The sequence below is a fragment of the Schistocerca americana genome, chromosome 6, assembly GCF_021461395.2.
Source record: "Schistocerca americana isolate TAMUIC-IGC-003095 chromosome 6, iqSchAmer2.1, whole genome shotgun sequence".
Taxonomy (NCBI): Eukaryota; Metazoa; Arthropoda; class Insecta; order Orthoptera; family Acrididae; genus Schistocerca; species Schistocerca americana.
Window position 1 is genome coordinate 206341951 of NC_060124.1, and position 72089 is coordinate 206414039.

Genomic DNA, 72089 nt, shown 5'->3' on the forward strand with positions numbered 1-72089 from the left:
TTCTGTAGGATTCAGTTCAGAAGTCTGTGCAGGCCAGTTCATTATAGGGATGTTATTGTTGAGTAACCACTCCACCACAGGTCGTGCATTATGAACATGTGCTCGACGTGTTAAATGATGCAATCGCCTTCCCCAAATTGCTCTCCAACAGTGGGAAGCAAGAAAGTGCTTAAAACATCAATGTATGCCTGTGCTGTGACAGTGCCACGCAAAACAAGGGTTACAAGCGTCTTCCATGAAAAACACGACCACACCATAACACCACCGCCCCCGAATTTACTGTTGGCACTACACACGCTGGCTAATGACGTTCACCTGGCATTCGCCATCGGATCGCCACATTGTGATCGTGATTCGTCACTCCACACAACGTTTTTCCACTGTTCAATCGTCCAATGTCCACGCTCCTTACACCAAGCGAGGCGTCGTTTGGCGCTTACCGGCGTGATGTTTGGCTTATGAGCAGCCTCTCGACCATGAAATCCAAGTTTTCTTACCTCCCGCCTGTCATAGTACTTGGAGTGGATCCTGATGCAGTTTGGAATTCCTGTGTGTTAGTCTGGATAGATGTCTGCCTATTCCACATTACGACGCTCTTCAACCATCAGCGGTCTGTCAGTCAACAGACGGGGTCGGCCTGTACGTTTTTGTGCTGTATGTGTCCCTTCACGTCGGAAACAGTGGGCCTAGGGATGTTTATGAGTGTGTAAATCTCGCGTACAGACATATGACACAAGTGACACCCGCCCACCTGACCACGTTCGAAGTCCGCGAGTTCTGTAGAGTGCATTCTGCTCTCTCACAATGTCTAATGACTACTGCGGTTGCTGATATGGAGTACCTGGCAGTAGGTGGCAGCACAATGCACGTAATATGAAGTATGGTTTTTGGGGGTGTCTGGATACTTTTCATCACATGGTGTATCAGCGAAATCGTTCGGATACCTCTGTCAGTGGAATACATGTACCGGTACTGGCTCAAATGGCTCTGAGCACTATGGGACTCAACTGCTGTGGTCATCAGTCCCCTAGAACTTAGAACTACTTAAACCTAACTAACCTAAGGACATCACACACACCCATGCCCGAAGCAGGATTCGAACCTGCGACCGCAGCAACAGCGCGGCTCCGGACGGGAGCGCCTAGAACCGCACAGCCACCGCGGCCGGCTGTACCGGTACTGTTGTTGCTGTGAAGTATGGGCAAACACAAGGAAAAAAAATCAAGTAAACATACCTGAGGAGCTGTGATCACATGTTCATCTTCGCTGCTGTGAAACGCATCTTTATTGAAGAACTGCTCATAGCTCTTAAGGTACCCATTTTACAGTCTATGTTTACTAGATATTTACTCCTTGTGTTGGTCCATACCACCTCTAGAAGTTGCCTACCCTACTATCTTAGCAACAACAGTACCAGTACATGTATTCAACTGAAAACGAAACCGCACTTTTTATCAGCACAGCATAGCACAGTACTTTCTTTTTCGCAGTCGGGTTTAACGGAAAACTTGTACATTTTTGTTTTAAAAAAACTATGTAGCTATTTATTAGAGTATCGTGTAAAAATTTGAGGTAAATTGGTCAAGAACTTTTCTAGATCTTTACTAACAACGTTTTTCCTTTGTAGCTTACAAGGTGACAATTATTGAACCTTATGGAAAAAAACTTAGTTACAAACTTCGGCGTGCAGACACTGTATTCGACATGTAAACGTGACTACAGATATTCGGATTTAGGTTATGACACGTTCGATATGGCTGTCGTCATTTGCGATGATGTGACACAGACGAATAGCGAAATTCTGCATGACCCGCTGAAGCGTCGGAACATCGATAGTCTCGATGACCTCCTGAATGGTTTTGGAGTTATTGCCCTATTTCTTGTCTTTAATACAGCCCCACAAAAAGTAGTCACATGTGTTCAGACCCGGAGAATATGGTGGCCAATCGAGGCCCATGCCAGCGGCCTCTGGGTACCCCAGAGACAGAATGCGGTCCCCAAACTGCTCCTGCAGGACATCAAACACTCTCTTGCTACGGGCCGGCTGCGGTGTCCGAGCGGTTCTAGGCGCTCCAGTCCGGAACCGCGCTGCTGGTATGGTCACTGGTTCGAATACTGCCTCGGGCATGGATGTGTGTGATGTACTTAGGTTTAAGTAGTTCTAAGTCTAGGGGACTGATGACCTCAGATGTCGAGTCCCATAGTGCTCAGAGCCATTTGAACCATCTTGCTTCGGTGGGATCGAGCATAAACCACATCTTGTCGAAATCAGGGTCACTTTAGATAATGAGGATGAAATCATCTTCTAAAACATCACGTACCATTCGGTAGTCACTGTGACATCAAGGAGTATCGCACTGATTATTCTGTGACTGGACATTGCACACCACACAGGGTGAAGAGACTTATTGATCCCGAAATGCGGATTCTCAGTCCCCCAGATGCGCCAATGTTGCTTATTGACGAACCCGTGCAAATGAAAGTGGATTTCGTCACCAAACCAAACTGTACAGTGCATACTAATTCCCATCATGCCCCGCGGCCAACCGTGAAGTTTGAAGGTCTTAACCAAACCGTTCAGAAAGTTATGACAATTTTATTTCACATAGTTCAATAACTGTCGCCCTGTATATACAGAGTGTACATAAAGTCTGGGAACACTTTCAATTATTAATTGCACAAGAACTAAACATTGTGCAGATGTCATGCATATTGCATTTTGAAGAGAAACTCTGAAAGTTATATTTAAAAAAATCGATATGTAAACCATGAGTGGCCCGGCAGACGTCAATACGCTAATCAAATTCTTGCCATACCTGCCCCAGCATGGCATCTTCGACTGTGGCAGTCGTTTCCCGTATTCTCTCCGGGAGCTCTGCTACATCACGTGGTAGAGGTGGTACAGACACCAGATCTTTAATATGTCCCTACAGAAAAAGTCACACGGAGTGAGATATGGTGATCGGGGAGGCCATTTTATGAAACAGCACAGCCGATCCATCGATGCGCCTGCTCTATGTTCAGTTAATCACGATGAAAATGGGGTGGAGCCCCATCCTGCTGAAAGATGAACGGAGAGGCTGATTGCATTTGAGGCATCCATTGCTGCAACATGTCGAAGTAGGAATATCCAGTAACAATGCTCTCGACTAAGAAGAATGGCCCGTACGGTTTTCGACGTGGCAAGACACAAGAAACGTTTACCTTTGGGGAATCACACTCGAATTCAATGCATTCGTGTGGATGCTTTGTTCCCCAGATTTGACAATTATGCCTCTTCACTTTCCCCATTAGTGTGAAAACTGGCTTCGTCGCTAAAAATTAAGCGATCAACAATGCCTCCCTATCCTCATTCAATTGTCGCAAATGCGAACAAAACACAAAACGTTTGTCGTCGTCATTGAGCTTCTGCACTAGCTCCAATTTGAGTGGTTTCATAGACAGCTTCTGTCGCAGGACTTTCCTAACTGTCATTGGAGCCATTTCGAGTTCACGGGACCCACGACGCACCCATTTCTTTGGACTTCTTATGAACGTCTCTCGTACTCGCTCGATATTCACTTCACTGGCTGTGGGACGTCCGCTTCTCTTTGCCAGGCACAAGCAACCCGTCGTAACGAATTTGTTGTGACAGTGGTAAATGGCCTTCCTTGCTGGTGGCTTCTTACCGTACTTGGTTCTAAACATCCGTTGAACAGCTGTAGCACACTTGGTTTTGTCGAACGCCAACACACACAAAGCTCGCACCGCACCTGAACTCGCAACGTTTGCGACTAGCGTTGACTATCGGCAAATTACCAAACTACGCTGTGACGGTATACATGAAAAAAACTTTCAGTGTTTCTCTTCAATATGATATATGTATGATATCTGTACAATGTTTGTTTCTTGTGCAATAAATAATTGAAAATGTTCCCGAACTTTATATACACACCCTGTATTTATATACCATAAATACTGAAATAAATATGTAGTTTATGTCTACCCGAACGTTCATTAGCCGCTAAATTTCTTCTCAGATTAACTTTCGCCGTCACAATGAAAATCGAGCACCTGCGATAGAGAGCTTGTGGCAATCTATGCGGCCATTAAATACTTCAGACCTCAACTTGAAGCCTGTGAGTTCATCACTTATACTGACCACAGGCCACTGACGTACGCCATTCGCTAAAACATCATGAATGGTTCACCTCGGCAGCACGATCAACTGATCTACCATTGCCCCGTTTAGCACACATGCTAGGCACATTTCTGGGATCGAAAACATCGTAGCGGACTATATTCCCATATTAACAGCTTCTCAGTCACAGCCGAGCAACTTCACTCATTTTGCGGAAGCACAACGAACCGACCAAGAACTGCACGTCTGCTCGAGGTGTCATCTTCAGCGTTAGATCTCCATTTAGTCGATGTTCCTGGGGCTGACGTCAGGCTTGACGAATATTGTGATATGTAAAATGGTAAACCCCGTTCCTTTCCACCGTGACAGCTTAGATAACCTGTGCGACCAGCAACTCGCCGAGTCTCTATTTCGTCTCCCGCCGTACGGGTCCCCTTAGTATTAAATTGCCTACAAACCTGTCTAATATTTGCGAAAAATAACTTTCCATTGTCGTCTGGCTTCCAGAGGACAAGAGCGAAATAAGAATTGTAAAAATGAATATTTTTCGGAGTATTATCTTTGAAAAGTCACTTCTGCCATTTACAGGGCCGAATTTATATTATTTACATTCCTAACAGTAGTAAAAGCCACAGTTGCTGTTTATAACTTGGATGTGGAAAATAGCTTGATGCTCTGGTAGTAGAATAATTTTAGATAGTTTCTGCCTTTACTGAAAAAGGCGAAAAGCAGTACTTCAGCAAATTTGAATTTGCCACTTAATGGAGGCTTATTGTCGTCCACCAGACGCTGCAGTTAGAAAATGCTTGAAATGCTGAAATAATTAAAAGCATTACAGAGGGAGTGCAAGGTTTCTGTAAATGATAACTGAATTAATATCTGATACATATATTAACCTTACCATTTCACACCCTAATCTCACTTCGTCAGATACAACGGCTGCATTCGACACGAAACTAAACATAACAGAGAGATGGCGGCTACTGATACCGCATCTTTAGAGCAAAACGAGAAAGATAATATTACATAATATCCTGTCCAGGGATAATACTGTATGCACATAGTTACAATGTTCAGTGCACACATCCTTTATTCGCATTTGACTGTTATTCGGTGTTTTATTCAGATTTCCTTTTGCCACGAAACGTTTCTCACAACAACAGAAATAATGAAAAACCGTAAACAAATTGGCCGGCCGGATTGGCCGAGCGATTCTAGGCGCTACAGTCTGGAACCGCGCGACCGCTACGGTCGAGGGGTTCGAATCCTGCCTCGGGCATGGATGTGTGTGACGTCCTCAGGTTAGTTAGGTTTAAGTAGTTCTAAGTTCTAGGGGACTGATGACCTTAGAAGGTAAGTCCCATAGTGCTCAGAGCCATTTGAAACATTTTTTTTGTAAACAAATTATCACCCTGGGATTCAGTCACATATCCTGTCCTTTCGTTTGGGGACACTACATCTCCAACCGTTATGTGTGGCCGGGCATCCGTAAACACTGCCGAGAATGGACACCAACATGCATCAAGTGTCAACGTAGCAAAGTTCACCGCCATGTCTATGCACCGATGGGTGACTTTCCGGACACGACTGCTCGCTTCGCTCACGTCCATATTGATGTGGTAGGCCATTCGCGTCCACCCAATGGCCAACGCTACATATTGATGATTGACCTCTGCACCAGATGGCCGGAAGCAGCGCCGGTCGATGACATTTCAGCTGAGACTTTAGCTTCCGCCTTCTTATGGATAGCGTGTTTCGGCAGCCCTCTGCATGTCAGACCGCGGACGTCAGTTGAGAATCTTAGAAGCCAAGGGGTATAAGTAACGAAATGTTAGTTTTGAGTGAATGATTTTCAAAGTTGAGACACTCCGAAATTTCCATGAAAAAATAAAATAATTATTTGCACACTTTTGAAACTTTATTACTTAGCTTATCCAAAGCAATCAACGCAGAATTTTGTCAGTAGTTTTTTATTACTAATTAAAAATCATGTAACACAGTGACATTAATAGAAACGCTTTAATGGCAGGCAGTAAGTTAATACTTGAGTCGAACATGATCATGGGTCTACTCATAGTCTGAAACAAACATCATGTGATGTTCGTTTTCCGAATAACAATCGACTTCTTCATAATTTTGATTAACTGGCTTAAGTGTTCTCGCAACTTCATGGTGTGGAAGTTTCTGGTAAAATTCATGATGTACTGGTGGCACATAGAAAAGCAGAGTCTGTAGGTCTATGTACTTCAGATATTTAGCTTTGGTTTTTGGTTTTTATTTCTAGAGCAAGGAGGACACTGATATTTCTGCCGCAACGATGTGCTTTCTTGTTAAGATTTTGAAAATCTTCCAGTTCTTCATTGAGAGATTCTTTCTGAAACAAGATGAGGGATGAATTCTTTTGAAAATGCAACCACTGCATTTCTCCCGAGCTTTTTCGCTGAGTCCCTGAGATAATCATTGATGAAATCGTTGTCATTCATGTGGACTACCTTAAGTTTCCTGTTGGCCTTGGGAATGAGCAATGCTCACTCTCATCATGTACAAAGATCCAAGGATGTTCATGGCAGTCTTCTCAATACTTCGAAAATCTTGGTTGCATTCCATATAGGAATGACCAGAAATCATGAATTTGTGATCTACAGTTTCAGTGTGTGTATTCTGGATAATGTAATGCCAGAACTTTACAGTGTATTTACTTTTATTTTGATCCTCAGCGTTGACACTAAATGCTGTTGTGTGTTTACCTGAGTTGGACAATCAACGGCCAAGCGTACATCGTTGCAACTCCAGAGGCTTAATCCTATGTACAAAAATTGTAGGTCCATAGCTGTCTTGCGCAATACGCTTCGCTGCATGAAAGCACTGGTGTAGGAATGTCATCTGTAGGTCAAAACATATTACTGTTTGCGAACTGTGTTTTCAACATTCTTTTGCCTTGTCTTTAGCTTCTCTAGCTGTCTGCGCCTTACGCAAATGTAATTCCTTGTCCAGAAACGGTGTCTGAACATTTCTTAGGTCTCCATCAACTATCAAATACTGCAACCCGTCATACATCACACAAGTAATAATACAAGGTGTATGGAAACACAGATTGAAGGCAATATTGAACACATATCTATAGTAACTCTCTTCAACAGATGGTAAATTATATTCTGCACAAAACTCGTTAAAGAGTCCATACATTTCGGTTATATTTAGCGTAGGAGCCAAATACCTAATATTAGTACATTTCTTTCTAGATAATAATTGCTATATTTTGCAAATGAATTTGTTTGGTCATTACCAATCTGAACTACTTCAGCGGTAATTTTGTTTCCTGGTTTTTTATATCCTCTAGTCTGTTGGAGAAACGTCAGTATCAGATTACTTAGATAAGATATTGTTAACACTTCTGTTACTTACATCCAACGTCAGCAAGAAAAACTGTTTGCATAATCTGCATCCTTTCAGATTGTAAGCGCAGTTTACTTTTTTGCATGCATGCCAACTTTTTTGGCCGCATTATGTCCTGTACTGAAAAGAGTTAATGAATGATGCAGCCTTACCCCCTTGCGTTCATTAACTTTCCCCTGCCGATCTGTATATTGTTTTCCGTTACAGTATTTCGAAATCTAGAACTTTTTATTTCTTTTCCAGGTCTCTGGTCCTCTTGGTCTCTTCCTTCCCTTTTGATGTGGTGATTCACTTACAGTAGATTCATCAGATTCTACACGTCAGGATCAAAAGTTTTATCTTCATCTCTGTGTGTGAAAGAGTAAACATTATGATGCACTCTCTGTTCTCAAAAATTTTCTGACCCCATACCACGAATATGTACAGTACAGAGAGAGTACTGTATTTCAAACACTATCACTTAATTATAAAAGGACTAATGATAGGATACTAATGTGTGTATTTACTTATTCAGTAATAAATTGTTTGTATATTTATTCGTAATAAAATATTTGAAAAAGGAATATGATATAACACTTATCACTTAAATTGAGGTCCCAGTGTAATAATTTTAAACTACGTAGCTTCAGGTTAAAGACTCAGCCAAGGAAACGAGGAGCTATTTACTGTTGCAGTCACTTGGTTGCCAATATATTCCAGTGTACTTATGTCCTTTGACTTCCAAAGGAACAGTGAGAGTGTCTTAGCAGCTTTCTTTTAATCACTAGATGTCAGCACCAGCCTGTTTGTTACTTGTATCAATTGTCCACACAGGTTTGTGTCTGCTTTAACTACTGAAATCTACACTTAATCTTCAAAGTTAAAACTTTATCACTTTTACCCCTTAGCTCCTAAGGGCGTCAGTTTGAATCCGTCCTGTTCGCGCAGCTTAACAAATTGTGTGGCACTATACAGCATAAAACCACAAGCTGCCACCCGGCCAGACGATAGAACGCTGGGACCTCTCTCTGAAGGCCTCAATCACGTGTCATAATTCAAACTCGGCAATAGCGTTACCATTGGTCTTGCTCGGTCTGCGAAGCATTTACAGATTGGACCTAAAGTCTTCACCAGTTGAGCAAGTTTATGGGGCAACACTGCGGCTACAAGGCGAGTTTACTGATCACGTGGATTTACAGATTTCGTTTCTCGCCTCGGGGTACGAATCATTCAAATCCGACCTCATCAAGGATCGAGGCATGGCAATTCGCCCACCTGTGTGCACGGCAAGCTAGAGTCGTGCGCACACGTGATATGTGCAGATGCAGATGTGCTGGCACCTCCTTAAGCAGGCCCTCGCCACGTAATCGGCAGAGGTGAAAGAACAATCGATGTCCTTGTCAACAACAAGCGCTGTACCGTCTCGCTGGACCGAATGAAGCCTGCATACACATTCCAAGAAGAACCTGTTGCAATACCACGGCACCCCATCGACTGCAGCACCAACACCAGCGTCGGAGTCAACACCGGCTACACCACCGACCAGCAGAAGCAGCTGTACGAGACGATCGGGACGTCGGGTCAGTTTTCCAGCGCTGTCCATGGAAGACGCTCCGCTTTCTAGGAGTGGGCTGCTGTAACGACAAAATCGCTAGCTGCTGTCAGCTGATGTACACACGCCAAGTGGCGCTGTGTTTTCGTTGGCTTAGCGCTCGTTGATTAATATGACTTTCCTTGACTGTTACGCTACGCCAAGTGTGAAGGAGTCCACGTCCGTCCGCCGGAGGCGCTGTGTTTTCGTTGGTTTAGCGCTCCATGATCAATATGACTTTCCGTAACTGTTTTTCTTAGAGACCGATTATTTTGAGTATTTTGAGACAGTTCGCATACTGCTGTTAACTTGCTAAATAATTCTAATTTCCTTACGAGATTGTATTCTTCCTTGTGCGTTAAATAAAATTCTTTCCATCCAGTGACGTCGAAGTTTGTTTTTTACTACGGCTAAATTTCTAGAACACGCACGAGTATTTGTCGGGCGGCGAATTTTCTAATAGTTCCGAAAGTGGTATAAATTTTATACATCTATTCATATACGATATACATTAAAAATATGTAGTTATTTCGGCCTGAACATTTTATTCGACTATCGTGTAAAAATATGATGTAAATCGTTCAAGAATTTTTTGAGATTTTGGTAACGTTAAATAACGACTTGTCGTTATATAGCAGTACACATAATGGTCTCAACTTCCCAGTCCTATGCCCCAGTTTAATACGTTCTAGGCAGCTGTAATTTTTCACGAGTTAGCAAATGATGCAAGATCATAACACTTGTCAGTTTTCTTATAAATTGAACGTCTGATTGGGGTGTACACTTTTCGGTATACGTATTTCTATGCAAATTCTTGGCAAGGCATTCTTACTTGGTTAGTCGTAGATGTTTAGAAAGGTGTTTCAAAAAGAATTAACTGATCTCAAAACTCCATATATATCGACAAAAACATACTAGAAACATAGAATAAATCGCAGAATACTCAAATCTTGCTCAATGTGTTCACCAGCAGCAACGCGAATAACATCTAGACGATAACTAAATTCGTCATTAACTTTACACAGTGTGTCTGTCTTTACAGAAGTTATGGCGGCTGTTACTCTGTTCTTCGCTTCTTCTATATCATGAGGTAAAGGGTAGATGAACAAAATTTCCTTACGTATCCCACAAGGAAAAATTGCATGAGCTAATGTCTGACGATCTCGGAGGGCAATAATGGAGAGCAGTGCCTCGGCGCTGAGGCAGAGCGTCATTGGGAAAGTGGCATACGTTGTTATGCCAGTGTTGCGGAGCTCCATCCTGTTGGAATATGAAGTCATTGCAGTCCTCCTGAAATTGTGGAAAAACCAATTCTGCAGCATCTCAAGATAGCTCCTTCCAGTCACTGTGTTTCCCTAAAAGAAAGAAGCCACTGTACACTTTTTCACGAGAAATGGAACACAAAACGTTCACTTTAGATGAGTGTCTTTCGTAATGTCATAAGGGTGCTGGAGGCTATGCGCACGGTAGTGATATCATGAAATGTTGCCTCACCACTGAGAATTAACAGTGGTAAAAATGTAAAAAGATGTTGTTCGTGCTGCTGCTGCTGGTGGACACATAGTGTGTTAGTAATAGCATAGCTAAAACTTTAAGATTTTGTGAGTACTTTGCAAATGATCCCATGTCTGTGATTTGCTTTTATCAATGAATTTGGAGTTTTGAAATCGGGTGATTCTTTCTGAAACACTCTGTATTGTGGAATAGCTTATGTAACAGATCGTTTTACACTCTTGCATTACATTAGTCATATTCCACTCAGCTTGGGCCCTCGGATGTGGAAAGAAGCCAGTGATGTAGATTTTGTTCGAGTGCTACATAGTGATGTGACCTGCCATTAAGGAACATTACCATATGATAGTGTTCGTAGTAATAGTAATTATTCTAATTATAACAGTTATTATTTCTTGTGCCTTAAAGACAACTCTTTCAACTGGACGCCACTGTAGCGAGTTACTTGTCCCAGACTTAACCGATTCATCCAACCAGTGAAAGACGCCGACCTGCAGTTTAACACGGAGTCCTAACCACGTATTGTCCACACTGTACATCATTGAGGGGTGAAAGCTAGATTCAAGGCACGCAGAAAATTTCCGTGGTCCGACCGGAATTGCATCCCGATAATTTAAAACATGGACTGTAACAGTTTGTGTGAAGATCATCAAGCCGGCCGCTGTGACCCTGCGGTTCTAAGCGCGTCAGTTTGGAACCGCGTGACCGCTACGATCGCAGTTTCGAATCCTGCCTCGGGCATGGATGTGTGTGATGTCCTTAGGTTAGTTAGGTTTAAGTAGTTCTAAGTTCTAGGGGACTGATGACCTCAGTAGTTAAGTCCCATAGTGCTCCGAGCCATTTGAACCATTTTTGAAGATCATCAGATGAGAGACCGATGACCACGCTGTCTGGTCTCCTTCCCCAAACCAACCAACCAACCAATCATCAGATGATCAAAACAAATTTCAAAATTGTTTAGACAAGATGTCTGTATGGTGCGAAAAGTGGTAGTTGACTCTAAATAATAAAAAGTCCGCAAGAGTACTAAAAGGAATCCGCCAAATTTCGTTAACACCATAAATTACGCAAATCAACTAAATACTTACGGATTACGAAATTACGATTAAGTAGAATTGGAACGATCACGTAGGTAATGTCGTGGGGAAAGAAAACCAGAGACTGTAGTTTATTGGCATAACACTTTGAAAATGCAACACGTCTACTAAAGAGATTGCTTACACTCGCATTCCCGCCCCCTCCTGGAGTATTGCTGTGCGATGTGGGATCCGCATCACATAGGACTGATAGGAGACACCGATGAAGTGCAACGAAGAGCAGCGCATTTGGTTTTATCGCAAAGAATTTAAGTGGCAATCATTAAAACAAAAGCGTTTTTTGTTAGGCCACGATCTTCTCATGAAATTTTACTCACCTACTTTCTCCTCAGTGTGAAAATATTTTGCTGTAGTCGATCTACATAGGGAGAAATGATCATCATAATAAGATAAGAGAGAGATTCAAGTGTTTCTTTTTCCCGCGCTGTTCGAGAGTGAAACTGTAGAGAAGTAGCTTGAAGGGGTTCAATGAAACCCGTTCATTGTACTTAATTGTGAATTTTTGGAGAGTAATGATGTAGATGCAGATGATATTCTTCCATGCAACAGAAGCAGTTTTCCATAATTAGGTCCTTTAATTCAGTCTCCGACGCGTTATTCATAAGACATTTGACGCGTTCTAGGTTGTTGAATCATATATATCCATTTATTAGACTCTGTGTGAAATGGGCCCATGTGAGTAGCTGAATCGAGTGACAGGTGATTGGTGTTCAGTGCGTCCTGGTCGCTAGCAACAGCAAATACGGAACAAGACAGTGTTCAGAGCGTCTGCATCGATGAAAGCCGAAGCGACAAGTGAGAGCTAACGATCCTTGATACATTGTGCGTAATTGTGTTTGAAGTAATCCTGTTCACAGACAGGCTACAAGCATTAAACAGAGTATTTTCTGTTAGCTGCAGTTGGTAGCGACCGGAGGCATTCAATACTGATCAGCATGCTATCGATTCACATATTCCCTCCCATCAGTGGCGCAACTAGGCTACATATAAATTAATTAGCAGACGAAAATCTCGTACCTTCCGAACATCACAGAAGCTCTTCTGCATATTTTGCGGGAAAAAAAGGATGTTGCGGAGGAAATCTCTTGACTACAGAAAAGTCTGAAATATGCGCACAAAATACGCACGTCAAATATTCACAGCAGCTATTAGGGGAATCCGAACCACGGCGGTACACTCCATTTCCCACATACCCAGAGCATTGTCAGTGGTTAAAGTGAAGGTAAGTGTCAAAACATAAATCTTCGAAATCGTAGTCTGACGCTTGAATGAGGTCTACCGAGCCGCACATCTAGCACGCACTCATGTGCCCTGTGAAATTAAAAAGTACGTGTAAGGTAGAAAAAACAAAATAATTTACTGACCTGCAAATTCAACTCGCATATTTACCACCTCCACTGATGACCTGTATAATCCCGATGAGAAAGGAATGTCGCTAAGTGCACTTGGTCATCTTAAAGTTTAATAATAAATAATCATTGCTGCTGCACCTGTTCGTTCGTTTATTTAGATCAACACGACTTTACAGCGGAGTAAAAAGTACACATTTCAGTGTTTCTCTTGTGTATGACGTTATTAAAAAACTGACCAAAGTCGCGTTGCGTACAACAGTATTTTACAAATTCTGTCAGTATTATTAAGCTAAATATTTGTGACTGAATCGCTGTGTAGTGTTTGTTACTACTTTCTGATCACGCACACTCAGAATCAGTAGCCTCTGCATATCAGTTTGTCTTAAGAGAGGCAGTTCTTGCTAATTTAATAAATAAGTGATGCATGTAAACGACTGGATGGAGTTACGGTATCACTGCATCCATTGAGGACCATTTCAGGTGTAATAGCGCGTATGCTATCAGTAACTGGATTCTTGCCAGCGATCTCTACTCAGAAAAAAATACTCCGTACTTCCTTTTAATCCAAATACCGTGATTCTTGAAATTTTCACCCCGTAAATGGTATTCCACGGACTTTCGTAATTGCAGCTGGATTATGTCAACACCCTGCCACATATTGCTACTAACAACTCTTCAACCATCTTCAGGTGAGTAATCTGCAGTGGAGATTGCTAATTCACATCGCTAACTTTAATCCAAAAAAAAAAAAAATTGTCGCGCTGACGTATGCGTTTCTGGTGTTAAAGTTAGCTATGTGACCTAGCACTCTCCAGTGTAAAACACTCACCTGAAAATGGCTGAATGGTTATCAGTCGAAATATCGTCGCCAGAAGTTGACGTAATCTCGCTGCATTCCCGAAACTTCATTTAATACAAATACTATCACTTACTTTGCAGCATAAGTACACCTACAAAATAGCTGCTTCTTACACTGATCAGCCAGAACATTGTGACCACCGACTTCCTATCAGTATAAACCCGTCCCGGTGATAGCTGCGACACCTGGCGAGGAATGACTGCTAGTTAGATACCCGCACGTTCAATGCAGTATTAGTGAGCGTGCTGTACGATTGTAGAATGGGGAAGGCGCGCGATCTATCTGATTTTGACCGAGGACAGACTGATGACCTGGAGCCTCGGTACGCGCATTTCGGAAACTGCACGAGTTTGGTTTTCGAGGAGAGCTGAGGCGAGCGTCTTCAAAAGGTGGTGAAACCAAGAGAAAACCACGTCCAGACATCTTGGCGTTAGGCGGGTACACCTGTCGGACGCTGCAGACTGGGCAGACTGGTAAATCAGGATAGTCAGCGAAATGTGGCGGAAATAACATCGGACTTTAATGCCGGGTAGAGCACAAGTGTGTCTGAACACACAGTGCACCGAACACTCCTAACGATGGGCCTCCGGAACTGACGACCCATTCATGTGCCAATGTTAACAGCACCATCGGCACTAGACGTTGGCGCAGTGACACAGCGTTGCATGGTCTGATGAATTCCCATACCTTCTTCATCGTGGCGATGGGAGGGCGCGAAACTTTCCTCCAGGGGAACAGCTCCTTGACACCTGTACTGTGGGATGGCGACAATCTGGTGGCGGCTCCATTATGTTTTGGGGAACAAAAAAAAAAAAAAAAAAGGTTCAAATGGCTCTGTGCACTATGGGACTTAACATCTGAGGTCATCAGTCCCCTAGAACTTAGAACTACTTAAACCTAACAAACCTAAGGACATCACACACCCATGCCCGAGGCAGGATTCGAACCCGCGACTGTAGCGGTCGCGCGGTTCCCGACTGAGGCGCCTAGAACCGCTCGGCCACACCGGCCGGCTTTTGGGGAACATTCACGAGGGCACCCAAGAGACCAGTGGGGCTCGTGCAAGGCACCGTGATGAGAAAAGTATCGCACACTGGTGGCAGATCACATACACCGCTTCATGACGATATGTTTCCTGACGACAGTGGCATTTTCAACAAGATAATCCTCTGTTACAAGGCCAGGAGTGTGATGGAGTAGTTCGAGGAGGACAGTGGCGAGTTCCAATTGATGTTCTGGTCCCTCAACTCTTCACACCTGAGTGATATGTGGGATATGAGTGAATGTGGCGTCAGAGGACATCGCCCTCTCCCCGGAATTTATGTGAATTGGGTGAGTTGTGTGTGCAGATGTGGTGCTAACTCCCTCCAACGACCTACCAAGGACTCAATACCTCCGTGTCACGATACGTCGCCGCTGTTATCCCTGCCGAAGGTGGAGATACCGGCTATTCGGTAGGTGTTCATAATGTTCTGGCTGATCAAGCACATGGACGTGCATCTAAGAGCTCTTGATTTTCTGACAGCTCGTAGACAACTGCTTATTCCACATATCCTTGCTAATATTCGAATTCTTCGACTTGTTACCATCTCCAGGTACCCGTAGAAAACTTACCTTATTTTACTTCTACTGACGAAAGAGTGCAGTTAACGCCCGCAATTGCTCTGCTGATAACTTCTCTGTGCTGTATTGTTTTGTGGGAGCTGACCTATCTTTTCAGTAAAATATGGGATTTCCAGAACTGACTTACTCTATTGGACAATAGAACGAGTCGTTTCTGTTAACAAATTGACTGCCGCACACATAGTAATTGATGGATTATTCAACGCCAGACCAGAAAAGGCTAAACGACAGCTCCAGGGGTGGCCGCTGGCGGGCACCTCACTTTAGGAGTAAAAAGTGAATCACCCAGATGACGTGGTCGGATCTCAAGTATTTTTGTACACGCATGTACGTGAATGATTTGAAAAATGAGGTAAATTTCCGTGAAAGAATGGAAAATTTTGGTTGCGCCTTCATGGTTGGTAAGCCTGGTTATTCTAAGGGTAATATAATGAATTTTAACAATGGACAGCGTACAACCAGTAGATTGGTCAGTTTGTTGATTGCGATTGAAAATGGAGAAAGGCGAGTTTCGTGGTGTTACTAAAAACTTTCATTTGATGGGTTAGACTGCCACACAAATCAAAACCGAACTGGATGAAGTTCACACAGACTCTTCATCACCACTGTGGAACATTTACTTTAGGATTTATGAATTTAAACGTGGTCCAAGACGACGCGCGATCCGACCGTCCGGTTGACGTCACCACAAAGGAAACCATTGACGAAATCCACGATATGGTAACGCAAGACCGCCGAATAAAAATTCGTCAGACTGCTGAGACTGTAGGCATCTCAACAGAGCGAGTGCATAATAGACTGCACGGAGAATTGGCTATGAAGAAGCTATGTGCGAGGTGGGTGCCGTGATTTCTCACACTGAACCGAAAGAACATCTGATACAACATTTCAACATAATGTCCGATAACGTTTAATCGGCAATCGGCAAGACTTTTTGCGCTGATTGTGACTGTGGATGAAACCTGGATCCATCATTACACACCAGAGACAAAATGGCAGTCAAAACAATGGACGGAGTATTCGGAAGAAGAAAAAGACCATTTTGTTAGCTGTTAAGATGATGGCACTATTAGGGCAAAGGGGATTCTGCCCCAAAGTACCGTTATCCAAGATGGCGACGATGACGTCATCAAAGACGGCGGCCGTGAAGTTATTAAAGATGGCGGATTTTGGTGGGAAGATAGGTCAATTGGGCTATGTCCACTAACATAACTCCCCTGCCCTCCCCCAGAAAAAAAAAGGCAGGAAGTTCAAATTCCAACAGGATAATGCATCACACCCATACTAAGCTAAGAAAATTGTGGGAAGATATGTCACTTGGGCTACCCCCACTAACCTAAGTCACCCGACTGCCACCTTTTCCTAGGAACTGGGGTCAAATTGAATTTTGGTGGTAAAGAAAGGTCAATTCGTGTATCTCTACTAAGCTAAGAAAATGGTGTGAAAGGAAGGTTACCTCCACTAACCTAAGTTACCTGACCGCCACCTTTTCCAAGGGACTGGTGGGAATAGGTCTCAGCCTGCAGTGGGCTGTGGAGAGAGGAAGGAGTGTACTTTATTTATTTTGGAACAATTCATTTATGGATGGAGTGTATTTATCACAGTGATATAGAACCCATGCTCTGACATGTCACACGACACACAGACCTGCAAACTACTCCTAAATAACTCATGTATAATGCTTTGCACACGAACTTGCTAATTGTAATCTGTCAAAATTGTGCATTGCACAGCCTACAGACCCGCAAACCACTCGTAAATTATGCAAAACATTTACGTCCAGAGAGCCAAACAACTCGTAAATTGTCAAAATAATAATCCATCTAAAAGACTGTGCAAACATGATTGCTAATCGTCAACTGTCGAAATCATGCACCACCCTTTCTTTAAAAAATTAGACACCACTATCCAGTGTTCGCCAGTAGGTCCGCACTACAACTGACATAGTACGTAGTACCACCACCAGAGGGCGCTGTCGTCCATTCCGTGACATAATCCAAGATGGCAGCCATGACATCAGCTGATGATGCAAGTACTGTTATCCAAGGTGGCGGCAAACAGTGTGTTCACCACGAGGTCTAGACCTAATACACAGTACCACCACCAGACAGCGCTGTCGTCCATTTCGTGACGTAATCCAATATGGTGGGGCGAAATGGTGGGAAAAGGACTCTGCCTGTGATGGACATGAGTCTTTATTTTGCAGGCAGCCTCTCCACCACGAGATCTAGAGTCCAATTGATCTAGTACACAGTACTGCTGCCAGAGGGTACTGTCATCCCTCCTGTGATGTAATACAAGTTGGTGGTCTGGAGGGGGAAAATGGCGCAAAAACCACTCAGCCTGCACTGGGCTGCTGGGGAGAGTAAGGAAGGAGTGTACTCTATTTATTTTGGAACATTTGATTTAGGTATGGAGTATATTTATCACAATGATATAAAACACTCGCCCTGATGTGCTTGGGGTAGGAGTAGCTTGGAGTAGTGGCACTCACGCAGTTTTCCTGGTCGCTGTTCTTGGATGGCGTTTGCAAAACGTCTCTGTTGTTGATAATAAATGTCAGCAGTGATGATCACACCCTGTGGAAGCAATTCGTAGGACGCCACACCATCGCTGTTCGACCAGGTGCATAACATCTTTTGTGGATGCACGCACATCTTTGTACGGAGAGTTGCTACTTGGTCTGTGTTCAGCTATTCCTCTCTTTTCCTTACGTTAGCGTGAAGACACTATTTCTCGTCACTAGTGACAATACAGGATGGGAATAGTTGGGGCTGTTCACGAGGCGATTGATGATGAGCAAGCAGAGGTGACTTTGCCGTAGAGCTTGCGGTACCCACATACCTGATTTTTAAACTTTCCCCATTGCATGCAAATGTTGGACGATGGTGGAGTGATGACAGTTCATCGCATTTGCCACTTCTCGAGTACAATGACGTCGATCATTGTGGATAAATGCATTTAAACGATCTTCATAAAACACCGAAGGTCGTCCTGAACTTGGAGAGCCATCAGCGTCGAAACGATCCTTCTTAAAACGAGAAATCCATTTTCTTGCCTTGCTCTGTCTAGTGACATTAGGCCCATACACGGCACAAATATTTTTGGCTGTCTCAGGTGCTATCATTTATCAATTAAACTCGAATAGAAAAATATTTCGGAAACGTTCAGATTTCTTCACAAGGTACTCCATTTTCTAGCGTCTACCGCTCCACTCACTGACTTGAAATGACAAAATGACTGTATGTAAACTCAGATAGCAACAGTGAACTAGAAATAAAATAACAATAGATAAACAAAACCCATAACAACCGTAGTACCAACGCTACGAACTTATGCACCAGCCTAATATATTAGTAGCTGATCCGCACGCCACGCCCGTGAGTTGTCAGCAATGGAAGAGAAACAGTACAACATTCGCCATCTCACATCGCGTAAATCACAGCGGCCGTGTCAGTAACCCCTCTGACCCCTCTGCCCCTGAGGCAGGCGGCTATTTTACTTAGCTCACGGCCTGGTTCAGCAACGTCAATTAAAATGAAAGGTGTCTTAAAATATTACTGCCTCTTGTTTGTTACTGAGCAGTAAAACTACGCTTAGAAACTCTTCAAGTTAGTCGACGTTTTTTCGACTCGGCTGTTGGCTACTAGGGGCATATTTTTACAAAATACAGCTGAGAACCTCGGGCCGCACGATTACTTGACTCGGGCCGCAGCAGTCTGACGTCCTCTAGTATAGCATGTATCCAATTTTTATCTGTTACAGCGACATAGCTGATTACAGAGATACGCTTTCATTTCGCTTGTTGATGCAGTAGTTGCTGCGGATTTTCTTTTATCGTTTTTACTTTAAAAGTTTGAGTTGTAAAGCTGTAGTCGAGTTTACGTAAGCGAATTTTTCAACTGTAATTGTCATTTGTTGGCTTGTTTTTGGTGTGTAATGTAAGCATATTGCATGTTTTTACGAAGCGAGTATCCAGGTTAGGTATTGGTGTGCGGTTGCGGTAATGGAAACGTTGGTGCTACTTGTAAGCCGGCCGGAGGGGCCGTGCGGTTCTAGGCGCTACAGTCTGGAGCTGGGCGACCGCTACGGTCAGAGCCATTGGAACCAATTTTTGCTACTTGTAGAGAATACGGTAGAGATTTCCTAACCGCAGAGTATCAGATTCAACATTAGCAGAGGTTGAAAATACCGCTTCAGTTGTGAGGTTCTGTTTATTTAAAACACGACTGGTTTCGGGCACTTAATTGCCCATCGTCAGGTATTCTGAAAATACTACACGTGTGTACTGCTGCGAGTAAAAACTATTAGCTTGGGTCTCTTGTTTATTTTCGGTATGCGGTCTGATGATGGGCGTACAAGAACCCGAAACCCGTCGTGCTTCAAATAAAAAGAACCTTATAACTGAAGCGATGTTTTCAACCTCTGCTATAATGCTCAGTTGCCAATTTTCCTCCGACAGAATTGTTTGTAGAGCTAACAGTGTTTACTCGCGTTTTCGCTAAGCAGCGTGTTATGTGTGCAATGCCCAGCAGTTATAGGTCATCTGAAAGTGTGAAGGAAGGGAGTGTGTATGAAAGAGAAGGTATTACTCAGTTCGTAAAACGTAGTTCCTTAACAAGTACACGTAGAACTTCTACACCCATCGATGTTCTGCATACAAAAGAATGTCGGCCACTATGTATGCACGATCTGTTTCCTTATCATTTGCAGTGAGATCAACACTATCGAGGAGATGAAGGTAGACGATTGGAATTCTGTCGGTCACTAATTGAAAATGTCTGAGTAATCCCATTAATACTGTTTAGTGTATAATGAAGCGGCTTTTACTCGTGATGGTGCAAACACACGTAACTCACATCGGGAGTTCGATGAAAACCCAAACGCCGTTGTGGAGACACACTTGCAACAATGCTTCTCTATGGATATGTGGTGTGGTATGACAGGCAAACAACTGATTGAGACTATTGAATTGCGGCATCGTCTTACAGGCCCTGTTACGTAGACTTCCTTGAAAACGAGTTTCCAGCATTATTGGTAGAGGTTCGTTTGGCTATGAGGCTGGGTATGTTCTTCCGACGTGACGGGTCCCATGCACATTCTAGCCACCAGGTGACACATAATTGAAACCGAACCTTTCCCGGAAGACCGATCGGCAGAAATCGTCACCTTTCTTGGCCACCAAAGTGCCATGTCCTCAGATTTTCGCTCCTGGGAATTCGGACGAATTCATCTTTTGTTGGTCGGCTGCGGTGGACGAGCGGTTGTAGGCGCTTCAGTCTGGAACCGCGCGACTGCTATGGTCGCAGGTTCGAATCCTGCCTCGGGCAAGGATGTGTGTGATGTCCTTAGGTTAGTTAGATTTAAGTAGTTCTAAGTTCTAAGGGACGGATGACCACAGCCGTTGAATCCCATAGTGCTCAGAGCCATTTGAACCATCTTTTGCGTTTAATTTTTATTTGTAGACTTTACGTTTCACTGTTCGTAGAAGAACGCCAAGACGATCTCGCATGAGCTACATGTGGAGCTCACCAGAGGAAACGAAAGTGTAGTGAAGTTACAATTGGAATTTATGAAATTCAACTTTGAACTTATTTGTCATTACTGAACATCTTCTGTGGGTATCTGTTTGTGTTATATTATAACAGCATTATCTCTGTAAACAATACATATTGTCAAGTGTTATGTGGAATGGTTTATTAGAATTAGTGTACACTACCACCTCCTACAGTACTTACTACTCTCCGTCAAATACCGTGTATAATGCATGTCGTATCAGTCTTCTGCATTGTCGATGAATGTAGACAGCGTCATCCACTCGAACGACAGTGACCTCGTGTGACCCGTGCCTGCACCACATTCGTTTCCATGTGGCATCCCGTCAGGTGTTACGAAAAGGATCACCCCATCGTACCGAATCGTTTTATCACTGATGTGAGTACCACTGGGCGCACATGAAAAAGCCGCGGTCTCTGTTCTCAGTCCTGTGAGACCTGGCCTAAGCTGGCCCCGTGAGTTGTAACATGCTATAAAAGATAAATTAAAAGAATCGCTCACTTTCCATTTCTCTCATGACGCGTTTCAACGCCTTACACACTCTATCTTTGGGTGGATCAGGAGATTGCATCACATCTTTGTTCGCTGGGTGTGCTCAGTTGTCTGTTCGGCATTTCGTTTCTCTACAAATAAGGTATAATTGCCATTTTAAAGTAAACTAGCTCTGAAATTAAAAAATTTAAACAATAATGAACTACTTAAAATATGTTTCAGGAAAAGGAACACAGAGTTTCGTCATAAACATTCATTTTCATTTTTAGATCTCAAACAACCGCGAAACGAGGTCACGTTTGCAGTACAGAGATTCTACAGATGTAGAAATGTAGTGCTTTGAAGCATTCATTACCAGGTTACGAGGGTCGGAAATCTAATAGCGGCAACAATTTATTATCAACTTGTCGAAAATTGATACATATTTCAAAGTTTAACTGTAATTCAGTCACCAGCATTGTGTACAACCTGTTGCCAGCGATTTTGAAGTCTTAGGAGACCCTTAGGAGCGCCGGTTTGTTCACAGTTCGAGTGGAGTATTTTATTGCCCGGCAAATCTTTGTAAGATTTCTAAAGCGAATGCCATGAAGCCCACGGAGTGCTTCCTTCACTTTAGGAATCAAATGGAAGTGACAAAGTCTTAAACCGGGGAGTGCGATGGGTGGTGGTACAGCTCTTCCCAGTCGCATCGAGCAAACGAGTGAGTCACAACTTCCGACATATGCGCCCGAGCAGTTCGCTGCCAAATGAAGGGTGTGTCGTTCAGAAAATGTCAGCTCCGAGTTTCTGTACGCTGTTCATTTTTGGAACACAGCTGCGACCAGCTTAGAGAAAGAACCGGTGACACTTTCTGCAGGACCCGCCCACCATTTTGTAGGAAACGCTCGGACACACATGGCGCAAGTTGTGATTGATTTGTTCTGTCGATGGGGCTGAGAAATTCTTCGCCACCCTCCACACCCCCCGTACTTCAGCGCTTGTGAGTGCAGTTAGATTCCTAAGATGAAGGAGCATCGTCTTTGCATTCGCTTCGGAATTGTTAACAGATATTCGTCGGGCAGTAGGCCGTTCCACTGGAGGTATCCTGTGACTTCCACATCGCTGGCAACACAATGCTGGTAACTACTTTGAAAGACAGTAAAACTTTGAAACATATATCTACACTGAAGCGCCAAAGAAACTGGTATAGGCATGCGTATTCAAATACAGAGATATGTAAACAGACAGAATACGGTGGTGTGGTCGGCACGCCTATATAAGACAAGTGTCTGGCGCAGTTATTAGATCGGTTACTGCTGCTGTAATGGCAAGTTATCTAGATCTAAGTGAGTTTGCTGCCGGAAAAAGATCCTGCAAGGACGGGCCAACGACGACTGAACAGAATCGTTCAACGTGGCAGAAGTGCAACCCTTCCGCGAATTGCTGCAGATTTCAATGCTGGGCCATAAACAAGTGTCAGCGTGCGAACCATTCAGTAAAACATCATCGATATGGGCTTTCGGAGCCGAAGGCCCACTCGTGTACCCTTGATGACTGCACAACACAAAGCTTTACGCCTCGCCTGGGCCCGTCAACACCGACATTGAACTGTTGATGACTGGAAACATGTTGCCTGGTCGGACGAGTCTCGTTTCAAATTGTATCGAGTGAATGGACTTGTACAGGTATGGAGACAACCTCATGAATCCATGGAGCCTGCATGTCAGCATGGGACTGTTCAGGCTGGTGGAGGTTCTGTAATGGTGTGCGGAGTGTGCAGTTGGAGTGATAAGCGAGGCATAATACGTCTAGATACACCTGTATTCATTCATGTCCATTGTGCATTCCGACGGACTTGGGCAAATCCAGCAGGACAATGCGACAGCTCAAACGTCCAGAATTGCTACAGAGTGGCTCCAGGAACACTCTTCTGAGTTTAAACACTTCCGCTGGCCACCAAACTCCCCAGACATGAACAGGCAGGTGTACAAGTTTCTTTGGCTCTCTAGTGTATTTCGTATAAGACGTAAAGAAAATAGTTGCCACTATTACAGTTCCAATCCTCGTACACTGCGAATCAAAGACAGAAATAACATGTATATAAGTGTAAAAATCCTTGCAAACGTTTCTGCTTAAGAATATCACTACTGTAAAAAATAAAAAATATAGTAATTAAATAACTTATAAAGCTTTATTTCAGCCTATTTATTTGTTAGTGTATTAGTTTATTGGTATAAGAATTCTTTCATGATTTAAGTTACTCAAAAATACATGGTAGTAAACGTTACTCTGCATTGTCTAATATGCTTGAGAAGCTTTAAAGTTCTTTGCCACTGTCTCGGCTTTATCGTTGGGTAAGGTCTGATCTGGCCTTGTTTTACACTTTGATTAAAAATTCCAAGTTGATGGTAGAGATTAATCTGTGGCCCGTAGTTCGTGAGGTACTGTTAAATTATCGTCTATGTTATGGAAAGCACGATGTACCTCAAGATGAAGGCGCGGACCCTTGAAACATGTCGTAGAAGAAAATAAAAGTGGCTGACAGAGATAATAGGTTTAATTTATCTCTTATTGTCATAAACAGTAGCAGCTTTCAATCCACAGCCCAACAAGGACGACATTAGGTTGCGACATGCTTGTTTTGAATTAAGAATACGTGCTTTTTCGCGCATCGCTCCTTTTAGCCTTTTTTTTTTATTTTACACGTCTATCTCCGTAGGACCAAATTGAGGAACAAATCTCCAAGGTCATGGAATGTGTTAATGCATGAAATTACAATATAAAAGTACTAACAGAGAAAATAAAATGTTATGAACTCAAAAGACAAGCCATACGTTTGTGTAAACGCAATCAACAATATAACAAAGGAATGATCTGAATTTTTCAAGGAACTCTTCAACAGAATAAGAGTGACCCATGAGGAAACTTTTCAGTTTCAATTTGAAAGTGCGTTGATTGTTGCTAAGATTTTTTAAATCTTGTTGTAGTTTATTGAAAATGGTTGCAGCAGTATACTGCACACCTTTCTGGACGAGAGTCAAGGAAGTGCGATCCAAATGCAGATTGGATTTCTGCCTAGCATTAACTAAGTGAAAGCTGTTAATTCTTTGGAATAAGCTTATAATGTTAACAAAAAACACAGTAAAGAATATATACATATTGAGAGGCCAATGTCGGAATACCCAGACTGGTGAACAGGGGTCGACAAGGGGTTTGCGAACTTATACCACTTATTGGTGAAACCGGCCGTTAGTGAGCCAAAAATATCCTCCGAGAATGGGAAGAGTTACCCCAAAATATAAAACCATACGTCACAAGCGAATGAAAATAAGCAGAGTAGACTACTTTTGGCGTTGAACTATCACTTACTTCAGATACCGGTCGAATAGTAAAAATGGTAACATTAAGTCTTTGAACAAGAACTTGAACGTGGGCTTCCAACGGTAGTTTACTGCTTATCTGAACACCAAGACATCTGAACTGTTCAGTTTCACCAATCATTTGCCCATTCTATGAAATTAAAACGTCGGGTTTTGTTGAATTGTGTGTTAGAAAATGCAAAAAGTGAGTCTTATTGTGATTTAGCGTTTATTTATTTTCTACAAGCCTTGAACTTATGTCATGAACTGCACTATTTGAAACGGTGCCTATGTTACACACGACATCCTTTACTACCAAGGTAGTATCATCAGCAATCAAAAATATTTTAGAATCGCCTGTAATGCTAGAGGGCATATGTTTTATATAAATAAGGAACAGGGCTAGCCCCACCAGTGATCCCTGAGGTATCATCCATTTGACTGTGCTCCACACAGACCTCACATCATAGCCATTCTCACCACTGTGGATAATGACCTTTTGCTATCTGTTGTTAAAGTAAGAGGTGAACCAATTGTGAGCTAGTCCCCGTATTCCATAATGGTCCAACTTCTGGACCAATATTTTGTGAGCAACACGATCAAACGCCTTAGTTAAAGCAAAAAAGATGCCCAGCGTTCGAAACTTACTTTAATCCATCCAGTACCTCACGGAGAAAAGAAAATATAGCATTTTCAGTTGTTAAACCACTTCTAAAATCGAACTGTACATTAGATAGCAAATTACGTGAAATAAAACGATCAATTATCCTTTCGTCCACAACCTTTCAATAACTTTAGCAAACACTGATAGCATAGAAATAGGTCTAAAAATGTCCACATTCTCAATGTCTCCATTTTTATAAAGCGGCTTTACTACTGAGTACTTTAGTCGTTCATGAAATTGACCATTCTTAAAGAAAAATTACAAATGTGGCTAAGAACAGAACTAACATTTGCAGCACAGTACATTAATATTCTGCTAGGTACTCCACGACATCCATGAGAGTCCTCAGTCTTCAGTGATTAAATTATTGACTCAGTCTCCCCCTTGTCAGTATCACAGAGGAGTATTTCAGACATCTGTCTTGGAAAGGCTTTTTGCAAGAGAATTATATGATTCCCTGTAGAAACTAAGTTTTTATTTAATTCACCATCAATTCGCTGAAAGTGATTGTTAAATACTGTAAGTATAACTGACTTACCAGTAACAGAAATTTTTTACTACGAACTGACTTTATATCGTCGACTTTGTGCTGCAGACCAGATACTTCCTTAACAACTGACCATATGGTTTTAACTTTATCCGGTGAATTATTCTATTCTAAATTTCTTTATCAGTCCTCTTAGCTGAGAATAGCTAGACAGGAAAAGAAGACTCAACATAGATGGACGAAAGTCAACTAAGCTGTTTCGTTACTAGATGAGTAAAATTTTCTATGAATTAATTCATCCAATAGACCGTAGCTTGACAGCTAGATTTATGTGGTCATACAGTGTAAAGGAAAGCTACGAACTTAAACTCATACTGACAATTTAACACACTGGATGCTAAGTTCACAATATTGTTTGTTTTACGACAGTAGTCTAAATTCAAGGTCCGCATCCCTCCTTCACTACACAGCAAAATTAAATACATAATGCTGGCCTTCCAAACAACTGTTTCGTGATTTCGGGACACGAGTGTGAGCGAAGCCTTTCGTTCGAACAGCAGAAACGTCGGGTCGATGTGGCGCCAGTGTCAGCGCCAGCGCCGGCTGGCGACAGTTTGCCGACAGGAGACTTTCCTGCGAACGGCGGGGTAATCGAATTTCCGCGCATCCCCTGTCAGCTATATTCGTACTTTACTGAATTATCGAAAATCTCCATTGTAATTGGGTGACAGCGAAACTCTGGCAGGAGGAAATTTCATTGCGTTGTAAATGACAGGCGCTTTCCCCGAACGGCTTTCGTGGGCTTAAAGGAAATTTCCGTGTCACCGGAAAAACACACTTCTGCACGGAATAATACATTCTGCAAAAGACAAGTTGTATTTCCGGCGTTTTTCAGTTATATGAATGTATATGTTACCGGCAGAGTGTCAAATCAAGACACTATATAGAACAAGTCAATATATAGACTGCCTATAACTTTTTATCAAGATGTTTAATTTAATTTTAATTTAATACTTATCCTAGGAAATGTGTAAAATGCCTAGGTATTGTATGAAATGTGAGTTGGAGACAGGTAAAGTACAAAATTACAATGAAATAATGTGTTCAGGCTAGAGATTTATATATTTAAACAAATTAAAACATGAAAATTAACATAATTTTGTGTGTCTTAAAATAGGCATGTCCTGAAGAAGAGTTTTTAACACGAGACTACCCTGTTTCTTCATTAACCAACAAGAAGTTGCTTCTTTTCCACGGCCTCAGCCGTATTCATATTCCTTACTATTTCATTATTGCGATTATCTGTTAGAAAAACACTGTTTATACATCTACGTCCATACTCCGCAAGCCACCTGACGGTGTGTGGCGGAGGGTACCTTGAGTACCTCTATCGGTTCTCCCTTCTATTCCAGTCTCGTATTGTTCGTGGAAAGAAGGATTGTCGGTGTGCCTCTGTGTGGGCTCTAATCTCTCTGATTTTATCCTCATGGTCTCTTCGCGAGATATACGTAGGAGGGAGCAATATACTGCTTGACTCTTCGGTGAAGGTATGTTCTCGAAACTTCAACAAAAGCCCGTACCGAGCTACTGAGCGTCTCTGCTGCAGAGTCTTCCACTGGAGTTTATCTATAATCTCCGTAACGCTTTCGCGATTACTAAATGATCCTGAAACGAAGCGCGCTGCTCTCCGTTGGATCTTCTCTCTCTCTTCTATCAACCCTATCTGGTACGGATCCCACACTGCTGAGCAGTATTCAAGCAGCGGGCGAACAAGCGTACTGTAACCTACTTTCTTTGTTTTCGGATTGCATTTCCTTAGGATTCTTCCAATGAATCTCAGTCTGGCATCTGCTTTACCGAGGATCAACTTTATATGATCATTCCATTTCATATCACTCCTAATACCTACTCCCAGATACTTTATAGAATTAACTGCTTCCAGTTGCTGACCTGTTATATGGTAGCTAAATGATAAGGGATCTTTCTTTCTATGTATTCGCAGCACATTACACTTGTCTACATTGAGATTCAATTGCCATTCCCTGCACCATGCGTCAATTCGCTGCAGATCCTCCTGCATTTCAGTACAATTTTCCAATGTTAACAACCTCTCGATATATCACAGCATCATCCGTAAAAAGCCTCAGTGAACTTCCGATGTCATCCACAAGGTCGTTTATGTATATTGTGAATAGCAACGGTCCTACGACACTCCCCTGCGGCACACCTGAAATCACTCTTACTTCGGAAGACTTTTCTCCATTGAGAATGACATGCTGCCTTCTGTTATCTAGGAACTCCTCAATCCAATCACACAATTGGTCTGATAGTCCATATGCTCTTACTTTGTTCATTAAACGACTGTGGGGAACTGTATCGAACGCCTTGTGGAAGTCAAGAAACACGGCATCCACCCGTGAACACGTGTCTATGGCCCTCTGAGTCTCGTGGACGAATAGCGTTATTTCTCATTATGCGCAACACTCTAAAAAAATTTCGTTTCATTGCACTTGCACTATCAAGAGCAACATTTCCGTAATTGTCACGTATCATGTTACTATTATGACACATAGCTCGCTGTGCCGCAAGAATAAACTCGTGATCCATTGGTAAAAAAAAGGTTCTGCAGATGAAAAAAAGGAGGGTGCGACAGAGCATGGCAGCTGCCTATAGAGACACAGTGTGTGCCGAAAGTTTGTTCCTGTGGCATATACTATAGTGCCAACACTGATTTCAACTATTTTTGAATTCGACATGCTATACCAGTTTATTTACGTTTGAAAGCTAGAAATCAGGAAATATATGACGCAAGTTTTTCATTTAATTTTTTTTTTTTCGTTACGCGACAAACCACCTCAAAAAGTTGAACAGAAGCCGTGAATATGCACGGCTAGAAGACAGGCTGAAAGGTTTAAAAGATAGGGATTATTCAGTTTCTATTACTACTACTAATTCACTGCTGCCAGGATACCTGCTCTCCTATACATCTAAAGCAGGTCGTATCGTACACTGCATATACTCTATACAGGTTGTTCTAGGAGGAATAGTCAAATTCAGGGATATGACAGGAACTATCAGAGCAAAAAAGTTTAGTAAACATGGGATCTAAAATGCGTAACTTAAGAACTATGAGCACTTCATCTTTGATACTGTGAAACAAACCTCTTCTACCGCAAACTCTTTGTTTTCCGTACTTAATGAGATGATAGTTTGGACCGAAACAAGAAAAAGAAGTCCAGTAAATATGGGCTCTAAAATTCACACCTTTGGAGCTACTAGCACGTCTTCATCTCCGCTACTGTGAAACACATCTCTTCTACTGAACAATGCGTAGCTCTTAAGGTATGCATTGTAGAGTCTATGTTCACTACACTCTTCTCTTCGAATGATTGTTCCTGTCATATCCCTGAATATTAACAATTCCTCCTGGGATAGCCTATGTAACAGCAGATTTTATTACACTTTGAGCTGTAATAAGTCAACGCAAAATATAGTAGTTTGTACAATATAAAGTAACGTAATCATAGTCTGTTAGGAAGAGGCTCGCAGAAGAGCTTCTGTTAAGTTTGGAAGGTAGGAGGCGAGGTGCTCACAGAATTGAAGCTGTGAGGACGGTCGTGAGTCGTGCTTCGGTAACTCAGTCTGTAGAGTACTTTCCCGTGAAAGGCAAACCACTCGAGTTCGAGTCTCCGTCCGGCACGCAGTTTCAATCTGACAGGAAGTGTCATATCAGCGCACACTCCGCTCCAGAGTGAAAATCTCATTCTGGTAATTATAATTAATGGGGCTGCTGGGCAAAAAATGTTCGGGATTTGCCCATCTACATATTGCATCCGTGGGAGATCGAAATCCTTGCTTGTAGACGGTGAGTATGTGCACAGTTCGAAGTTATGTAGGCTAAAAGATCACACTGATATCAAGAACTCCCGTTTTCATGGAAACAATACTTCTTATCCAATTTTAATAAATGTCGCCGTTTTTTCGACCAGCATCTTCTACAACTAACCACTAACTCTCTCTGTTAACATAAAACGGTTGCCGAAAAATAACGCGAGCTCTCCCAACTCACAGACATCACACAACTGCTGACCGCGTATGAAGTACTATAACTTAACCTGCCTGCCGTGAACGATACGGCTCTCCTACGAAACTCGAAACAGCTGATATTACTAAAAGTCTTGGCGCTTACAAGCCCGCCTCCTTCTCTCCACGAGGATCCACGGCCGACACTTCAAAGCAGCTCCCGAAATTCGCTAAACATTTCATGACTGCTATTCAGCAGAATGACGGGCTTGTGTCTCGCCGACATTGGTTCAGACACCTGTACGTAGCACCACCAAGGAGGAACGGTCAGCATTCAAGGATATGACAGAAACACTTGTATGAAGGAAAGTCATTCGTATCGACATACGCTCTTCTCTGGCTGGTTTCTGAGGTAGAACACATTAAATGTCTTTTTGTACATTTTCCGTCAATAACTCGAAAACAGCGGCCTCTAGCGAAAACGTGGTCGCAATGCAAAATTAAACTACATTAAATTTCGTACAGAAAAGGTCCTATTCACTTTTTCCTCTGGGAGTAATAATTGCGTGAAGAGAGCGAGAGAATACTGAATTAATAACAAGTTCGTTTGCGTGGCCATTCTCCACAGCAAGCACAGGCATATTTGTATTGTAAATGAAACCGCCTTTTCCTGCGACACTGTAATTCATTTCTCCCAGACGCGTTTCGCCTTTTCTTACGCTAAGATGTCTTCAGTGGGATCTAGAACGACACGGTTTTGTGTTGATATGTCTTATTTTTAAATTATCAAACAGTTCGCGCGGCGTTTTTATGTAAATAAGTAATTACTTAGTTTGTTGGTATCTGCGTCTTCTCTGATCTTATCTGGAGGACGTAGTACCACATCATTTCCGAAATACAAGCACATTTTTATATCCCGAACTTGTTCTTTACTGCCGGCCGTCGTGGCCGAACGGTTCTAGGCGCTTCAATCCGGGTCAGCGCTGCTGCTACGGTCGCAGGTTCGAATCCTGCCTCGGGCATGGATGTGTGTGATCTCTTTAGGTTAGTTAGGTTTTAGTAGTTCTAAGTCTAGGGGACAGATGAAAAATGGTTCTGAGGACTATGGGACTTAACATCTGAGGTCATCAGTCCCATAGAACTTGGAGCTACTTAAACCTAACTAACCTAAGGACATTACACACATCCATGCCCGAGGCGAGATTCGAACCTGCGACCGTAGCGGTCGCACGGTTCCAGACTGAAGCGCCTAGAACCGCTCGGCTACACCGGTCGGCAGGGGACTGATGACCTCAGATGTTACGTCCCATAGTGCTTAGAGCCATTTGAACCATTTTTTTGTTCTTTACACTGTTCACCATTTTCACCTTTATTTTCGTGATGCACTATTACTCTTTTGCCACTAGTTACAGATATTTGTTCGGAAACTGTGCTTTTAAAGACGTAAATATGTGTTGATTTCATTAAGTTTCTGTCCTCGTGTTTGGTCTGTTTACCTGCACGTTGGCAACCTAACGAAGTATATGTTGAAAGCTAACGTATAATCATGATGTTTGTGTGTGTGTGGGGGGAGTGAGTCGGTGGGTCCGCGCACACGAGGTGGTTAAAGTTGTAGAGTGTTGAATACGAATGTAGTAGCTGTTAGAGAGTGGTTGAAAACTTTGGTGATCAGCTGATTTTAGCATTAAAAGAGACATTTTAGCTCGATATCGTGGTGGGCACTGCCATTTAACAGTAGGGCTTCGATCTGTGTCATTAGAGGCCTCAAGTATGAGGAGCATGTGGCGTCACTATATCGTTGGGTCATATTTTAACCCCTTATTTGGCAGACATCTTACAAGGTTATGTGGGTATCAGTTACCAGTTCAGCCGTTTTGTTCAACTTTGTTGCGCTGTTTCTTAGTGTGCAGTGAAAACTGCTTTTAAACGGGAAAAGGAAGGCGTCAAGGTGACTTGTTATGCCACTGTTCTACTGAATTCTTACCTGGGACACTGCAGACGGACCTTTTTTTTTCTGGGAAGAGTAAGCTTGGCTTTGAGAACTGGATTGACAACGAGACAGAAGATGAAGAAATCAGAGACCTTTGTGCCAGTGAAAGATGTACAGTATGACTGTTTCGGTCACTGTCCAGAGTGTGGGCCAAAAGCGAAGATGCAGACTTCCCCCTCAGGGATTGTAGATTGTAAAGTGATGAAAATGCGGAATTGTTCTGTGCTTTGTAGCAAAAAGGATTTGTTTTAAGACATTTCGCGTGCAGGAGTTCAAAATGCAACCATTTTTTCAGCCACAGGAACAACATTGTAGTATTTCCATTGTAGTAAACATGCGCCTTTTGTGGGTAATGATACTTATTTGTAACATACTGTATTCTGAAACAATGTATGTGAAATTGTTCGCTTGACCTGTACATCTAATTTAAGCAACTTAATACTTTTTCTTCACAATTTTTCTGTGTGCGCGCCAAATGAACAGTTAACTGGATGTTGTTTGGGTGCTGACAGGAAATATTAAATGATTAAGTTGAAGACGTGCTCTCAGTTTTAAGGGCGATTGAACGAGTGTACGTGGGTTCTTATCGTTAATGTGCAATAAGGAACTCGTGCTTAAATTGTCAGGAAACTGATTGTAACATTTGAATTAGTGATTCACACCTATATTTTAAATTGGAGGTCAGCCAGCCACATACATATGGAGAAAAGTTTTAATATCTTGATTCAGTTAACCTTCGTTACATGAAGCACCGTTTGTGTGAAGACTACAAAAAATATATTTAACTGCGTAATGATACGCCTACAATCATGCATATACAGGGTGAAGCGAAATTAGCGCACTCCGGCTTCACAGCGCGACTCCTCACATGCCAGCGATAAAAAGAGTCTCACAAAATGTCGTCTGGCGAGTACATACGGCAGTATAAGGACGTTACAGGGTGGCAATCTGGCAACACTGCAACCAGATGTATGGTAACCATCTCGGTCAGATTATTGTAGTAGTGGTGTACAGTTGATGGAGTGGATATAATTTTGGGTTACCATGCATGAGGTCGAGGGTTCGATCCTGGGTTGGGGTGCATTTTTTTCTAATTTCATTCAAACATATCATATTGCAATATACACCGTTTCTTAGGTCACATATATCCTAAATTTACAATATTTTGTAACGCTGAACATAATAAATACGTGGTTAGACAAATAAGAAATAGAAGGTTGAAACAAATGACCTGTCATAAGACAGAATGACTACAAAAACAATACCAATTCCGAGATGCTAAAGATCATAGCACAGTAAAATATCACAACATCTATTTGTCATTTACCCTGCATGTAATTTGAACGCTCAGATGCTGCACATTAGCAACCAGTGACACTAATAATGTCCATATTAATGACGACATGAGCTTCACAACAGAATACATTGTCCTCACAACAACAGATGCTCAAAGCGACCTCCCTGCACGTCCAAACGTTGCGCAACCCGCCTGACCATACAGGTGTGGACCCTTCGCAGCAAAGCTGCGTCCACAGTAACAAGAGCAGCATGAACACTGCGCTACCAATTCTTCCACATTCTTCGGTGGAGTAGAGCACACGTGCTCCTTCAGGTGTCCCCACAGGAAGAAATCCAGGGGATTTAGGTCAGGTGAACGCTGTGGCAATACAACTGGACCTCCACGTCCGAGCCAATTCCCTGGAAATTTTCTGTACACTGTCGCACATTAATTCAAGAGTGTGAAGGTGCACCGTCATATTGGAACCATATCCTCTGCCAAACACATAGCGGAACATGTGCCAGCGCACCAGGCATATAGTTTGAGAGGAATGCATGATACCTTCTTGCAGCCAACCGGTCAGGCAACACGTAGGGGCCCAAACACCTGTCGTCCAATATTCGGGCCCAGACGTTGATACGAAAGCGAACTTGATATCCACGGTCGCGGATGGCATGCTGGTTAACCTCACACTAATGGTGGGCATTGTGCATATTGAAGACACCCTCACGACTGAATGCTGCTTCATCCGATCAAGTTACGGTGTTGACGAAGTGGTAGTTGACATCCTGAAGTTGTTGGAACCATTCACAAAATTGCATCCGCTGAATGCGATCTGCAGGATGCAGGTGTGGCGTGAAAGCATAATGATAGGGGTGCAGCCCATGGTCGTACAGCACGTTGACGATCGTGCGTCGCGAGACACGCAGCTGCCTTGCTACGCTACGTGTACTTCGCTGAGGTTCTTGGTGTATTACGCCCAGAATAGCTTCCTCTGTAGCTGGAGTACAGCGAGTCCGTGGACGACCTCTGTCACGCAGTAGTGGAAGGAGAGAACCTGATTCCCGAAGGCGCAGCTCCAGACGACGAAACACATTTTGATCTGGATGGCGTTGATGAGGATGTCTAGCAGCATATTCACGAGCGGCAACATCAGCCCGGTTGTCAGGCCCGCATCTCGTGGTCGTGCGGTAGCGTTCTCGCTTCCCACGCCCGGGTTCCCGGGTTCGATTCCCGGCGGGGTCAGGGATTTTCTCTGCCTCGTGATGGCTGGGTGTTGTGTGCTGTCCTTAGGTTAGTTAGGTTTAAGTAGCTCTAAGTTCTAGGGGACTGATGACCATAGATTGTTAAGTCCCATAGTGCTCAGAGCCATTTGAACCGGTTGTCAGATGCACCAAGGACCAGAAGCATATCTACATATTCATCGTTTGTGTATGCCATACAGGTTTACAGTGAGTAGATCCGATACGTATGCGCATGTACACATTGGAGTCCGTCACGGGCTCGCTACTCCGCTAGCACCTAGTCCCTGTCTGATGGACAGCGCATACAGTATTAAACACGCCGTCAGTTCTGCGCGCTGTTACACCTAACGTGCATTACCCCTGACAGATATTGTTCTGCATGATTCATTCCGATACGGCTCATTGTGAAATGTTCGTTTTCGAATTACACTGTTTCCCCGAACGGTAATAGACATGATGTTTCCACAATATCATCGATAGAATAACAGTAACAATGACAATATTAATGGATTGAGACCCGATGTTGAAAGACATAATTAGTGGAACCATGGTGATAACACATACAAATAGTAACAGAGTTTGGACATTATTCGCAAAGCACGTTGCTAGTCCTAGACCCTAACGAAATGTAAAGGACCTGAACGAGGCAAGAATAATAGTTGATACTAATCTGTGGGACCATTGGAGGAGGGTACAAAAAACAGGTTTCGCAGCTAGTAGATGAAGTGGTGCGAATAAATTCACGCCCTCGACGTGGAAAGGGCTTCTTTCAAAGCTGATCAATCTTCCATTTCTACGATTGTAGTATGTATGTGCAAATGTTTTCTAGAGGACCCGCTGCATTCGCTGTTGACGATTAAGATGCCAGATACCGTACCACCTGAACTACACACACCAAATAAAAAACATATGCGTCAACCCAGGATCGAACCATCGATCTCGTGCATGCTAACCCAAAACTCTATCCACTGCACCCACTGTATAGCACTATTAAATTGTGCTGTGAGAGATAGTTACCATACATGCGGTTACAGTGTTGCCAGATTCCCACCCTTTAACGTCCTTCTTCTGCCGCACGTACTCGTCAGACGAAATTTTGTGACATACATTTTTTTTATCGCTGGCACGCGAGGAGTCGCGCTGCGAAGCCCCAGTGCACCAATTTCGCTTCACCCTGTATAGCCAAGCCTCAACCCTGCAGGTTGCGCTGTTGTATTTGACCACGGACGGAATCTGTACAATGTCGTCAGTACGTTCTGAGTGTCAGTCGTAGTCAAAATAGATTTTGTGTAGCCGTAAGTGAATTATGTCGGAGCTAAGGGAATAAGAACGTGGGCAACTGTTCTTGCATGTCCAGTCGGTGCTTAAGTAACCTGAGTGTTTGTTGTTTCAAGAGGCACTGAATCGAAGATTTATACCGCATTCGCTGGCCACGGTGGCCGAGCGGTTCTGGGCGCTTCAGTCGGGAACCGCGCGACTGCTACGGTCGCAGGTTCGAATTCTGCCTCGAGTATGGACGTGTGTGATGTCCTTAGGTTAGTTAGGTTTAAGTAGTTCTAAGTTCTAGGGGACTGATGACCTCAGATGTTAAGTCCCATAGTGCTCAGAGCCATTTTTCATTCCGCATTCAGGGAAAGTGGAAAAATATCATCTGCTAAGTCACAACGCGGACGAAAGTGTATTTTGAGTGATCGTAGCAGACGGTCACTGAAGAGGAGTGTGACGGAAAAAAAGGGGACGACAAATACAAAAGTCATTTGCAGAACTGAACGTCGCACTAGCGAACCCTGTCAGCACCAAAGCAACACGAAGGGAGCCCCCTAAGCAGAGAACTGCAGGGCGAACTGGAATCCCAAAACAACACATCAGTGATGCAAATGCTCATAACTGAAAAACATGGCGCCGAAGCCGTAAAACCTGGACTGTGCAGGAATGGAAGAAAGTAATTTAGTCGGATGACTATTGTTTCACACTACTGGCCGAGTTTACGTCCCAGGAGTGAAACATGGCTGGGGTTCGGTGATAACTGGGCAGCCATCTCGTGGTGTTCCATGAGCCCCATGAGTACTCAGCAAGATCGTATTACTGTCAAGGACTGTGTGACCATTTTGGCGGATCAGAATGTTTCCTCGCTAATGGTGATGCTGTGTTCCCAGACAGCATGGTCCCTGCCCACGCAGCTCACGTCGTCCAGGAGTGGTTTTGCCGAGTACGCATTGTCGCATCTCGCCTGGCCACCATCGTATAACTGAGCCATCGTGCTCTAAAGAAAAGGGTACGTCATCGCCATCCACTTCTATCTTTGTTACCTGAACTTGCCTCTAGTTTGCAGGAAGAATAATATAATATTCCCTTTATCCATTTCGAGATGACTGGAAGCTGTTTTGAATGCCAGCGTATTAGGCATGGTAACGTGTTTTGCTTTTGGTGTTCCATATTTTTGTCCACCCCCGTACGTCTATCGTAAGAGATGTGGTTTAATATAAAGTTTGTGTTTGATTGCCGCGTGGGATTAGCCCAGCGGTCGAAGGCGCTGCAGTCATGGACTGTGCGGTTGGTCCCAGCGGAGGTTCGAGTCCTCCCTCGGGCATGGGTGTATGCGTTTGTCCTTAGGATAATTTAGGTTAAGTAGTGTGTAAGCTTAGGAACTGATGACCTTAGCAGTTAAGTCTCATAAGATTTCACACAAATTTGAAAATTTTTGTTTGATAAATGTGTAATGTGAGAATCCTCTTCTTTGTACCTCCCAAAGAGACAGAATCCCGTATTTATTCATTTTCCCAATAACTGAGTCTATAAACGTTTTAAAATGCGTCATTATCGCCTTTGACTGTTGAAATTATTTTATTTGTAAAATCCACAGGCTTTGACAGTTTTCAAAGGGACAAATTTTGTGCTCCAGTACATATCAAAATTCAGAAAATATCATACCACTTATTACATCCCAGCGTTATACAGTCCAGCTCCAGTGACTGTTACACAACACTTACGACACCATCCGTGTAACAGCAAACCACTATACACTGTATACAACCACTGTTTGATCTGTTGCTGTCCTTGTGGGACTCCAGCATTAAAGAACCGGAGTTCTGATATTACATCTTGAGTGCACACGTGGAATATCGTTCCCTCCAGGTGCAGTGTTAGTAGACGCATATGTAGCACTGACATCACTGACAACCCTTAAAGAAATGGGCTATTTCCTTTAATAAATATCAAGTATTTGATTGTATGACGCTATCTGAAACCCCATATTGACGGATGATTGAAAACACCATTATATACCTGACTAAAAATAGTATGATTTCAGGTGGCAGTTGTCAGAAAGATGCACTGAAGCGCCAAAGAAACTGGTATCGGTATACTTATTCAAATACAGAGATTTGAAAACAGGCAGAATACGGAGCTCCGGTCGACAGCGCCTTTACAGCACAAGTGGCCGGCGCAGTTGTTAGACCGTTTACTGCTGCTACAATGGCAGGCTAGCAATATTTGAGTGAGTTTGAACGTGTGTTATAGTCGGCGCAAGGGCGATCATCTCCGGGGTAACGATAAAGTGGGGATTTTCCCGTAAGACTATTTCACGAGTGTGCCGTGAATATCAGGAATCGGGTAAAACATCAAATCTCCGACATCGCTGTGACCGGGAAAAGATCCTGCAAGAACGGGACCAACGAGACTGAAGAGAATCGTTCAACGTGACTGAAGAGCAACCCTTCCGCAAATTGCTGCAGTTTTCAATGCTGGGCCATCAATAAGTGTCAACGTGCGAACCATTCAACGAAACACCATCAATATGGGCTTTTGGAGCCGAAGGCCCATTCGTGTACCCTTAATGACTGCACGACACAAAGTTTTACGCCTCGCCTGGACCCGTCAACACCAACATTCGACTGTTGATGACTGGAAACATGTTGCCTGGTCGGACGAGCCTCGTTTCAAATTGTATGGAGCTGATGGACGTGTACGGATATGGGGACAACCTCGTGAACCCATGGAGGCTGCATGTCAGCAGGGAACTGTTCAGGCTGGTGGAGGCTCTGTAATGGTGTGGGGCGTGTGCAGTTGGAGCGATATGGAACCCTAAAATGTCTAGATACGACTTTGACAGTTAACACGTACGTAAGCATCCTGTCTGGTCACCTGCATCCATTCATGTCCATTGCTGTGCATTCCGACGGACTTGGGCGATTCCAGCAGGACAATTCGTCATGCCACACGAGCAGAACTACTACAGAGTGGCTCGAGGAACACTCTTCGGAGTTTAAACACTTCCGCTGGCTACCAGACTCCCCAGACATGAACATTATTGAGCATATCTGGAAAGCCTTGCAACATGCTGTTTAGAAGAGATCTCCACCCCTCGTACTTTTACGATTTATGGTCAGCCCTGCAGGATTCATGGTGTCAGTTCCCTCCAGTACTACTTCAGACATTAGTCGAGTCCATGGTCGTAGTGTTGCGGCACTTGTGCGTGCTCGCGGGGGCCCTACACGATATTAAACAAGTGTACCAGTTTCTTTGGCTCTTCAGTGTTTGTATCTGAAGAGCTTTTTAGAAACTAAGCGTGATTCGGAAGAATGGACATCTAAAAACACTCCGTGGAAGCAAGGTTTCTTAAGGAAACCGAAATCCTGAACGCAAATGCCAACTGTTAAAATTAAGCGAGCTTTTGTTTCCCATTCCCGCACGTAACGCCACAGTGAACATCGTATTTTCGCTGACTCCGGCGCAGTGGACTGATGAAAGAAATCGACTGCTGCCAGTGATTGCGGAATCAATCTTACAGTGCCAGTTTACTATAAGCTGACTTGCAAGGCGTTTTAGAATTACGTAAAAGGGAAAAAAGACTTGCTGAAAAAGGTGAAATCTTCTGAAAAATATGGATACCAATTACTGCAGCAACAAGTTCCATGTAATTATGTTCTCAATAACAAGTAATTATGTCAAATAAATTTTTTACACCCCTATCGCAGAGTGTCCCGATGAGGTCCTATCTAGACACGGCAACCCTAGATTCGACGGACATTGATCGTTGACAAGAGAGGATACGGAAATCAATGCGCTTGTCTGCTCGCAGTCGGGATAGCTGTGCATTTATTTATTTATTTTTACTGTTATCATTCTCCAGACTGGTTTGATACAGGCCGCCACGAATTCCTCCCCTGTTCCAAACTCTTTTGTGTCAGAATAGTACTTACAACGTATGTACTCAATTACTCGCTGGATGTATTTCAATCTCTGTCTTCCTCAACAGTTACGCCCTACAGTTCCCTTTGTACCATGAAACTTATTCCGCGATGTCTTAAAAGATGTCCTACCATCCTGTCCCTTCTTGTCAGTGTTTTCCATATATTTCTTTCCTCGCCAATTTTCCGGAGAACCTCCTCATTCCCTACCTTATCAGTCCACTTAATTTTCAACATTCTTCTTTAGCACCACGTCTCAGATGCTTCAATTCTCTTCTGTTCAGGTTTTCTCACAGCCCATGTTTCGCTACCATACAATGCTGTGCTACAAAAGTACATTCTCAGAAATTTCTTCTTCAACTTAAAGCCTATGTTTGATACTAGAAGACTTCCCTCGGCCAGGAATGCCCTTTTTGCCATTGCTAGTCTGCTTTTGATGTCCTCCTTGCTCCGTACGTCATTGGTTATTTTGCTGCCGAAGTAGCAGAATTCCTTAACTTCATCTGCTTCCTAATCACCCATACTGATGTTAAGTTTCTTGCTGTTCTCATTTCTGCTACTTCTCATTACTTCTGCCCTCCTTCGATTTACTCTCAAACCATATTCCGTACTCATTAGACTGTTCATTCCATTCAGGAAATCCTGTAATTCTTCTTCACTTACACTGACGATAACAATGTCACCAGCGAATCTTAACACTGATATCCTTTCACCTTGAATCTTAATTCCACTCATGAACCTTTATTTTATTTCCGTCACCGCTTCTTCGATGTACAGATTGAACAGTAGAGGCGCAAGACTACATCCCTGTCTTACACACTTTTTAACCCGAGCACGTCCTTCTTGGTCTTCCACTCTGATTGTTCCCTTGTGGGTCTTGTTGTATATTAACCGTCTTTCCCTATAGCTTACCTCTATTTTTCTCAGAGCTTCGTACATCGTGTACCATTTTACACTGTCGATCGCTTTTTACAGGTCGACAAATCCTATGAAAGTGTCTTGATTTTTCTTTAATCTTGCTTCCATTACCAACCGCAACGTCAGAATTGCCTCTCTGGTGCCTTACTTTTCCTAAAGCCAAACTGATCGTCAACTAACACATCCTCAATTTCCTCTATTCTTCTGTATATTGTTCTTGTCAAGCTGATTGTGCGATAATTGTTGCACTGTTTGGCTCTTGCAATTTTCGGAATTCTGCGGATGATGTTTTTGTGAAAGTCAGTTGGTGTATCGCGAGACTCATACATTCTTCGCACCAACAAAAATTGTCGTTTTGTTGCCACCTGTCCCAACAACTTAAGAAATTCTGATGCACTGTTATGTATCCCTATGGCCTTCTTCCAAAGCTCTTCTAAATTCTGATTCTAATACTGGATCCCCTAACTCTTCTGTATCGACACGTCATCATACAAGTCTTCTCCCTCAGAGAGGGCTTCGATGTACTCATTCCTCCTATCTGCTTTCTCCTCTGCATTTAACAGTGGGATCCCCATTGCACTGTAAATTTTACCACCCTTGCTTTTAATTTCAACGAAGGTTCTTTCGACATTTCTATATGCAGAATCAGTCCTTCCGACAGTCATTTCTTTTTCGATTTCTTAACATTTTTCATGCAGCTATTTCTCCTCAGCTTTCCTGCACTTCGTATTATTTTATTCCTAAATGACTTGTACTTCTTTTTCCCTTACTCAAGGTTTCTTCGCTGTTACCTTTCTTGTACCAAAGTTTTTCTGTGATTGCCCTTTTTAGGGACGTCCATTCCCCTTCAACCGAACTGCCTACTGAGATATTCCTATCGCAATATCTATATCCCAAGGGAACTTCAAGCGTATCTCTTCGTTCCTTTGTACTTCTGTATCCATCTTCTTTGCGCATTGATTATTGCCGACTGGCCCTCATGAACCATGGACTTTGCCTTTGGTGGGGAGGCTTGCGTGCCTCAGCGACACAGATGGCCGTACCGTAGGTGCAACCACAACGGAGGGGTATCTGTTGAGAGGCCAAACAAACGTGCGGTTCCTGAAGAGGGGCAGCAGCCTTTTCAGTAGTTGCAGGGGCAACAGTCTGGATGATTGACTGATCTGGCCTTGTAACACTAACCAAAACGGCCTTGCTGTGCTGGTACTGCGAACGGCTTAAAGCAAGGGAAAACTACAGCCGTAATTTTTCCCAAGGGCATGCAGCTTTACTGTATGGTTAAGTGATGATGGCGTCCTCTTGGGTAAAATATTCCGGAGGTAAAATAGTCACCCATTCGGATCTCCGGGCGGGTTCTACTCGAGAGGACGTAGTTATTAGGAAAAAGAAAAGTGGCGTTCCACGGATCGGAGCGCGGAATGTCAGATCCCTTAATCGGGCAGGTAGGTTAGAAAATTTAAAAAGGGAAATGGATAGGTTAAAGTTAGATATAGTGGGAATTAGTGAAGTTCGGTGGCAGGAGGAACAAGACTTCTGGTCAGGTGAATACAGGGTTATAAATACAAAATCAAATAGGGGTAATGCGGGAGTAGGTTTAATAATGAATAAAAAAAAAAGGAGTGTCGGTAACCTACTACAAACAGCATAGTGAACGCATTATTGTGGCCAAGATAGACAGGAAGCCCATGCCTACTACAGTAGTGCAAGTTTATATGCCAACTAGCTCTGTAGATGATGAAGAAATTGATGAAATGTATGATGAGATAAAAGAAATTATTCGGGTAGTGAAGGGAGACGAAAATTTAATAATGATGGGTGACTGGAATTCGGTAGTAGGAAAAGGGAGAGAAGGAAACTTAGTACGTGAATATGGATTGGGGGTAACAAATGAAAGAGGAAGTCGTCTGGTAGAATTTTGCACAGAGCATAACTTAATCATAGCTAACACTTGGTTCAAGAATCATGAAAGAAGGTTGTATACATGGAAGAACCCTGGAGATACTAAAAGGTATCAGATAGATTATATAATGGTAAGACAGAGATTTAGGAACCAGGTTTTAAATTGTAAGACATTTCCAGGGGCAGATGTGGACTCTGACCACAATCTATTGGCTATGACCTGTAGATTAAAACTGAAGAAACTGCAAAAAGGTGGGAATTTAAGGAGATGGGACCTGGATAAACTAAAAGAACCAGAGGTTGTACAGAGATTCAGGGAGAGCATAAGGGAGCAATTGACAGGAATGGGGGAAATAAATACAGTAGAAGAAGAATGGGTAGCTCTGAGGGATGAAGCAGTGAAGGCAACAGAGGATCAAGTAGGTAAAAAGACGAGGGCTAGTAGAAATCCTTGGGTAAAAGAAGAAATATTGAATTTAATTGATGAAGGGAGAAAATATAAAAATGCAGTAAATAAAGCAGGCAAGAAGGAATAGAAACGTCTCAAAAATGAGACCGACAGGAAGTGCAAAATGGCTAAGCAGGGATGGTTAGAGGACAAATGTAACGATGTGGAGGCTTATCTCACTAGGGGCAAGATAGATACTGCCTACAGGAAAATTAAAGAGACCTTTGGAGAAAAGAGGACCACGTGTATGAATATCAAGAGCTCAGATGGAAACCAAGTTCTAAGCAAAGAAGGGAAAGCAGGAAGCTGGAAGGAGTATATAGAGAGAGATACGATACTGCGTGAAGAGTTTGACAGAGCACTGAAAGACATGAGTCGAAACAAGGCCCCGGGAGTAGACAACATTCCATTAGAACTACTGACGGCCTTGGGAGAGCCAGTCCTGACAAAACTCTACCATCTGGTGAGCAAGATGTATGAGACAGGCAAAATACCCTCAGACTTCAAGAAGAATACAGTAATTCCAATCCCAAAGAAAGCAGTTGTTGACAGAGGTGAAAATTACCGAAGTATCAGTTTAATAAGTCACAGCTGCAAAATACTAATGCGAATTCTTTACAGACGAATGGAAAAACTGGTAGAAGCCGACCTCGGGGAAGATGGAGTTTTGATTCCGTAGAAATGTTGGAACACGTGAGGCAATACTGACCTTACGACTTACCTTGGGAGAAAGATTTCTAGCATTTGTAGACTTAGAGAAAGCTTATGACAATGTTGATTGGAATACTCTCTTTCAAATTCTGAAGGTGGCAGGGATAAAATACAGAGAGCGGAAGGCTACTTACAATTTGTACAGAAAGCAGATGGCAGTTATAAGAGTCGAGGGACATGAAAGGGAAGCAGTGGTTGGGAAGGGAGTGAGACAGCGTTGTAGCCTCTCCCCGATGATATTCAATCTGTGTATTGAGCAAGCAGTAAAGGAAGCAAAAGAAAAATTCGGAGTAGGTATTAAAATCCATGGAGAAGAAATAAAAACTTTGAGGTTCGCCGATTACATTGTAATTCTGTCAGAGACAGCAAAGGACTTGGAAGAGCAGTTGAACGGAATGCACAGGGTCTTGAAAGGAGGAATTAAAATAAACATCAACAAAAGCAAAACGAGGATAATAGAATGTGGTCGAATTAAGTCGGGTGATGCTGAGGGAATTAGATTGGGAAATGAGACACTTAAAGTAGTGAAGGAGTTTTGCTATTTGGGGAGTAAAATAACTGATGATAGTCGAAGTAGAGAGGATATAAAATGTAGACTGGCAACGGCAAGGAAAGCGTTTCTGAAAAAGAGAAATTTGTTAACATTGAGTATAGATTTAAGTGTCAGGAAGTCGCTTCTGAATGTATTTGTATGGAGTGTAGCCATGTATGGAAGTGAAACATGGACGATAAATAGTTTGGACAAGAAGAGAATAGAAGCTTTCGAAATGTGGTGCTACAGAAGAATGCTGAAGATTTGATGGGTATATCATATAACTAATGAGGAGGTATTGAATAGGATTGGGGAGAAGTTTGTTGGACAACTTGACTAGAAGAAGAGACCAGTTGGTAGGACATGTTCTGAGGCATGAGGGGATCACAAATTTAGCATTGGACGGCACCGTGGAGGGTAAAAATCGTAGAGGGAGACCAAGAGATGAATACACTAAGCAGATTCAGAAGGATGTAGGTTGCAGTAAGTACTGGGAGAAGAAGCAGCTTGCACAGGATAGATTAGCATGGAGAGCTGCATCAAACCAGTCTCAGGACTGAAGACCACCACCACAACAACAACAACAACAACAACAACAACAGCTTCTTGAACTTCAGTCTACTCTTCATCATTACTACATTGTGATCCGAGTCTATATCTGCTCAATGGTACGTCTTAAAATCCAGTATCTGATTAGAGAATCTCTCCCTGACCATGATGTAATCTATCTGAAGACTTCCCATATTTCCTAGCGTTTTCTAAGCATACCTCCTCCTCTTGTGATCGTCGAATAGAGTATTCGATATTACTAGTTGAAATTTGTTGTAGTACTCAATTAGTCTTTCTCCTATCTTATTCCTAGCACCAAACCTATATCGTCCAGTGACTCTTTTTTCAACTCTGTTCTCTACAACTGCAGTGCAGTCCCCCATCACTATTAGATTTTCCTCTTCCTTTACATACTGAATTACCTGTTCAATATCGTCATATACTATCTCTATCTCTTCATATTTGGCTTGCGTCGTCGGAATGTACACCTGAACTATCGTTGTTGGTGTTGGTTTGCTGTCAGTTCTGATGAGAACAACTCTATCAGTGCGCTGTTCTTAGTAACTCACTCTGTCCTACCTTCCTGTTCATAACGAATCCTACTACCGTTATACCATTTTCTGCTGCTGTTGAAATTACGCTATACACATGTGACCAGAAATCCTTGTCTCCTTTCGATTTCACTTCACTGACACCCATTGTATTTCTGTTTTCAGATTTTATAGCTTCCCTACCATGTTGAAACTTATGGTGTTCCACGCCCTGGCAGATAGAACGTTACCCTTTCGCTGGTTCTTCAATTTTTTTCTCGTGATCACCTGCCCCTTGGCAGTCTCCTCTCAGAGATCTGGACGGAGGACTATTCCAGTATCTTTTGGCAATGGAGAGATGATGATAATAATAATAATAATAATAAATGTTCAGATGTGTGTGAAATCTTATGGGACTTAACTGCTAAGGTCATCAGTCGCTAAGCTCACACACTAATTAACCTAAATCATGCCAAAGACAAACACACGCACCCATGCCCGAGGGAGGACTCGAACCTCCGCCGGCATCAGCCGCACAGTCCATAACTGCAGCGCCTAAGACCGCTCGGCTAATCCCGCGCGGCGAGAGATAATCATGATACTTTTTGGGTTTCAGGCCACATGTCTTGTGGATACACATTACGTATCTTTAATGCAGTGGTTTTCCTTTGCCTAACCCGTCGTCATGCTGTTGATCATTGCTGATTCCTCCGCCTTTAGAGGCAGTTTTCCACCTCAAGGGCAAGTGAGTGCCCTGAACCTTTCGCCACTCCTCCATCCTCTTTGACAAGGTCGTTGGCATATTAGAGCGACTTCTTATGCCGGAAGTCTTCGGCCGCCGTTGCTGACGATTTTTATTCAAAATTTCGGCGGTGGCAAGGTTCGAACCCGGGACCGAGGACGTTTTGATTAGTAATCACACTACTGCTAGACCACGGGTGCATATGATGGTGAAATATGATCAAGGAGTCGAACATCACAGATTTAAGAAACACAGACGTTGATTACCAGTTCCGAGCGCCGTGAGCATTCCTTATAAAGGTCCTCTGGATCAGTGATTGTTGGCGAGTAAACGAAACAAAAATTTTCACCGTGAAAAACGAGCCGTAGCGACGTCTCTGCTAGCCAGTATATGAAGTAAGAAATCTATCTGTGATAAAAACCCCGCTGCTACCTGTCTGAAAACGATAGTTTTAACGCCCCCATCAGCAACTGTATGCCTCTGACAACAGTTTTTTTCCTCATTGTCCTGAAGATACCACTGAGGGCTCAAGTAACTCTAGTTTACGGTATAATTGTTCAGGTTAAATCTTGCTGCAACTCAATTCTGAACCACTTCCATTTGTCCAATTGCCTTCAGATTATCCATTAATTGCCTACGTAGTCCCGATGACAATGCATTCACTGACTTAATGACCATGCAGACGGGATTATCCAGCTTGACCGCTACCTGCCGCCTCCTCCCCTACCCACAATTTGTGCTGCCTAGCCACCCCCCACCCCCCCACCCACCGGGCCCTTTTTCCGCACGCTACGCCACTGAATAGATAATGGTCACAGCGCAAGTACCATCCGCTACACAGTGTCGGCTTGCGGATTACAAAGACCTGTATCTGTAGTACCGGAGGGGAACGTGGAGCCGACGAGTCCACTGTCGTTAACTACTGAAGCTCTTCCATCAGCACTGCCGATTGCAGCGCATCGACGGAAGGCATTCTGTCAACACAGCTGACTGTGGCACATTGACGGAGGTCAAAGTAAGCGGCATGGTTGTACTCGATTCATCGCACCGTTTCTTTAGTGTGCCTCACAACCTCTCCTAACAGTGCAGCAAACAAGAAGCAGCCTGTTGAGTTACCTGCCACTTTTGCCGCTTGTAGTGGCGTCTCGGTGACGCCAGTGCACAAATGCCAGATTGCAGATCCATTGTTCCGACAGTGTTTGCCAATGTGAAATATGACGAATTGCAGTATGGTCCGGAGTCGAGTTGAACTGTAACTTCCCCTGTCACTGCCCGGGTCAGTCAGTTCAGAGGTCGGAGAAAGGCGACGACATAAGGCTAGGCGCAAATTGAGTCGAGTATAGCACGTGTGACGTGATACGACACTACAGCGCGACACGCACGGGTCACGCGGGTCCAGCGCATATTGCGACGTGTACACCATACTTCGCACGCGCCGACTGGCGACGCTGTGCGCTGACAGAACGGAAGCGAGCGCAACCTGTTATCTTTCTCAAACGATTTTACAGAAACTATTCACGGAAAATATATGATTTTTGCCTTACTTGTAGCGTTATATGTCAGCTTCGTGGCGAAGTGCCCATCACCTCGCTAATGACCAATCTTATTGTGATGTACACATTTTAGTAAGCCACTACGCAAAACTCAAAAAGTTGGAAACGAAAATTAGGGGTCGCTATGATTTTGCGTTTGATGCGCATTACACCATATGTTGCTGCTTATGAAATTTAGCTAACATCCTGAATTTTTGTTTAGACTTGGGAGGAGGTCTCTATCTGCCTCCGATCTCAAGAAAATGGATCCCATGTAGCGCGCTCACTTCCGATCTCACGCCCGCGAGAGTGAAATACTCGCAACATCTCTCGTATCTCCTAAACCGCTCGAGACATCGAAACGAAAGTTTGGCGAATGATAGCACACAAGGAGGAGAGTGTTTTGCCAATTCTTTCACACGCGGAACTTTCTTATCTATGGCAATATATCAGTACTTATACTCCCCTTTTTATTTATTTCACTCCAGTGACTGTAATTTTTTAAGAGTTATCGACAGCTAGCGAAACAAGAGCTTCCTAGAATGAAAATAAATATGAAATCTCTTCTTGTATGTTACTGCAAACCGACACTATGTAGCTTTTCGTAAGCTTTGGAGCACTGTGATTGCCAATTACTTGTTTAATGAGGCACTCCATTTCGGAATTCTGTCTCAATAGCTGCTGTGAGATGAGTTTGACAAATTACACTGTGCAAAGGAAGTACAATTAAACCAGTCACCAAGAGAAATGTGGCCGTTACTCACAAACGGTGATGCTTCTTCGAATGAGAAAAGGTTAACAACTCACACAAAAATAGATTGCCAATTCTGTTGGAAATTTGATGGAATCCCCATAACCCTGAGCGACTGGAATGGAAACTTACCAAAGGATTTTATTCCTTCTCTTGATCTGAGCAGTGTTAAAATAATAACGAGCGTTCCTTCAGGCGGAATGATAGGCACATGCCAGATACTGGTTGCTCACCTACGGCTTGACAAACTGACAATGTGTGATTGCGTATAAAATAGTTCTTATTTAGAAAAAAATACATCTGTCGCACAACACAATGGTCAGTGTATTGTCAGCAGCGGAGGATAATGCGCGCGACAGGAATGCAGAAGCTAGCCATGTGTGCCTTGTGAGTTGGAGTTCGAAAAACATTGTCATGAAAGTGGATCTGCCTTTGTCACCTGTTCATTTCAACAAATTAAATATATCTAATCGTAACATTCTTTTAGGATATTCCTACTTTCGTAATAATACCGAACATTTTCTTCATTTGTGTAACCTATTGTATAATTAGTTTATTAATGCTGATAATGTCCATGCAACAATTGAAATGCTTTTTCTCATCACGGCGAACCAATTAAAACATTGTTATTTGTGAGTGCTTTTCGACTGTTTATAGCTTGCAGTGGAAATGTGATGTTCACATGCATGTAATACAGTGTGTCGTATTACATTATTACACCCATATCAGAGTAATCACAGTGAGACTTCTATACTTCTTGGACACTTTTTACCGCAAGCACAAAGGGATCACAACTGAGGAGATCATCCCTTTCTAAATTTTTGTAACAGATCGTACAGATACGCCAGCATACTAGGCAGCGAGAAGATAACCTTGTTTTACTTTCCTGCCTTGATTCTTAATCAAATGATTTTATAATATTCCTTGCTTCCTTATTCACTACCCACTGTCTCTTCTTGCGATCTGAAAACATCGCGGAGGCATATGATACAATTCCAGCGGCCAATGGCTCATCAGTTACTGAAGTATGAATTATTCTTGACAGAAGAAAAACAAAACTATACAGATATAAATAACGGAAAAGTATAATGTACTAACGAAGAAAACTGGAGCGTTTAAATGGGGAAGAACGAAACACTACCCAAAGGCAATAAAATTTAGTACACAGTAAGGCAAAATTTATCGTATGGGCAATACTACCACTGCTCATATGCGCCGTTCCGATGTGAACATATGGCCGGGCTGCTTTTCCGCTCCCCACCTTAAATTTCCCACGGTGCTAGCGAGGCACGCGCGACGCGCGGCGCGAGAAACTGTGCCTCAACCACAACGCCGCGCGACCTGGCGCAGGCGCGTGCCGCGTCCCAGTCGCGTAGCGTCGCAATTTGCGCGGTCCCATTTGAACCTGTGATGTTACAAAAACACGCGCTGCGCTGCGTCGCGCCATACGCGCTATACGCGTCTCAATTTGCGCCTAGCCTATACACAAATAACAGGAACACGCCCAGTAGAGCATCTGGCGTAGTCTGTGCGTGCTGACGGGTCAACCTGTTCAGTGCAACCTGCTCCCTGTCGGGAACATTCGCAACTATTTGTGTGCGCCTACCTGAAACATCCGGCCCCCTTTTGTTCAGGGCACGGCAGGTACTTAAGCGGTTACTTCCGAGACGCCGCGCGAGCAGACGTGTGTCTCGGCCAAGCGTTTCCTCTCACCTGGCCGCGTTTGTGAGTGTGACAATTTTTGCGTACCATTTTTGGTTATTCTTGCCGGGTACGGTTACTATGCGGAGTAGCTGCGTCCGTGTGTCTGTATGTTCGTTCCGGTACATCTAAACACGTAAAAACAGCGAGAAATTAGGGATGTGTGATTTGCACATGTTCTCGGGTCCGTGTTTAAAGTGATATCGAGCCTTGCAAGGCCTCTTCGGGAGATCGGAAACAGCAGCCTGACGCACCATTGTTCGGAGCAGTTAATTCGCTGCTAGTTTATGCGTCTTGTCGAGCTCAAGCAAGGACGGTGCAATCATCTTCCCTTCGTCACCCTGCCTACAAGTGCCGGACAACGCCAGCTGCCGGCGCCCGTGATATCACTGCTGTTCCGCCTCATACTGCCCTGCTGCGTCGACTGCAGCCGGTAAGTGTAACTGTTGGCTTCATGTTTCCCTCAAAGAATTCTTGTGAAAGGACAAGGCAAGGTTATTCTATACATTAACCTGGCAGGTGCTGCAAAAGCAGCTCTCGCGCGCATGTGCAGTTTCATACAAGCTGCAGACGGTCCTAGAATTGAAATTCTGGAAGCAGAATGAAGTAGACTGACGCTGATTCCGGTTGATTTTGAATCAGCACAGGCACGACTAGAAATTGAAGATGAATGCGTTGGCAGTAGCATGGATAGTGCCGAATTTTAAGATTTCTGTTACTTCGTCGAATCTAGTAGCAAGTGTTTAATGAAGAGCCACGCTCATCTACCCCTGCGCTCGGAATCACCGATCGAATCTGTGAAGGGATGCCAACCCTTCGAATTCATTATTAATTTTCCAACCTTCGAAGCGGACTACCTTAATTCTTTCACGGTGAAAATTTATTTTGCATATATTTGAAAAATAAAAGGTCATAAAATGATAAATAATACACTTTCACAGCCAGAAAAATTTTAAGCTGACCGATTTTGAAAATCGATGAAGTAGATATATGATTTCATGAGCTCCTAGGATTTTCTCATTTAAATTGTTTATTTTAGAATGATTTTGTCAGAATGGCAGTTACGGGAAAAGTACAACAAACTAGTACGAAAACATTTATTCTCCTAAAATGTACCACAAATGTTTACTGAGACTGGCTTAAAGTTTAGTTCACTGTTGATGATACGAAATACACCTAATACGTACATGTAACAACACGCAATAATAACACGTGGAAAGCCTGAAGACTGATTGATGGGTTAGCCTCACATTTTTGCGACTGCTCGCTCAGGACGTGCTTCTAATTTTTTGGTTCAGTCCACCAAGGATTTATGAAGTTAAAATGAGATCCTTAACCCTAGAAGTGTACACCAGGGTCAATCCGACCCTGTAGTTTTTTGTCTGTTCCTGCGCATGCTGTGCACGTTCACAGGCCGCTGCCACCAATCTAAATTCAGCCTTGTGTGACGTTCGATGTTGTGAGACACTGGTGTTTAATTAATTTGGGAGAAATATTTTTTGAAGGATCACTGAGACCCTGCAGCACACGTAGTATGACTATTTTGTCTCCTAGAGTGAAGTGCACTTACATGAAAGTGACATGTAGGAATGAGATTTACTAATGGAAGATGTTATGCAGGAAGCATTGGTAGAAGAACCGAACTGTGAATGTGACGTAAGCGACCTGCGTGACGAAAGTGGTTCTGATGCTGATGCTCCTGCTGCAGTTATGGACAATGCCAAAACTGATCAGTCCGCGAATTTCAGACAGCGATGAAGAAAATACCGTCGTCCACGGTAAGAATGGTCATTGCTGGAACACAGATGTCTCTAATAGAGGCCTGCCAGTTGCGTGTAACATTGTAGCCCATATTACAAGAGTGTGGATGTAATGAATGAATCGATTTATGAATAATTGAGAACACCTCAAAATATTTGAGTAATATGTGTATTTTATTGACTGAATAGCACCTTCATCTAATTAAATTAGAGATAAACTCTTCAGATCCGAATCACTGTCGGGTTTCATCATTAAAAAACTTCCTAGGCAGCTTTTATTTAGCCTCGAATTTTGAATGTATTAATAGCAATATTGTTTGAAAACGAACATGACGGAGGTGAAGTAAAATGCGTTTAGTATACGACCGTCCAGTTTCATTATAAAATATTCTATATTCAGGTAATTTCTTCAGCAAATAATTGACGGTCACTGTGACCCTGGTGTACAGTGCGTGTGACAGTTTGAGGTGTTCACTTCTAGGGTTAATTAACCATTGAGCTTGAATTTATAGTTACTGCAGACATGGTTAACAAGCCGTCAGTGTGGGTAACGCCATCCGCATATGGTAGTTGGAAGCGTGTTCAAACATTCAAAGAGTAGATATAAATAATCAAAATGACGCACTTGGCGCCAAGCCAAGCAGGTGAGTCACCGCTCCCTCTACACCAGTGCTTCCCAACATGTGGGGCGCACCTTCCCTGCGATGGTTAGGGGGGCGGGGGACGGCGCCTACAAACATTTTTATTCGCATTACAGTTAGCGAGTGCATTTTTTCGTAGGGTTGGCAGCACCACACGTCGCTAAGTTACTGCTGACACAAACACGTTTTTCAGTCTGCACTTGGCATTCTTAAAAGAAGATCGTATAATAATGAATATTTTAAGTATGGATTCACATTTATTGAGAAAGATAGAATCCAACTGCCATAGTGTGTTGTGTGTCATGACGTCCTCAGTAACGACTCATTTTCGCCTGTGCGTCTGGGACGTCATCTGATAACAAACCACCCAGCGTCGAAAAATAATTCAACAGAGTTTTTGTAGGGAAAATTAATTCTTTAATTCGCATGTAATTGGACTCTATTGGGATACTGCGGCAGTAAAATGAAAAAGTTACTGAAATATAAATCAAATTTCTCTCTTTAAAAAAAAAGACAAGGAACGTTAATCAAATCACCCGTTCTTAAAGCAACCAGAATTGTTTTCGGAGAAGATGGTCATTGGAATCAAATGGCTCTGAGCACTATGGGACTTAACATCTGAGGTCATCAGTCCCCTAGAAGTTAGAACTGCTTAAACCTAACTCACCTAAGGACATCACACACATCCATGCCCAAGGCAGGATTCGAACCTGCGACCGTAGCAGTCGCGCGGTCCTGGACTGAAGCGCCTAGAACCGCACGGCCACCAGCGGCCGGCCAAGACACCTCTTTTGAGACGACAGTTCGCTGCAATGCAGGATTGAAGAAGTAGTCCTAAATAAGAAAGAGCAGCTAGTTAAAAGATTTAAAATGACTACATTTTTTGCCTTGCAGTGCTCGAATTCCACTGGTGTAGCTCAACAATGTCACTTAATAGCATACTCCTGATTTGTGGACGAGAATAAAATAATGGAAGAATTATTGTTTTCTAAAGACTTGGTAACATGAAAGCGTTCTGATGTATTTTTTGCAGTTTTGGTTGAAAATGGTTCCTGTTGGGACAGATTATGGGAATTAGTACTGACAGAACACCAGTGATGTTAGGTTCACGTTCTGGCTTCCAAGCTATTGCCAAAGAAAAAATTCTAACCTTTTTGGCTCTCACTGTATGATCCACAGACAAGCCCAAGCCTCAGCAACTGAACACTGCACTGAAAGTGACTATCAATGTAGTTAGTAAAATTAAGTCAAATGCTGTAAATACTCGTTTTTTTCTAGTTCTGCGTAACGATCTCAATGCTGAACACCAATATTTAATCTTTCATGCACAAGTCTGACGGCTTTCGAAGGACAGTATGCTTAGCCGGCTGTATGAATTAAAATCAGATTTATAACTATTTCTTTTGAGTCAAGGAAAAGTTGAGCTTCATCTTTCATTCACTGTGGACAGCTTTATACTTTCCCTAGTGTACCTTGCAGAATCCTTCAAAGCCTTGAGTAATCTGAATTTGAAACTGCAGGGTAGAAGCATCAAAATAATGGATGCTAATGATGGCGCAATGGCCATTTTGGAAAAGACGAAACTGTGGAAGCTTTGTCCGGATGCTCCCAATATTAACAGTCATTCCCTCGAGTTAGTGAACTTATAGATAGGCAACAGTGCGATGTAAAGGTGTAGAGAGTTGTCAGCAGTGAACAAATGGAATCACTTCAAGAGGTGTTCACACTGCATTTTCCACAGACGATTGGCAGTGCAAATTGAACAAGACTCCACTTCACAACAGATGTGCGTGCACTTCCTGTTGGAATAAAAGAGGATGCAGTTGAATTGAAGCATGATTCGTGTGCTAAAGAAGAGTATCAGCAAATGTGGTTGGAAGGATTTTGGGCCAGTTTCCTTCCTGTTTACGCAGGAGTCGCAAAGGAAGCTGTAAAATTCCTCGTTCAGTTCTCTTTTACATATCAGTATGATACCGGATTCTCGACACTAGCCATCATGAATACAAAACGTGGAGAGCGACCTTAGATACGTTTTAATTAGTCTGAAACCAAAAATCGAGGAGCTGCTCAAAGAAAAACAGTTTCAACCTTCTCACTGGTGTTTCCTGTAACTTTCATTACATAAAAACAAATGTTAGATGTAAAAAGTGTTGTTCAAATGAATGAAAACAATATCATTAAGCATTTAAATATAATAATTCCAATCCCAAAGAAAGCAGGTGTTGACAGATGTGAAAATTACCGAACTATCAGTTTAATAAGTCGCAGCTGCAAAATACTAAGGCGAATTCTTTACAGACGAATTGAAAAACTGGTAGAAGCCGACCTCGGGGAAGATCAGTTTGGATTCCGTAGAAATGTTGGAACACGTGAGGCAATACTGACCCTACGACTTGTCTTAGAAGAAAGATTAAGGAAAGGCAAACATACATTTCTAGCATTTGTAGACTTAGAGAAAGCTTTTGACAATGTTGACTGGAATACTCTTTCAAATTCTAAAGGTGGCAGGGGTAAAACACAGGGAGCGAAAGGCTATTTACAATTTGTACAGAAACCAGATGGCAGTTATAAGAGTCGAGGGACATGAAAGGGAAGCAGTGGATGCTATTCAATCTGTATATTGAGCAAGCAGTAAAGGAAACAAAGGAAAAGTTCGGAGTAGGCATTAAAATCCATGGAGAAGAAATAAAAACTTTAAGGTTCGCCGATGACATTGTAATTCTGTCAGAGACAGCAAAGGACTTGGAAGAGCAGTTAAACGGAATGGACAGTGTCTTGAAAGGAGGGTATAAGATGAACATCAGCAAAAGCGAAACGAGGATAATGGAATGTAGTCGAATTAAGTCGGGTGATGCTGAGGGAATTAGATTAGGAAATGAGACACTTAAAGTAGTAAAGGAGTTTTGCTATTTGGGGAGCAAAATAACTGATGATGGTCAAGTAGAGAGGATATAAAATGTAGACTGGCAATGGCAAAGAAAGCGTTTCTGAAGAAGAGAAATTTGTTAACATTGAGTATTGATTTAAGTGTCAGGAAGTCGTTTCTGAAAGTACTTGTGTGGAGTGTGGCCATGCATGGAAGTGAAACATGGACTATAAATAGTTCAGACAAGAAGAGAATAGAAGCTTTCGAAATGTGGTGCTACAGAAGAATGCTGAAGATTAGATGGGTACATCACATAACTAATGAGGAGGTATTGAATAGAATTGGGGAGAAGAGGAGTTTGTGGCACAACTTGACTAGAAGAAGGGATCGGCTGGTAGGACATGTTCTGAGGCATCAAGGGATCACCAATTTAGTACTGGAGGGCAGCGTGGAGGGTAAAAATCGTAGAGGGAGACCAAAAGATGAATACACTAAGCAGATTCAGAAGGATGTAGGCTGCAGTAGGTACTGGGAGATGAAGAAGCTTGCACAGGATAGAGTAGCATGGAGAGCTGCATCAAACCAGTCTCAGGACTGAAGACCACAAGAACAACAACAACGTTTGATAGTCCTCTTTTACTAAAGTATAGATTGCAGATTGTCAAATGAAGTTTTTTGAAAAAAGCAAAAAAAAATAAATATATAGGGTGGCCTGAGATATTCTGGGGTTGCAAAGGGAAGCACCAGGTAGGAAAGGTTGAGAACCACTGGTGTGTACACTCCAGCGCGACACTACTTCTGTTCGCACCACCTTTTCCGCTCTTGGCGACCATCTAACCTCTTTCTGGGGTGGGTGCGTGTACCAGTCTTGACTGCTCTCTAACTTACAGCAAGGTGAGCTTTCGTCCTCTGTATGGTAAAATATGATAAAATATGGGCTGAAATGCTTCATAAATGCCACATTACTTATGACGATTGTTCTCGGTGAAGAATGGCATGCTGTTTTCTATCATTAAGCTGGTCTGGTATTCCTTACACACGTGTTTTTTTTTTTTTTTTTTTTTTTTTTTTTTTTTTTTTTTTTTTTTTAGCGAGTCGACAGTGCGAAACGTGTAGAACGCCTTCTTGAAGTCAAGGAACACAAATCAACCCGGACCCGGTGTCTACTGCTTTCTAGATGTCGGGGACAAGCAGAGCGAGTGTGGTTTCACACTATCGTTGTTTACGGAATCCATGTTGATTCCTGTAGAGGAGATTGTAAGCCCCCAATAAGGACACAGTACGTGAGCGTATAACGTATTACAAGATTCCACAACAGACTGACGTCAGCGATACAGTGTGCTTCAGAACGACGTTTTAATAATTTGGGAACAGGTTCCTTACATCAAACAACAACGGCAACAACAAGAAAAGGTCCAGTGAACATGGGTTCTAAAATGCGCACCTCAAGAGCCATGAGCACATGTTTAATACAGTACTGGCCACTAAAATTGCTACACCACGAAGATGGCGTGCTACAGACGCGAAATTTAACCGACAGGAAGAAGATGCTGTGGTATGCAAGTGATTAGCTTTTCAGAGCATTCACAACATGCTGACACGAGGAAAGTTTCCAACCGATTTCTCATACACAAACAGCAGTTGACCGGCGTTGCTTGGTGAAACGTTGTTGTGATGCCTCGTGTAAGGAGGAGAAATGCGTACCATCGCGTTTCCGACTTTAATAAAGGTCGGATTGTAGCCTATCGCGATTGCGGTTTATCGTATCGCGACATTGCTGCTCGCGTTGGTCTAGATCCAATGAGTGTTAGCAGAATATGGAATCGGTGGGTTCAGGAGGATAATACGGAACGCCATGCTGGATCCCAACGGCCTCGTATCACTAGCAGTCGAGATGACAGGCATCTTATCTGCATAGCTGTAACGGATCGTGCAGCCACGTCTCGATCCCTGAGTCAACAGATGGGGACGTTTGCAAGACACCAACCATCTGCACGAACAGTTCGACGACGTTTGCAGCAGCATGGGCCATCACCTCGGAGACTATGGCTGCGGTTACCCTTGACATTGCATCACAGACAGGATGTGATGGTGTACTCAACGACGAACCTGGGTGCACGAATGGCAAAACATCATTCTTTCGGATGAAGCCAGGTTCTGTTTACAGGATCATGATGGTCGCATCCGTGTTTGGTGACATCGCGGTGAACGCACATTGGAATCGTGTATTCGTCATCGCCATACTGGCGTATCACCCGACGTTATGGTATGGGGTGCCATTGGTTACACGTTTCGGTCACCTCTTGTTCGCATTGACGGCACTGTGAACAGTGGACGTTACATTTCAGATGTGTTAAGACCCGTGGCTCTACCCTTCATTCGATTCCTGCGAAACCCTACATTTCAGCAGGATAATGCACGATAGCATGTTGCAGGTCCTGTACGGCCAGCACATTCTCCAGGTCTCTCACGAATTGAAAACGTCTGGTCAATGGTGGCCGAGCAACTGGCTCGTCACCATACGCCAGTCACTACTCTTGATGAACTGTGGTATCGTGTTGAGGATGCATGGGCAGCCGTACCTGTACACGCCATCCAAGCTCTGTTTGACTCAATGCCCAGGCGTACCAAGGCTGTTATTACGGCCAGAGGTGGTTGTTCTGGGTAATGATTTCTCAGGATCTATGCACCCAAATTGCGTGAAAATGTAATCACATGTCAGTTCTAGTATAATATATTTGTCCAGTGAATACCCGTTTATCATCTGCATTTCTTCTTGATGTAGCAGTTTTAATGGCCGGTAGTGTAGAAATGGAAGTTTGACAGTTGCGAAGATGAACAAGGGCTCGTAGCTCTTAAGATCGCAATTTAGAGCTCATGTTGACTGTACATTTTTTCTTGTCTGTACTCATCTGGGCCAGTTGCGCCGTATATGGCAAATGAGGACATTACATATTATGCTATGAGACCAAAACGCTGCTGTGTTTAATTCTATTGTTTATTACACATGCCTGTTTCGGAGTGATTACCATCTTCAGGTTACATAAAGTGGTCTTGATATCCATGTGACATCGATGTCTCAGTTGCTATTACATTACTGTATAAGTTTTCTGATGTTGGTGGATTTAATCAAAGGAGCAAACATGTACAGTAGTGTGACAGCAACTGAGACATCGATATCGTATAGATATCAAGATCACCTGAGTTTATAACATGAAGATGGCAATCACGCCGAAACAGGCATGTTGTGATAAACAATAGAATCGAACACAACAGCGTCTTGCTCTCATAGCATATAATATGGAACCGGCATCCCAATTTTTAAAACGTCGTTCTGAATCGCCCTGCATAGTCCTACAGTTTTGTGCGTCTGTTAAAGGGCGCTTCTTCGGAACGGGTATGGTTTGAGCATTTTTTTCCGATTACGATGAGCGCTTTGTTTCTCCAGGAGGAGCCGTTACTTTTGTTCAGGTCAGGCAGGTATTTCCGAGACGCTACAGCGAGTGGACGTCTGTCTCAGCTAAACGTTGAGATTTTGGAAGTGTTTGTGAAAATTAAATAAACATGATGTTTATATCCTTGTTTCTCTGTTTTATAATTTGAGTGGGAATGACGGGGAGGGCAGTGATTTCTCTCGCAGCACCTCATGGCGAGCTAGGTAGCTCGCAGTACCTCGCGGCAATCAATAACCTGTCCGCACCCGCCCACCTGTCACAGGGCGTGAAGTGCGCTCCAATATCTGCAGCGATTCCGTAATCTTTCCGAAAGCTGAACTCGACTATGAGTTGTGAACAGTCGCCATAAAGTACTGGAAGTACAGGCGTCTGTCAGCATAGCACATATACTTTGACAAACTTGATTAACGGGGTTCAGCTGCAGAAAATCGGCGCCCTGTACTCTTGAAATGGTTTCAGATAAATACATCACAGCTCCGGGACAGCGCTTAGTTTCCTCGGCGATGAAAAAAGGAGGTGGAGGCGGAATGTGCACCACATTTTTTATTATTAAAACACGACCGCAGGTCCTTGTTAATGTTCAAACCCTGCAACTGAATGAGTTAGGTAAGGTTTGAGGTCCATTAACAAGTACAAATAAATAAACAGACACAGTATAACGAGTATAAATCGTCGCCATTGTGCAGCAATCGTCATATATTTTCAGTAGGAAAAAAATGTATAGGTTCTGCAGCCTAGACAATTTTTTTCCTACAGAAAAATATAAACTATCGAGTGATGTGGTGCAATGGTCACGCGCTGGAGTCGTATTCGCATTACGGCGGTTTCAATTCCCGTCCAGTTACCTAGTTTTACGGAAAGCCATATTTAAGCACCAACAACAGCTTCTGATGGAATAAACCTATATTCGATGCCAGTTTCGATCGAAACGGTTATCATCGGGCAACATCAAATAAATATAGCAGCCTACAAGGTTCAATTTAACTGTGGTGTCAATAAAAATAAAATTACGAGAAGCCATCCTGCGTTACTGTGGCCAAGGATAAATGAGATCAGTTGTCAGTATGGACTCCATATAGCTACAGGAAACAGAGAAATGAACAGTGAATTGCATTAATTAATTGTATAATTCTGGAGTTCACTCTGCACACTATCTATCTGGACATCTGATATCTGACTTTACCCTTCACGCCTGTTACGCAGGATAGTTTTCATTATTTCATTTTTATTAACGCCCCAATAAGAGTGACATCATGCACACTGCATGATCAAAAGTATCCAGACACGTATTAGTGGACATTAATATAGGGTGCCTCCACCCTTTGTCTTATTGTGGCTTGAACTCTACTAGGAACACTTTCAGTGAGTTGTCTGAATGACTGTGGAGAAATGACAACCAATTCTTCATCAAGAGTCGAAACGAGAGTAAGTAGTGAATATTTATTTATTAACATTACACAGTGACCCTCCGCCTTGGTAACTGTGGTGGGTCGTTTGCTACTAAAAACTAGTATCAAAGTTGCAGAGGTAAATTCTTCGTCTTTTGTGGCAGCTTCTCTCACTGCTGTTATTTTTTTATATTTTACGTAATTGCATTGTTAACTAAAAACACATTTAATGAGTAAAATACTTTTGGAAAAGGAAAACAAATTTTGCCATGTCCTTAAGAAGAAAATAATAGACGACAATAAAAGGGGTCCCTTACATGACTAGGCCAACGGCCTTGCCGCAGTGGTAACACCGGTTCCTTTCAGATCACCGAAGTTAAGCGCTGTCGGGCTGGCCTAGCACATGGGTGGGTGACCATCCGGTCTGCCGAGCGCAGTTGGCAAGCGGTGTGCACTCAGCCCTTGTGAGGCAAACCGAGCGGCTACTTGATTGAGAAGTAGTGGTTCCGGTCTCGGAAACTGACATACGGCCGGGAGAGCGGTGTGCTGACCACATGCCCCTCCATATCCGCATCCGGTGACGCCTGTGGGCTGAGGATATCACAGAGGCCGGTAGGTACCGTTCGGCCTTCATGGCCTGTTCGGGTTACGTGACTATTTCAAGTGGGAGGGCTTCGGTAAACACTTCGAGACTGTCTCACCTGAATTAGCATATTCAATTCTCTTATTATATATTTATATGTCATGAGATTAGCTCTATCTGGTTTGCGTATCCGGTATGCTAGTACTATTTGTTCAGTTCTTTCTTCATTTGTCCGCACCACAAGCGGGAGTGGAGCCCTGGAAAGGTGAGCGCGAGCCTCGTCTCCCCTAACCGAAGAGATGTAACCTCTCCACTATATGTGTTTTTGTGAGTAATTTAGGCCAACTTTACGTCCCACTCTATAAAAAGTCTACATATTACCAAAACTGCACTCACAAACTGCTATCCGCCTGAAACTCTTATGTTAACCTGTGGCTGAACAGCACCTACTTTGAAGTGTAACTGGTCTAAATACAGCTTGTCTTTGTATTAAATGCGCAGCAGAAATAAAACAGTTATCTGTCCCTAGTTAAAATATGCACTTACCTCGCGTCTTAGCAACATTGTTGCAGATCTCTCGAAAGAACAACAGCAAACTAGCTGTTTGAAGCGGCTAAGCTAAATTTCTATTCCTAAATAAATATTCAAACTGTTGCACACCATATGGGTGCAATGTGGTAATGCCTAATGATAAATCTTATTTAGACAGTGGGATGGGGAGTGTTACTTCTCCTATGAAACGATATTGCAAGCCAACGATTTTAGAATGAAGTATTGTTCAAAAAGACAGAGTAAAGCTTCGCGTGATCTTAACACACAACATAGGTCTGAATACTATTATGCTTAACAAAGTGGACATAGATTTGAAAAGCGTACAATGTTAACAAGGAATTTCTATAAAAACCAAACAGCTTAATCAGTTAATATGTTAATGGATGACTCAGGGAAGTGGGGTGGTCTTTCTCTCAGTTCTGAGCAAGTGAACCAAGTTATCTAGCTCCCAATACTCATTTCTAAAAGTTAGGTGCGCAGCGTTGCAGTCTTACCTCAAACTTCCTCTCTTCAAACACCACATCCCCCGTACTTCACTGTTCGCACTACACATGATGACAGGTAGCGTTCTTCAGGCATTCGCCAGATCCAGACCCTACCATCGTATTGCCACTGCGAATCACTTGTTCCCAGTCATCCACTGTCAACTGGCGCGATTCTTTACACCACCTCAAGCGTCGCTTAATATTGTCTACAGAAATGAGCGGCTTATGAGGAGATGCTGAGCCATTGTAACCCATTCCGTATATATTGTTCTTGAAGAATCAAATTTGCCAACATCGACAGTTATTTTTTTTATTACTGTCACCGGTTTGACAGATCTACGCTGTACTTATCGCACACAATGAGTGACGCACTGTCAATCATTTATAGCATTTCTTTTAACTCCCGAAGCACAGTTATCGGGCTAGATGGATTGATGGTAGCCCTTTGGAATTCTCGAGTGATTTCTTCTTCTGATTTCAGGCGATTTTTTACTACTTTCCGTCCGCGATACTCGACGATTCTTGTCCGTCAGTACATGAGGTCTGCCTGGTTTTGGTTTAGCTTTTGTTGTTCCTTCGCGTTTCCATCTCACTATCACATCACCAACAGTCGACTTGGCCGGCTTTAGAAGGGTTGAAATGTGCCTGACGGAGTTGTATCTCGGGTGGCATCCAGTGACTAGGCCGCGTTCGAAGTCAGTCAGTTGTTCTAATCGATCCATTCTCTGCTTGCAACACTACATCTCCCTCCCCGCCCCCCCCCCCCTCCCCGCCTCCTTTTATGCTGACGGGTCCAGCTGTCGTCACATCTAGTGGACTCGCATTACATAATGGTGCTCAGATACTTTTGATCAGTTACGGTAGGCTGCTGTAATAATTTTCCAGTCACGCTTTATTAACATTGAAAAAGCGTTTCGAAGGCTTAAACCTCCATCATCAGCTGGAATTAGATGTGTTAGTACGACATGAGTGTGTTGTGTTACAACTTTTGAGAACCTGTGGCACTGTCTAGTGGCGAAATGGAAACACTACTACAGAACAAGATTTTGTGGAGGTTTTTGACTAAAAACTAAACGTACATCTGATTGTTAAATAAAATCAACTAAAACACAGGGTGTTTCTAAAAGAATATACGTATTAAAAAGTATTGTTTTGTCCAAACTATCGATCGCTGCGCCACTGATCGGATACTGGAGAAACGAATACGTAGTCTTGTTCATATTAATAGCCGCGAGATGTCAGTTGTCTTCTGTTTTGCTTCGTAACCGTCATATGTTTAAAATGACTACTCCGCAGCAGAAATCATTTTGTGTTCTCGAGTCAGATAAAAACTGTGTTCCGGACCGGTACTCGAACCCTGGACCTTTGCCTTTCACGGGCAAGTGCTTTACCAACTGTACTGCGTTGGTGGAACACTTCCCTGTGAAAGGCAAAGGTCCTCTGTTCTAATCCCGGTATGGCACACAATTTTAATCAGCCAAGAAGTTTCATTTAATTAAAATTAATGAAACTGATTACTTTCCTAATTAAAGACAAAAAAATCTTCACAAAAAATATAGGTTGCTCAGCCAGTTCCATGAGCAAGAAAGTTATTTTTTAAATTAGTATTGCAAATTTGTTTGGTGGCTAATTTGTGTAATATGTATATGTGTATTTTTTCATTCTCCTGATGACCTAGGTTTTAATCAAGAATAGGTGAAGGATCACAGATGTCAATGACAAACACTACCAACAAAATTACAGTTGCAGTTACACAAATGTGATGTAATTAATCAACCAGCACATGCACTGAGACTCCATTTCACAAGCTAAACAGTCTAAAAGTCTCAATAAAATCTGCTCGACTTACAAACTGTGTCACTTCGAATAAAACACTTGAGCTTTCCACAGCAGTCGTCATCCGGAGTAAAAATGGCTGATTGTCGCGGCTGGCATGGTTTCCGCTTATACAGATGCGACAGCAGCGTCTGGAACATTCCAGAGAGGGTCGAAGTGAGGCATCCAAGGAAGACGACTTACATATCTGATCGCAGATCAGGCCCGCGGCAGGCCAGCGCCACGTTTGAAACTGTGCCCTCGCCTCCCTACAAGCGTGGGACCCGCCCTGTGCACTGCTAAGTGTATACACCTGGTCTCTGTTAAAATTTTTGCTGTGTACTATAATTTCGGCCACCTCCTTTGTAACAGAATCCCAAAAGGTTGATGCACGAGTGAAGACTCTCGTCCTTTCAAATTGTATTTTACGTCCGTTTTCTAGGCAATGTGTAGCCATGGCTGACTTAAGTTGCCTTCGGTTAATATGTTGCGACTCGGTAGCACAATGCTCAGCAACAGTGCGTAGCATGTCCTATGTAAATGCTACCGCAGTCACAGGGACACAATACGCGCCAGGTACTCGAAGACTAGTGTTATCTTTAATGGAGTGTAACATATCTCGTTTCTTGGAGGCAGGCCGGAACACTGCTCTCAGTCCATGTCTTCGCACGTGTCGTATCTTGCCAGTGGTGTTACGCAGTGACCTTGTCAAGAAAATAACGCACATTACGAGGGCAAGCCTCTGTCTAGATCAGTCACCACCACAAAGGAAGAGAGGGTAATGAAATTAATCCTCTAATTCTGATCTCAGATTCGAACTCCCAACAAAAATCCGAGTATATTGATACAAAACTCAGACTGATTGATTCATTAATGGACAAATCGTTAGTCATAATTACTCAATTAATACTGCTGAGCTAATTTTCTTAGGTCCGCAGGCAATACATAGAGGGTCATCGGTGGGAAGGGGCAGGATAATTTTGGAATTTATTGTTTATTTAACATAGAAATCGCTCAAGGTGGCGAAATGTAGCTTGATTTCCGGGCCGTTATTTCGAAACGTCGTTGAAGCCTCACAGTGGAGGAGACTACACACTGAAGTGACGAAAAGTCGTGGGATACCTCTTGTCGAATCTCCATCTGCCCGGCGCAGTGCAACAGCTCTATGTGACATGGACTCAACAATGCGTTGGAAGTCGCCTGCAGAAGTATTGAGCTATACTGCGACCATAACTGCGAAAGTGTTGCCGGGGCAGGATTCAGTGCACAAACTGACCTCTCGAGTACGTACCGTAAATATTGGAGGGGATTCATGTTGTGCATCAGGGTGGCCAAATCATTCGCTCGAGCTGCCCAGAATATTCTTCAAACCAGTCGCGAACAATTGTGGCCCGGTGACAAGGCGCATCGTCATCTATAAAAATTCCATCGTTGCTTGGGAACATGCAGCCAATGAATGGCTGCAAATGGTCTCCAAGTAGCTGAAAGTAACCATTTCCAGTCAATGATAGATTCAATTGGACCAGAGGGCCAAGCCCATTCCACATAAACACAGCCCACACCGTTTGCACAGTGTCTTGTTGACAACTTGGGTCGACAGGTTCGACGGGTCTCCGCAACACTCGAAAATGGTTCAAATGGCTCTGAGCAGTATGGGACTTAACTGCTGAGGTCATCAGTCCCCTAGAACTTAGAACTACTTAAACATAACTAACCTAAGGACATCCACACACATCCATGTCCGAGGCAGGATTCGAACCTGCGACCGTAGCGGTCGCGCGGTTCCAGACTGAAGCGCCTAGAACCGCTCGGTCACATCGGCCGGCCCGCCACACTAGCATCCTACCATCAGCTCTTACCAATTGAAATCGGGACTCATGTGACCAGGCCACGGCTTTCCTGCCGTCTAGGGTACAACCGATATGGTTACGAGCCCAGGAAAGGCGCTCCAGGCGATTCGTGCTGTTAGCAAAGGCACTCACGTTGGTCGTCTGCTGCCATAGCCCATTAACGCAAAATTTCGCTGCGCTACCGTAACGAATACATGCGTCGTACATCCCACATTGATTTGTCCGGTTATTTCGCGCAGTGTTGTTTATCTGTTATTACTGACAACTCTGCGCAAACGCCGCTGATCTCGGTGAAGGTCGGCGGCCACTGCATTGTCCGTGGTGAGAGGTAATGCCTAAAATGTGGTATCCTCAGAACACTACTGACACCCTAGATCTCGGAATATTCAATTTTCTAACGAGTTCCGAAATGGAATGTCCAGTACGTCTGGCTCCAACTACCGTTCCGCGTTCAAAGTATCTTAACTCCCGTGTTGCGGCCATGATCACGTCGGATACCTTTTCACATCGACCATGTGAGTACAAATGGCAACTCCGCCAATGTTCAGTCCTGTACTCCGCAGATATTCGGTGCATGCTATGGCGCGGTGAGTTGGTGCGCTGTCGTGATGGAGGATGGAGGAACCAAGTGTACATTATTGACTGCGGTCGCATTTTCTTCAAAGATTTGATGACTTTCGGCAGGCACAGCTCAGAGTACCACTTAGCTGTGACTGTCTCCTGTGTGTCCAAAACAACACGTTCCACAATTCCACTCGATTTAAAAAACAGAAGAAACAGCTATCATTTTCTGCTTTACTGATCAGAATTTTCTGACAGCTACGGGTGTGTCGTCAACTTTAAAGACCCAAACTCCGTTTTGAGTCTTAGTCGGCACGACATAATAGTACAGCCAAGTCTGGTCGCCTGTCACGATGTTATTCACATACTGGGATTGTCCCTTAGAAAACTTCTTTATCATCTCCCAGCACCAGGTCACATATCGTGTCATCTCTTCCGCCCGTCTGTGCGGCACCCAGAGACAACAAAGTTGCTTTACTTGCAGATGATCATGCAGAGTCGAACGAATTGTTGGTGCATTTATCCCCTGAGGTATCTGCTTATAGGTCACTCTCTTATCTTCGTCTAGCATTTTCCCCACAGCATCAATCTTTTCCTCCGTAACTGATGATCGTGTGCCCATCCCATCCTCTCAGCGGCCTCCAGAGTGAAATTTCCTATTTGGAATTCTCTGTACCACCTGAATATAGTTCTACGACGTGGACACATACGCTATGTGATCGAAAGTATCCGGGCACCTGGCTGAAAATGACTTAAAAGTTCGTGGCGCCCTCCATCGCTAATGCTGGAATTCAGTGTGGTGTTGGCCCATCCTTAGCCTTGATGACAGCTTCCACTCTCGCAGACATCGTTTAGTCAGGTGCTGGAAGGTTTCTTGGGGAATGGCAGCCTGTTCTTCACGGAGTGCTGCACTGAGGAGAGGTACCGATGTCGGCCGGTGAGGCCTGGCACGAAGTCGGCGTTCCAAAACATCCCAAAGCTGTTCTGTAGGATTCAGGTCAGGACTCTGTGCTGGTCAGTCCATTACAGGGATGTTATTGTCGTGTGACAACAGTAACTACTCCGCCACGGGCCGTGCATTATGAACAGGTGCTCGATCGTGTTGAAAGATGCGATCGCCATCCCCGTATTGTTCTTCAACAGTGAGAAATAAGAAGGCGCTGAAAACATCAATGTAGGCCTGTGCTGCGATAGTGTCACGCAACACAAGGGGTGCAAGCCCCTCCCTCCCCCCCCCCCCCCCCCCATGAGAAACGACCACACTATAACACTACCCCCTTCGAATTTTACCGTTGGCACTACACACGCTGGCAGACCATGTTAACTGGGCATTCTCCATACCCGCCCCCTGCCATCAATCGCCACATTGTGCACCGTGATTCGTCACTCCACACACCGTTTTTCCAATGTTCAGTCGTCCAATGTTTACGCTCCTTATACAAAGCGAGGCGTCGTTTGGCATTTACCGGCGTGATGTGTGGCTTATGAGCAGTCGCTCGACCATGAAATTCGAGTTTTCTCACCTCCCGTCCAACTGTCATAGTACTTGCAGTAGATACTGATGCAGTTTGGAATTCCTGTGTGATGGTCTGGATAGATGTTTGCCTATTACACATTACGACCCTCTTCATCTGCCGGTGGTCTGTCAGTCAACAGACGAGGTCGGCCTGTAGGGTTTTGTTCTGCACGTGTCCCTTCACGTTTCCACTTCCACGGAAACAGTGGACCTAGAAATAATTAGGAGTGTGGAAATCTCGCGTACAGACGAATGACACAAGTGACACGCTATCACCTGACCACGTTCGAAGTCTGTGAATTCCGCGGAGCTCCCCATTCTGCTCTCTTACAATGTCTAATGACTACTGAGGTCGCTGATATAGAGAACGTGGCAGTAAGTGGCAGCACAATGCACCTAATATGAAAAACGTTATGTTTTTGGGGGTGTCCGGATACGTTTGATCACATAGTGTATCACCGAGTGCAGGAGTCATTTCTTCAAAGCAGTGGCCCATGTTTAAACCACGCGCGAAGTTGTACCGCAAAATTGGTCCAATCTCAGTTCGTGACCACGATGCTATACTAGGTACTTCAAACTAATCCTGCTAGTGAACGACTTGGCACAACGGCTACAGTGCAAGTATGAAGTATTCTCAGAAGAGCAAAAAGCAACCTCGTGCGACTTATTGTTGCGTCGTATTGCAAAACTTCCCTAGTAGACTTTGATACATTCATAAACGAAATAAGCAAACACTGCCTGCTTTCTCCTCTCAGAGTTGTTGCTAGTACTGCTGCGCGATTATCGCTGCGAGGCCTGCTAGTGTACACTGAAAGGATTTCTGACAGCGCGATCTCGCTTCGAGCACGCGTGGGTTTTGCTCGCTCGTGTGCGTCGAGAACGGTGGCCGCCCCGGGCCGGCACGGCACAGAGAACGGCGGCCTTTCAAGAGGATTAAGCCTGCTTAACGCCCCCATGTCGGCTGCCGCCAAGGGCAGCGCGATACGGCCAGCTCCAGCAGCTGAACTGGCACCAGTGGCTACTGGAGCACGCCGACCGAGTAACGCGAGGCTGTTTACCATCACCGAGAGAGGTACTGCTGCTCGAGTGGCAACCATCATTTTGATTTTGCTTAGAGAGGAGCTGCCTCAGGCCCTCGGCAGTCACAGGCCGCAGTTTTTGCTACAGATCGTACCTTATACTGCCCCTATTTGGGAGCGTTTTAGTGTCCACTCTTCCACTCCATGGCACGGTATCAGCCATTTGTGCTCATTGAACTCTGACAAATTTCCCTTCTGTTTCTCTCTTAGTACTTGTTAATCATCACACATTGTATTATTAGACAACACACAATGCTAGGCACACACAAATGTGGAAATTACCCTCACCTTCATTCGTTTGAATAATAACGATGTCATCTTCAAACAAAAGTACATTCAGATATTCCTCATTAGCGACATACAGTTTTAAAATTTCTAGTAATAAAAAGAAAATAATGACATTCCGAGGAAAATATCCAGTTAGCCAAAAATTGTTTTGGATGATACAGTTTTAGAGCAGGTCTCTCAGATCTTTTATTCAGGCTATGTTGTAAATTTTGATTTTGACTGATACTGAAAATAAAATACACATATTCCAAGCTGTCTGTGGTACTATTAAGAGAAAACTGGGCCATAAAGTACAAAAAAGACCTTCATAAAATTCTATAAACTGATGGCTGTTCCTGTGTCACCGTGTGGAAGCGACAGCTGGGATACCACAAAATAAAATAAAATAAAATTCTAGCAGCAGAGATGAGGTTTCCAAGGAAGACGAAGGGCTGCACAAGAAGAGACGTGATCAGAAATGAAGATATTAAAACAGAATTACAGAATTCTATATGTTTAACATGAATGAAAAAGTTCAAAAATATCACCTAGATTGGAGACAATTCATGAGAATGCCAGGTCTCAGAATACCCTAGAAGATCCCGAACAGCAAGCCGAATGGGGAAAACAGATATTGGAAGACCTCGTGAAAGACGGTAATGATTTTGTTTGAGGGTTTGGAACAAGCAACAGCCTAATCCCTGGAAGGAAAGTGATGGTGATGTTTTGGTTTTGTGGTCGGACATAGCCACGATCCGTTCCTACACTAGGTGCGACACTAGTTAAACTCCTTAGGACAAACCTCATATCCGAGGCGAGCCTGTATTGGCAAATAACAAGACGCTAGTGTGCGGACTTGGTACAGTCGGGCTCTGAATTTCTGGCTCAATACTGGAACCGGGAAGACATCAGCAAAAGAGTTGGAAGTTTTCTGATTACGGGGCAAGACTAAAATCCCAGAGGCTGGAGTTCGCGCGAATGTTTTCTCTGTGAAGTTTTCTGCAGTCCGATAGCTGCTGGCACCTAGGGATCTCGAGGAAAAGATCCCATTAAAATACCATAGGATGTCAGAATGGGCGAGGCGATAACTAATCAGTGTCCCGATCATCAGTAAAGGTACTGTTCGGAAATACTGTCAACACTCGACGATTTCCAATACGAGAGAAATCGTCGCCTTGCACCAAGAAGGTTACGCCACAGGATGGCCTTTATAGCTAGTGTCTATTTACACGAAAATTGTTTCGATATCTGGTGTTAGGCCGGATATCTGTGGAGTACATATTGTGGAGTGACTTGATTCTTACACGATGCACAGTACTGTTGTTATTTACGTCCTCTTATCCTGTACATATCAACATATGCATTATCTCTGGCAAAAAGAGCATTTCTGGCCAAGAGAAATCTTGTAGTATCAACCTTAATTTGAGAAAGAAATTGCTGAGAATGTACGTGTGGAGCACAGCATTGTGTGGTGGTGAAACATGAATTGTGGGAAAACCGGAAAAAAAGAAAATCGAAGCACTTGACATACGGTGCCACAAAAGAATGTTAAAAATTTGGTAGATTGATAGGGTAAGGAATGATGAGGTTCTCCACAGAATCGGCGAGGAAAGGAATATGTGGAAACACTAACAAGAAGAAGGGACAAGATCGTAGGAAATCAGGTAAGACATTGGGGAGCGGTAGAGGGCAAAAACTGTAGAGGAAGGTAGAGATTTGGATACATCCAGGAAATAATTGAGGAAGTAGGTTGCAAGTGCTACTCCGAGAGGAAGAGGTTGGCACGGGAGACGAAGTCGTGGCGGGCCGCGTTAAACCAGTCAGAACACTGATGACTAAAAAAATTCTGTGTAATACCTGTAATCCTTAGATCCACTTAGACGTCCAGCAAAGTATTCATACACCGAGAAATTTACGCCGAGGTGACAAAAGTCATGCAACACCTCCTAATATCGTGTCGGACCTCCTGTTGTCAGGCGAAGAGTAGCGGGTTGACGTCGTATGGACTCAACAAGTCGTTGGAAGTCCCTTTCAGAAATATTGACCTATTTTGCCTGTATAGTCGTCCATAATTGCGGAAGTATCGCCAGCGCAGGATTTTGTGCACGAACTGACCTCTCGATGTTGGATGAGATTCATGTTGGACGATCTGTGTGGCCAAATCATTTGAGTTTCAGACCAATCTTGAACTATTGTGGACCAGTGACACAGCGCGTTGTCATCCATAAAAATTCCATCGTTGTTTGGGAATATGAAGTCTATGAATGGCTAGAGATATTTCCCAAGTAGCCGTTCATAACCATTTCTAGTTCAGTTGGAGCTGCATGGGGGCTTAATTGAATAAATGAAAATAATTTTTATTTTTCGTAGCTGTATGTCCGATTACGAAGTGTCGTAAACGGTTGGCCCTGACTAGTATTTGTACGCAATCTGACTGCATAGAACAACAACAAAGAATGAAATGAGATTTCCGTTAACACAATTAATTAATTAAGTCCCCAGCAACTGTAAAACCTACGAAACCAAAGCACAAGTATAACTGTTCTGTGTGTGGAAGTATGACTCAACGTACACATCTGGCACGGTTCTTCTTCGATAAGACAAGAAATTTCAAATACCATTTATACTGAAGTGATAAAAAAAATTAGAAATACTATAATTGCGCAAGAAAACCAGAATTACACTCTAATACAAGAACACAAGCCAGATGCTTTGTTGACTGAACCTGTAATGACGCATTATTCATGACATTGAAATAATGAGAAAAAAAACCAAGTTTTGTTACCTTCATATATATTGACGAAAAGCACTCTAATCATTACAACATCTCCATTAGAACAACATCTGCTATCTAGCCCATCAAATAACTGCATAAAACATGGAACAAGCACTCACTACTACAACATCTCGACAAGAACTTTTCACTACCACATCTCAGCAAGCACTGCCTACTACGAGTTCTCGACAAGCACTCCCTCCACTACTTCTCAATAATCACTGCCAGTGGAGGCGGCCGAACAAAACTCTCTGGCGCTGTGGCTCAGTGTAGCCACCTTTCATATGCCCTTCCTCCACGGGCTAGAATTTGATGGTATTTTTGCCAGCATTGGTGGTGAAAATACCACCAAATTCGTCCAAAAAAAAAAAAAAGAGTACAGACAAAAAAT